The sequence below is a fragment of the Nicotiana tabacum genome, chromosome 18 (genome assembly GCF_000715075.1).
Source record: "Nicotiana tabacum cultivar K326 chromosome 18, ASM71507v2, whole genome shotgun sequence".
In the NCBI taxonomy this organism is placed as follows: domain Eukaryota; kingdom Viridiplantae; phylum Streptophyta; class Magnoliopsida; order Solanales; family Solanaceae; genus Nicotiana; species Nicotiana tabacum.
Genome location: NC_134097.1, coordinates 25,931,339 through 26,003,427, shown reverse-complemented (window position 1 = coordinate 26,003,427; position 72,089 = coordinate 25,931,339). Strand labels below are relative to the sequence as shown.

Sequence of the window (72,089 nt, the reverse complement as noted above, 5' to 3'; positions counted from 1 at the left end):
CGGTTGTTTGAGGGCATGAGTAGTTCCGTATAATGTATTATGACTTATGTGAATCGTCGGTTTTGGTTTTCAGGTTATTCGAAATTGATTTAGAAGAATGATTTTTAGCTAAAAGATTCTAATTGGAAAGGTTAGACCAAGTTTGACTTTTTAGTAATTGACCTCGGATTGTATTTCAGATGGTTTTGTTAGCTTTGCTGGGTGATTTGACTTAGGAGCGAGTCCAGATTTTGGTTTGAAGGTCCGTGGTAGAATTTGGCTTGAAATGGTGAAAGTTAGTATTTTGGAAAGTGTGACCGGAAGTAGAATTTTTGATATCGGGGTTGGATTCTGATTCCGGAAATTCGAGAAGGTCCCTAATGTCAAATGTGACTTGTGTGAAAATTTTGAGGTCAATCAGACGTGATTTGATAGGTTTCGACATCAGTTTTGGAAGTTGAAGTTTCAAAGTTTAATGATTTCAAATTGAGGTGTGATTCATCGTTTCAATGTTGTTATGTGTGTTTTGAGGCCTCGAGTAGGTCCGTGTTATGTTATGAGACTTGTTGGTATATTTGGACGGGGTCCTGAGGGGCTTGCGCGTGTTTCGGATCGATTTCAGACTATTTTTCTTCATATTGTTGTTGCTGAGGAGCTGCTTGTTCTGGTGTTCCGCACCTGTGATTGATACTGTGTAGGTGTGCCGCAGATGCGAGATTTCAATGAGAAGTGAAGGTCCGCAAGTGCGGAGGTATTTGCGTAGAAGCGCGACTGCAGATGCGGTCATGGCCATCGCAGAAGTGACCTGTCTTGCGCGAGCCCTTTTTCCGCAAAAGCGACGTTCGCAGATGCAACCCTCTATCCGCAGAATCATAAGTAATGGGTAGAGTTATAAAAATTGAGGTTTTGGTTCATTCTTTATATTTTAAGATGTGGGACTCGGATTGAGGCGATTTTTGGAGCAAATTTCATCACAAGGATTGGGGTAAGTGTTCTCTACTCAGTTTTGATTATATTTCATAAATCCATCTTTATTTTTAGCAGTTGGTTGATGAATTGAAAGAGAAATTTGCGGGGTTTCGCCTAAAGTTTCATAATATGAATTTTGAGTTTTGATCGCCGATTTGGAGTCAGATTTGAGTGAAACTAGTATGGTTGGACTCGTAATTGAATGGGTTTTCAGATTTTGTGAGTTTTTTCGAGGCGTGGACCCGGGCATGATTTTTGTCCGAATTTGGGATTTGATGTAGAATTCAATGTTGCTCATTTGTAATTGCTTCCTTGGGATTTATCTGATGTATTGAGTTGCTTTTGGCTATTTTGAGCCGTTCGGAGGTCGCTACATGCGTGATGGCATTCTTGGAGCATCGCTTGGCTTGTTCGGCGTTGGAATTGGCTTGTTGAGATAAATAACTCTTCTAAACTTAGTGTTGAGGGTATGAAACTCCGAATTATGTGCTATGTGATTGGTGTTGAGGTGACGCACATGCTAGGTGATGGGCGTATGAATGTGCACCCTGTAAATTGTGACTCAGTTGATTCCCAGGCACTGAATAATGGCCCTGTTTGTTGATATCTGTGTTTTCACCATGTGACAAAGTAAATGAGCTGTACATCATGCTAGATATCATGTTTAGACTTTATGCTGATATTTTTGGGGCCCATAGTGGTCGTTTCTTGCTGTCATCCTTAATTTCATTGATATTTCATACTTAGTCAAATTTATGCATTCATATCATATCTCAGTCTCAGTTGTTACTTATTGATACATTATATCATTATTCCGGGTCAGTTTTTATGACATTGTGAGCCCGTGGGTGAGACTGGAGAGATTGATGACTAAGCGAGGCCGAGAGCCTGATTATGAGTGACAGTTATGGGATCAGGCTGCACGCCGCAACCGTTATTCTGATTTATGATAGCGCTTGGGCTGAAGGAGCCCCTCCGGAGTCTGGGCCGTTTGAGCTATATACAATGCCGAGTGGATGCGCATTTATGAGTGTAGAGTGTGAGCAAATATTTCACCTCTAGGATACATGGCATTGACATGCATACATGACATGCATGCATAAAGATGCATTTTTTCCTTTTACTACATGACATCACGTCGTTCATAGTTTCTTTTACACACATTGACATGTAGGCATAGAGAGGTATTTCACACATTGTTTTTGGTAATAAAAGGAAACATTTTATTTATTGTGGAAAGGATTTTAGGAAAAATAACAGTTTTTAAACTAACTCGTATTTTTCGGAGATTTCGGTAAGGGGTTGGGTTTCTCACTGACATTCTTGAAAAGTAGAACTACTTTACGGAAAAACTATGAAAAAGCTGAGCATGTTATCTCTGAGTGACTTCCTTATTTATATGCTCTATGTGGTTATAAATTGTTGTTGGTTTCTGGTGTTGGACCCTACCATGTTCCAGCTCGTCACTGCTTTCAACCTAAGTTTATGATTGTTACTTATTGAGTACATGCGGTCAGTTGTACTAATACTACAGTTCTTGCACATTGCGTGCAGATTTCGGATGTCGATGTTGCTGTGTTCGACAGAAGCTGGATTGGAAGATGTACCTGCGTCCAGAGTGTAGATGTCTCTTGTTCATGGTAGCTTTAGATTATAAAGCTCTGTTTATGTACTTTTCAAACAGACGATGTATTTATTTCCTATTAGCTTTGTAATCTCTACTCTTAGAGGCTCATGATTTGTACTACCCGTCATTGGGGAAATGTATAAGATTCTGATAGTCTCTTTTGATAAATTGCCTTATTGAATATTATTGGAATTGGATAGTATAGTTGGCTTACCTAGCGGATTGGTTAGGTGCTATCACGACTAGTAAATTTTGGATCGTGACAATAAATTTTGAGGAGTGACGAAGACAAAGCTTCCAGCCTTACTTTACAGTGGCATATGATGGGAACTAAGGAGAAAATTGATTTGCTTTGTGCACTGAAAGTAGGCTATATAGACGCTATTTACACTCTAAATGTACCATACTTTATTGTTGTTTTAAAGGATAAATGATAACAAAATACTCTAATTGGTGTTCTTTTGCTTCGTAGGGATTAATTCAAGTTAGGAAGGGACTATGGAGTGTTTTGGAGTCAATAATATGGATAAAAGGCCAATCAAGAAGAACCCAAGCGAAAATAAGCAAGAAAGAGGCAAAGGAGGACTGGGCAAGACGCCACCGCAACAGCGGTCGGCTGGACCGTGGTAGGCCAAGAAAGTGAGGCAGAATAGTTGTGTTTCATCGCGGTCACGCCGCGTCCTGCAGCAGACGCGATCGACTGTTTAACTGCCCAAATATTTGGGGCTAAAGTGTAAATCGGGGGAAACTTATCCTAACCCCTTATAAACTTAACAAACTCGCCCAAGCAAAGGGGAATCTTGTTTTTATACTAATTTGGAGGAAGAACAAGTGTGAGAAGAGCAATCAATCATTAGAGTTTTTCAATCTTCTCTTTGTTATTTCAATTGCACATTATGAATACTTTTGTAGTTTTATCTTGCTTTGCTATGAGTAGCTAATTCCTTAGTCTAGGGTTTTGATGGAACCTGTTGAGGATGAACTTCTTGTTTTATTAATGTAGTTTGTCGGGTGTAATCTCTATTTGTTCAACTACGTTCTTGTTGTAGTTAAATGATAGGATCCTCAATTAGATATACCTATTTAGTATGTATTACTCGGTAGAGAGTGCATATTTAGGTAATTGTTGAACATCACTACTCCCAAAGTATATGAGGGATCAATAACCGAGGGTTAAAAGGCAGGATTAGGGATAACGAAGCCTTGGGTGTGATCTAAAGTGAGCTGAAATCAAGGCCAGCTAGCGTAACTCGGGAGAGTGCGTCTAGTAAATTGTCGTAATTACTCGGGAGAGATTTAATGAAATAAGTGTGCTCATGATCGATAGAGATGATTATGCAAATCTGTATGAAGCATAACAGGAAGGGATTCCATCAATAGGAGAAATCACAACCTTAGACCTTCTCTTAATTGTTTACAACATAATCATAGTTAGTCTTTAGTTACTTGATTGCAGTCAGTTATAGTTAGTAGAAATATCCTCAATTGTTATTTAAAACATTTGGGAAGTTGATTCCATAGAATTTAGTGAGTCTAAAAAGAGTAATTGATAGGTTAATACCTTGTGGGTTTGACTCTGGGCTAAATACTCAGATTATATTTGCAACGTCCGCTTGTCCTTTTTATAAGACATAGTTGGGCGTGATAAATTTTGGTGCCGTTATCGGGGACTTAACGATGTTATCAATTACAATTGAAAGAAATACAAATATTTTTAGTGTAGTCAATTTTCTCTATATCCAATCTATACATTGAAATTTTAACGTTTGTTGACTTATTTGTACAGGTACATGCCTAGAAACTCATCGAGAATTGGTGAAGTACTTGAAGCATTATCAGATCCCGAGAAAGTTTTTAAGGCCTTGAATCGGTCCAACCAGAAAAACAAACAACAATAAACAACTGAACAATTCGAACCAGATATGGGGGATAACGTGGTAGACCTAGCTGCGCCATTAGCGCCAGTGGAACCTCTTGTGCCAGAGGCTGCTCTATATGACTATGCACAACCCAAAGTAGAGAACTTGGCCACATCGATTTTAGTCCCGTAGATACAGGCTGAATCGTTTCAAATCTCGAACAACATGCTGCACTTGCTGCAAAACAAGGGACTATTTTTGGGGTCACAAATCAAAGATTCTCAACAACACTTGAAGAATTTCCTGTCAATCTGCAAAACTCAAAGGCAGTCCAACGTAACTCAGGAAGCAACAAAGCTATTGTTGTTTCCATTCTCAGTGACAGGAGCTGCCCAGACCTAGCTAAAATAACTCCCTATTAATTCCATAACGACTTGGGAGGAGTTAGTCAAGCAATTCATGAACAAGTTTCATCCACCCAACAAGATTGCTCAACAAATTGATGAAATTTTGAGTTTCAAATAGAAACCAATGGAGACACTGCAAGAAACTTGGGAACGATTCAAAGGGATGTTGATTACATGTCTTAACCATGGTATTCCAGATCAGATGTTGGGGTAGCGGTTTTACATGGGTTTGGTAGATGGCGTGAAGGGTAATGTTGATGCTTCAGATGGGGGAGCATTTTTGAGCAAAACATAGAGAGAAAGCCAGAGTCTACTTGACAAGATGGCATAGAATTCGGGGTGAACAACCAGGAATGAACCTATCACTCTAGTGGTTCACTCAATGCCCTTAGATCCATCCAAAACTCTTGGTGAAAACATGGCCACATTAATGACACAAATGAGTATACTCACCAAAAAGGTGGAAGAGTTAGGGCAGAAGCAGCAGGTACACATTGTAGATACTACCAATGGGGGCTTATGCACATCTTGCATTAGTCAGCCAATTGGTAACCAGTGGAATGCAAAAACTGATCATCATCACTACCCTAAAGACATGAATTATGTGTCTAATTATGGAGGCCAGAGACAGGGTGGTCAAAATTGGGGACAACAAAATCAACCGTACAGGCCAGTCCAGTCACAACTCAATAATGGAAACATGGGAGGTATGAGACCTCACAACAATATGGTGTCTTACCAAAGGCCACAAGGATATAATAATCAAAATCAGCAGCATGGTTATCATCCTCCTCAGTAGCAGTATGGTGGAAGACAGGAAGATGGGTTTGCTAGACTCGAGGCAATGATGCAGCAGGTTATCGGGTCAAATGCAAAAATGAGTGAAAGAGTAGATGCACATGAGGCAGCTATTAAGAATATTGAAGTGAAGATGGGCCAGATTTCAATGTCTTTGAATAATCGTCGTCTTGGGACATTGCCTGTAGACACGCAGGTAAATCCAAAAGATCAAGGCCCGAAGCAGCTGATGGCAGTAAGTCTACGTAATGGCAGAGACTTAAACTTGGAGCAAGACAGGGCTCGAGATAGCAGACAAGCTGAGACACTTGTACCAGTGCCCATTAAGCTAGATGAGTCAATGAAACTGACAGAGGTGACAATACAACCTACCCAGGAAGAACATAACACTCAAATTGAGGCGGAGAAAGAAGCTGAGATAGCCCAGGAACCTGTAGTTGAGGTGGTAGCTGACAAAGAAAATACCCAAATCATTGGGAAGAAGAGACCTCCCGCACCATTCCCATAGAGGCTGGCCAAGTACCAAAAAGAGGAACAATACAAGAATTTTTTGGAGATGCTGAAACAAATCCAGGTAAATATTCCCTTGATTGATGCTTTGAAGGAGATGCCTGGTTATGCAAAAATGATGAAGGACTTGATGTCCCGAAAATTTGATTTCCAAGACTTGGCCACAAGAACTCTTACTCAGACCTGCAGTGCTATGGTAACTAGACCAATTGCTGAGAAGCTTCCTGACCCATGGAGTTTCACAATTCCCTGCACCATTGGTAAATTTGCTTTCGCCAAAGCACTTTGTGATTTGGGGTCTGCATAAATCTTATGCCCCTGGCAAACTATAAGAGGTTGGGGATTAGAAGAGATAGACCCACTTCTATGTTGTTGCAGCTGGCTGACAGGATCGTGAAAAGACCCTATGGTATCTTGGATGATGCGTTGATTTAGGTAGGGAAATTTGCGTTCCCTATAGATTTTGTGATTCTAGATTGCAAGGTAGATGAAGAAATTCCCATAATTTTGGGAAGGTCGTTCTTTGCCACTAGGAGAGATCTCATTGATTATGAGACTAGGGAGCTCAAGATTAGGTTGAACGATGAGGAGATAACATTCAATGTGCAAAACTCTATGAGGCGACCAAGTGAATTCGCCAATTGTTCTCTTATTGATGTCGTGGATGTGATCGTAGAAGTTGATGATGAGATGCTAACTATTGAGGACCCTCTTGCTGCATGTCTGGTAAATTTAGATGAGGTGAATGGGGAAGAACTGGCAGAATGGGTGTTGGCTTTAGAGGGAAAAGGGTTGTGGGATAGAACTCTTGAATTCGAGCCCCAGCACTTAGAAAACAAAGAAATTCCTCCAGCCAAGCCATCCATAGAAGAACCACCAAAGCTGGAATTGAAGCCACTACCCGCCCATCTCAAGTATGAGTTCCTAGGACCTAACTCCACATTACCTGTTATTATCTCATCTAGTTTGTTAGATATGCAGGCACAACAACTTTTGCAAGTACTCATGGAGTGCAAGACTGCCATTAGGTGGACCATGGAAGACATTAAGGGGATTAGCCCAGCATATTGTACGCATATAATTCTGATGGAAGAGGGACACAAACCTTCCGGGGAGCACCAAAGAAGGCTGAACCACAACATGAAGGAAGTGGTGAAGAAAGAAGTGATTAAGTGGTTGGATGCGGGAATCATTTTCCCAATCTTTGACAGCAACTGGGTTAGCCCGGTGCAATGTGTTCCTAAGAAGGGTGGCATGACAGTGGTAAAAAATAATAACAATGATCTGATCTCTACAAAATCCGTCACAGGCTGGAGAATTTGCATGGACTACAGAAAATTAAATCTGGCCACCCGGAAAGACCACTTCCCACTTTCTTTCATTGATTAGATGCTAGATAGATTGGCAAGGAGGTCTCACTTCTATTTTTTGGATGGGTACTCAGGGTAAAATCAAATCTCCATTGCACCAGAGGACAGAGAGAAGACCTCCTTCAAATGCCCATCTGGCATTTATGCTTTTCGGAGGATGCCTTTTGACCTATGCAATGCACCCGCCACATTCCAGAGGTGGATGATGGCCATATTCACTGACATGGTCGAAGACATAATGGAGGTGTTCATGGATGATTTCTCAGTGGTGGGGAACTCGTTCGACGAGTGCCTTATAAATTTGACCCGAGTGTTGAAACAATGTATTGAGACTAACCTGATTCTTAATTGGAAGAAGTGCCATTTCATGGTACAAGAGGGCATAGTCTCGGGACATCGGGTATCAAGTAAAGGAATCGAGGTGGACCGTCCTAAAGTTGATGTGATAGCAAAGCTGCCACCTCCCACTTCAGTCAAGGCAATTAGGAGCTTCCTCGGACATGCCGATTTCTACCGGAGATTCATAAGAGACTTCTCACAAATTGCCAACCCTCTTTGTATGTTTTTAGAAAAAAGATCACCCCTTCTTGTTTTTTGATGATTGCAGGGTAGCATTTGAGGAGTTGAAAAAAAGGCTAGTCACATCACCCATCATTGTCGCCCCCGACTGGGAGCAACCATTCGAATTCATGTGTGATTCCAGTGACTATGTAGTGGGGGCAGTGCTGGAATAGAGGAAAGACAAGCTAATGCACCCAATCTACTATGCCAGTAGAACGCTGAGTGGAGCCCAGCTGAACTACACTGTGACTGAAAAGGAGATACTTGCTGTGGTGTTTGTATTCGACAAGTTCAGATCATACCTAATTGGCTCTAAGGTAATTGTATATACTGATCATGCAGCTATCATGTACTTGATTGAGAAGGAGTCTAAACCGCGCCTGATTCGTTGGGTGTTGTTACTGCAAGCGTTCGACCTCGAAATTCATGACCGTAAGGGCACAGAAAACTAAGTCGCTGATCATCTATCACGACTTGAGGGAGCTGAAAACTAAGTTAAGGTTGAGGATATTCTGGAAACCTTTCCAGATGAGCATCTGCTCGCTACAAGCCTTGAGGACGTGCCATGGTATGCAGACTTTGCAAATTACCTGGCAAGCGGTATAGTTCCCTATGACCTTTCCTCTGTACAAAAGGAAACGTTTTATCGTGATTGCCGCATGTATTATTGGGATGAACCTTATCTGTTTTGAATATGTGTTGACAATATGATCTGGAGGTGTGTCCCCGAGATAGAACAATCTACTTTTTTGCAGGCATGTCATGCATCGGCATATGGGGGGCATTTTGGAGGAATCAGGACGGTCGCGAAAGTGCTAGAAGCCAGGTTCTTCTGGCCAACGGTGTTTAAGGATGCACATCACGTTGCCATGAGATGCTCATGAACCCAATTCAAGAGGTTGAAGTGTTCGATGTTTGGGGGATTGACTTCATGGGCCCCTTCATCAGCTCATTTGGCAATAAATACATACTTGTTGTTGTAGATTACGTGTCCAAATGGGTAGAAGCTGCAACATTTCTCACCAATGATGCAAGAGGGGTGGTGGGATTTTTGAAGAAGAATATATTCACTCATTTTGGGACCCCGAGAGCTATTATCAGTGATGGAGGCACTCACTTCTGCAATCGAGCCTTCGAAAAGTTGCTAGCAAAGTATGATATGCGCCACAAGGTGGCAATCCCATATCATCCTCAGACCAGTGGACAGGTTGAAGTGTCAAACAGAGAGATAAATAGTGTGCTAACCAAGACTATGAACGCCACAAGAACTAATTGGGCAACAAGCTGGATGATGCACTCTAGGCCTATTGAACTGCTTTTAAAACACCGATTGGTATGTCACCATATAAGTTGGTGTTCGGGAAGGCCTGCCACTTGCCAGTGGAACTTGAACATAGAGCTTGGTGGGTACTAAAATAGCTGAATCTAGACATTAAGGTTGCGAGCACAACGAGAATCACAGAATTGCATGAGCTCGACGAGTTCAGATATCTTGCTTTTGAGAGCACAAGGTTGTACAAGGAAATAATGAAGAGTTGCACGACAAAAACATTGTTGAGAGAAATTTCAAGCCCGGAGACATGGTATTGCTCTATAACTCAAGATTAAGGCTATTTCCGAGTAAGATCAAGTCACGATGGTCTGGACCATTTTGCATGGTCGAAGTATTACCATCAGGGGCTGTAGGGATTGCCACAAAAAAAGACTCTCATACATTTAGAGTCAATGGGCAGAGATTGAAACTATATGTTGGCATGAATGAACCAAAGTAAGTGATAGAGATCCACCTGGCTGAACCTCAGAGGTCGAGCGAACCTTAAATGCGCTTATCTGCATCGTGCAGCGATGTTAAATCAGACGTTGCATGGGAGGCAACCCATGATTTTTGTTGTTTCTCTTTGATGTTGTTTGATATAAAAAAATCCTCCTGACCGCGGTAAAAGATGAGTATTCTGTCTCAGGATTGCGTGATCCACTGTGACCGTGGCGGGAGTGCGACACGACCACAGTAAAACGCAAACATTTTGTCTCTCGCTCATTCACTCACCGCGGACGCGGTGGGACTACGCTCGACCGCGGTGATTCGTGATTTTGTGGTTGCCCAGGTAAGTTAGATTTAATTTTTTTTATTTTCTTTTCTTTTCTAATTCCCCCCCCTCCTTAATAAAATGAAACCACCCCCTTACTTTCACCCATCTCCTCTCTCTCTATAACCTAACGCCTCTCTCCTTTCTTCTTCTTCTTCTTCTTCCTCACCTCTCTCACACTCCCACCCATCTCCCACTCTCTCTCCCCCAACCTCCATTCCTCTCACCCTCTACTCGAACTAGGTATGGCAAGCTTCTTTCTCTCTTCTCTTGAATTTTTGTTTTAGTATTTTGCAAGTTCAATGCCTTAATTGTGTAGTATTTATAGTAGATTTTTTTCTTTTGATTTTCTTTTCTACTTTTTAATGGGTTATGTGCACAATGTTGTAGAGAAGTGTGTGCACAATATTGTAGAGAAGTGTGTGATTTTGTGTGTAAAACTAATTGTGGTGGGGTGGAATGGTGAATTATGAATTGTTGATTTAGGGGAAGAATTGATGTTTCCATGGGGCTAGGTGTGTTAGGATAGAGCCTTGCTCACAAGGTATTTGTGAAATTGTCCCAATGTAGTTGTAATGGCTAATGTGACCATGGTAGTGGTGAAGTCTGAGTAACCACCCAGGGTTCACACAACTCAAACCCTCACTAATAGGAGGCTCTATTTTTGGTAGGTACAATGCATCAATCCAGGAAGAGACATACCACAAGGTCCTCAGCTAGTGGACTTGGCTGTTCTTATAGAGCTCGGGGTCAAGCTAGTGCGGAACAGTTTGACCGCGCTAGGTTTGTCTCCAATCCAACTGAGGACAGGTATAATGCCAAGGCGTCCAAGAAATTGTTACCTAAAGTACATATTGATCGGCAAGCCTTGCAAGTGGAATGCCCAAATATCTTTGTAGAGTTGAGGAGGTGTCAGTTGGACATCTTCTTTGATGAACCGGAGGAGGCGAATGTACTGATGGTTAGGGAGTTCTACGCTAACTGCCTAGAGCATGCGAATAGGGTGGTCACAGTACGAAACACCCGGGTAAATGAGTCCCTTGAGGCCATCAGCCGAGTGTACCGGCAGCCCGTATTCACTGGGGATAGAGATACTTACATTTCTTATCATCGCCCCACTATCTGGTAGGCACCAATTCTTGAAGCAATATATGTGCCTGACAGGGAGCATATATGGATAAAGCACCGGATCACGTTGAACTTTCAGTCTCTCAATTGGGAGGATAAGTGTTGGCTTACCATTATCAACAGCCATTTGCTGCCCTCCAACAACACTACTGATGTCAATGGGCCACGAGCAGCAGTTATCTAATGTTTTATGACACACCATGATTTTGATGTCGCCAAACTCCTTCATGATGAGATGTTCATTCGCTCCCCAGAGGTTCTCAAAGGGTTTTACTTCCCCTCTCTGGTTACCAAGTTGTGCCGTGCTGCACGAGTTTCTGAAAATCACAGGTTAGATGGGAAATTTCCATTGAAAGCCCCATTCCGGGCTAGCAAAATCATTGTTGGGAGAGAGCCGGTAGTGATGGTTAGTGATGATGATGAGTCTGATGAGGATGCCAAGGATGCTGCTGCCCCACCACTGCCGAGAGCTGATGAAGCAGGCCCATCACAGGCCCGCCAAAGTACCTGCATGATAGCCCTGGAGCAAGATAGGGCTGGCCTCCACACTTCGGTCACTGACCTGGGCACTAGAGTTGACAATTTGAATACTCAACATGCCAAGTCGGAGAAAAAGATCATGGGCTGCCTCTGGGCACGAGGACGAGCGTGTCACCTCGATCCTGGCACCGTATCTAATCATGATTGAGCATTATGGAAGTCCCCTTACCTTACTCTGCTTTATATTCATTGACATGGAGACATGCCAAAGCTTTAGGTGTGGGATGGGGGATGGTTGTTGTTGTAAAATTGTATAACTTTGTATGGTGTTGTTTTTTTGTTTGTTTGGTATTGTTGGTTTATGTTAGTTAACTTCGACTTGGCCTGAAGATGGACACCTCTAGACAGGTCTCTTGAGGGATATAAGTCGAACAAAAAAAAACAAAAGATTTTCGTTTGATTAGGTAGTGTATCAACTCCCCCTTGGTTTTTCTTTAAACCACGGTTCTTTTCCAAGGGTTTCTATTTGAACCGGGTGTAGTTAATTTTTCTTTTTTTAGTTTAGGAAGTCTCGGGCAAGAAACAAAAAATGGAAATAGGGACCCTTAACTCTATGGTACCTTGAATACAGATTGCTTTAGTGTGACACTTATGCTCTTTAGTTGACTCAAAGAAGGCCTTAAATTGTGTGTTCCCGAATGGCTCAAGTACTTAGAACAGAGTGTCTGATGAACTAACTGAATTGAGTCATGTACCATGTGTGAGTGAGGTTTTTCTGTAGTCTATGTTTACATTAAATGCCTAGAACTTGCCCTGTATGTGAAATGGTAGCCCTGTTTGGTTTGGAAAGTAATATAGGCATTTCTTTGCTTAACCCTTCTATGTATGCTTGTTCCCACCTAACTGTGTATACCCTAGTCAACCCCGTTGAGCCTGTAAGCCTCTTTTCCTTGGCAATCACATTACAAGCCTAACCCGAGTTTAAATAGCCTATCTTGTTGAACTCTATCACCTCTTAGAAGCACTCAAGTGTAACGGATATGGAAAAATATAAGTGTGGGGTGGTTGGTTGGGCTGTTAAGTGGAATTAAGCGAACAAAAAGAAAAAAAATGCACTGGCGGATAAACAATATTAGAGGCCACCAGAAAAAAAAGCCTTAAAGTGGTGGCAGCTATTAAAAGACAAGTGTGCTTAATAAAAAAAAAGGGGTTAACACAATAATATAGGAAGGAAGGTGTGATAAAGTGAAGAGCTTAAAAGTACACAATGTAGTGGAGTGCTTAGGAAGGTGTAGTCACTATACCCAGATGTATCCTACCTGTCTCGCAGCCAACATTACAACCAAATAAAGTCCTATTTGATTCTAAACCGAATGGGTTCGATTAGTCGAGTATTACACTACAGACAAGCCTATGATGTGTTTTTTTGTGGCATAAGAATTTGTTCTGAGGGTGAGTGAAATGTTATATTTGAATTCCTCAGTGTGTGGTTTTTAAATGATATAAATCTCTTTTGTAGTGAGTAGGTACTTGATTCATGAAAGTAAGGTAAGTCTGGACCTCTGACTGAGAGTCGGAGAGTTGTTTAGGGGCATTGTGTGGCTAGGAAGGAGTCCACTCTTGAGGCGAGGAGGTTGCGCTAAAGTAATCTATCCATGTGAACTATTCTTGGTATAGGGAGTAGGGAAGTAACTTAATGACGATTAGGCCTATAGAGTGTGGTTTGTTGCTAGAGGACTAGCAACGATTTAAGTGTGGGGTGTTGATAGTAGGCTATATAGACACTATTTACACTCTAAATGTACCATACTTTATTGTTGTTTTAAAGGCTAAATAATGACAAAATACTCTAATTGGTGTTCTTTTGCTTTGCAAATTAATTCAATTTAGGAAGGGACTATGGAGTGTTTTGGAGTCAATAATGTGGCTAAAAGGCCAATCAAGAAGAACCCAAGCAAAAATAAGCAAGAAAGAGGCAAAGAAGGATTCGGCAAAATGCCACCGCGACCCTGGTCGACCGTGGCTGGACCGCGTTAGGCCAAGAAAGTGAGTCAGAATAGTTGCGTTACACCACGGTCGCGTTGCGTTCTGCCGCGGCCGCAGTCGACTATGTAACTGCCCAGAAATTTTAGGACTAAAGTGTAAATCGGGGGGAAACCTATCCTAACCCTTTATAAACTCAAAAAACTCACCCAAGCAAAGGGGAAGCTTGTTTTTAGATTGATTTGGAGGAAGAACAAGTGTGAGAAGAGCAATCAATCATTAGAGTTTTTCAATCTTCTTTTTGTTATTTCAATTGCACATTATGAATACTTTTGTAGTTTTATCTTGCTTTGCTATGAGTAGCTAATTCCTTAGTCTAGGGTTTTGATGGAACCTGTTGAGGATGAACTTCTTGTTATATTAATATAGTTTGCCGGGTTTAATCTCTATTTGTTAAACTATGTTCTTGTTGTAGTTAATTGATAGGATCCTCAATTAGCTATGCCTATTTAGTATGTATTACTCGGGAGAGAATGCATATTTAGGTAATTGTTGAACATCACCACTCCCAAAGTATATGAGGGATCAATAACCGAGGGTTTAAAGGCGGGATTAGGGATAACAAAAACTTGGGTGTGATCTAAAGTGAGCTGAAATCAAGGCCAGCTAGCGTAACTCGGGAGAGTGCGTCTAGTAAATTGTCGTAATTACTCGGGAGAGATTTACGGTAATAAGAGTGCTCATGATCGATAGAGATGATTATGCAAATCTGTATGAAACATAACAGGAAGGGATTCCATCAATAGGGAAAATCACAACTTTAGATCCTTCTCTTAATTGTTTACAACTTAATCAGTCTTTAGTTTCTTAATTGCAGTCAGTTATAGTTAGTAGAAATATCCTCAATTGTTATTCAAAACGTTTGGGAAGTTGATTCCGTAGAATTTAGTGAGTCTAACAAGAGTAATTGATAGGGTAATTCCTTGTGGGTTCGACTCTGAGCTAAATACTCAGATTATATTTGCAACGTCCACTTGTCCTTTTTATAAGGCATAATTGGGCGTAATCATGCACAAACCAATCACAATGTGGTAACGATCCCAAATTCTAAACCACTATTAATTTTCATCGAGTTTGAGTCACAATCATGTACTATTCAAGGTAAGAAATTAAGTTTACTTTTAGAATATGGGTTATTAACTTCTAGAATATGGCTGGCTGTTGAATTTTAGAATTACAATGTAATATCTGATATGAAAATGTTGAATGCTGAAAGAAAATACGTTAATTGGCCAAATTATAAAGTAGTACTCCAACTTCAGTATCATATCCAAATTTACCTTCGTAAATCGGGGATTTGCATCTATACCCGCTTTTTGGGTCACGTTTTAATTTATACCCGCTTTACAAAGAAAATTACAAGCGTACCCACTTTTCGCGTAAACTTCAGGCATATGGGCCTGAAGTAGCAAAGGCAATCACGCAAATTTCAGCATTCTGATAGACGGGCCTGAAGTTGTTTGTAATCGCTGAACTTAAGTATTCTACTAGCTGAAGTTTTGTTCTCTATTTACTGAACATCAGCATATTTTAACTGAAGTTTTGCCTTGGATTCAATAGTTTTGTCGTAAAGCTTTTTTAAAAACTTTAGCAGAAGATACTGAAGTTATGTAGTTCATTTGTAAAAACATCAGCACTAAATAAGCTGATGTGTTGTCCTGGATTCATTAGTTTTCAAAAACTTCAGCAGAAGATATATGCTGAAGTTATTTAGTTCATTTGTAAAAACTTCAACACTAAATAAGTTGAAGTTTTGTCCTAGATTCATTAGTTTTGTCATAAAACTTTTTCAAAAACTTCAGCAGAAGATGCTGAAGTTATTCAATTCATTTTGTGAAAACTTCAGCACTAAATTAGCTGAAGTTTTTGTCCTACAGTCGTAGTAGCTGAAGTTTCAAAGCTTCAGCATAATAGTTCAACTTGCATCAATAAAGCCGCAATCAGCTTGTTGTTTGATATTCCATTGCTCGATCAATCTGAATTTATTGCAAATATAATAAATACAGACAATGAATAATAAATAGATAAAGAAAAGTTCTAAAATGCTGTTTCCACAAAAATGGCAGTCACTATGAGCAAATCAACAGTAAAATATACTACAAATTACAAAAAAATAAAGAGTAGAATAAAGAATAGAAAAGAAAAGAGGAAGAAAGGAGCGCACATGTAATAGGAAGAAGGAGACGCCTGAAATTGTAAAAATTAGGGTATAAGTTAAATAATTTTAAAAATATGGGTATAGATTAAATGGGGGCGACCAAATAGAGCGCCCCGTGCAATTTTTACTCGTAAATCCCTCATCTAGAAATGCTTCTTTAGGTCTCTCTTTAATAGGCTTGGCCCAAAAGTTGTATGATAGACCTAATCATAAAAATAGCACGGGCTAGCAAGTTTTCGGACTGGTTATTCAAAAATAGCCAGCGTTTGCAAAGCCATTGAAAAATAACCATTATTTTACTGCAACATGGAAAGTTCCAGTATAATATACTGGAGATCGCTGCACCTGTGTATGAACTTCTAGCATATTATGCTGGATCAGTATATTGTACTGAAACTCCAATATAGTATGCTGGAAGTCCAGTATATTATACTGGAATTAGTTCCAGTATTTGCTGGAACTCCAGCATATTATAGTGGAGTTCCAGTATATTATGCTAGAGTATTTCTTCCCCTCCTTTTCTCTGATATTTTAATCTTCTTCTGTGAGCTTCATTCTTTGTTTTCCTTTTCTCTTTCTTAAATCTATTTGTTTTTTTCTTCTATTCTGTTATTACGCTAGCACTACTTAAGCCTTTGTTTTTCTTTTTTTCTTTTTTTTTTTAAAAAAAACCATCAAACATTATGGTGGGATGGTAAATATACATCCATCTTGAATAAAAGATCTAGCTTTAGATAATCGGAGTTTGATTTCCCTTATATGTAAATCAATCAATTGGATCAAGGATTCTAATGGACGAACTATACCAGCCAATATAATTAACCTACAGATTGTTGATTAATTCACAGACTAGCTGACTTCATTGGAAGCAAACAACTTGATTTCTGCGATCGATTTAATGAAACGTATTTGGCTATTGCATTGATTGAACAAGTATATACATTTGACTATGTGTAACATATGCTACTATGCGTAGTGATGACCTCTTTTTATAAAGTATATCTGGTTTTACATGATAATATGTTCAATATATCTCATTTTATTATGCGCGCAAGTCATATACCATGAGACATGTATATATTTATAGTGGTTACCCGTATTAAGGCTATAGTTGTGAATTTGTTGAGTGTTAGAGATTTTGATGATTAACAAAGTCTGTTTAGAAATAATGTTTGAAGAATCAGGTCCTCGCGTAGTTGCTTAACTGTTCTAAGAACCAGCTCCTCAGGGTAAATGACCAGCTCCTCCGGTTGACGATTGTACGTCTGTGCAAGACAGCAGGTCTGAGTTTGGTGGAAGAAGGCTACTACATGTGATAAAGGTTGTTGCCCAAGAAGATACGAATAAATCAGTAAGAGATAAAAGTCCCAAAATTTGTGAAGTCCTTAGAACAGTACGAGTCCTGTCAAAGGAGAAGCTGACTATGCATAGGACTCCTAGAAAATCTTGAAGTCCAAGAGTTTAAATACGATCTATTTTGGACTTCTGAGATTATCCTTTTACAAATCAACTGAAGAACTACATTTTGTACACTCTAGTCAAGTGCCAATATTGCGTTCTTCTTGAGTCAGTCTAGTGCATGTGTTTTAGGAAATTGAGTTGTAATCAAGTGTCACAGACAATTAGTGAGTAGGAGTGAGTGTTTGTTTTACAAGTTAGAGTAACTTATAAATCAAATAGTCATAGTAGGAGTACTACAAAGTATTGAATTACAGTCTTGTAATCGATACATTTTGGTTAATTATTCTAGTGGAGTTGAAGTTGAAAATCCTACGCAGTATATCGTGGTTTTTACACATTTTGGGCCGGATGATTTTCCACGTAAAAATCACTACATTTACTTTATTGCTTATTTTAATTCACGTCTAAGGAACACGATAAAAAAATCAAATTTTGTAGTAATTCATACGTCACTCAAACTGACAAAACAATATTTGGAAACCTTATTTCTCGATGTTCAACGCTTTGGGAAAAGCGCAAAGGAAGAAGTGGTTGAGCTTCACTAGATACTGCTCGACTATAGCCTACGTGAAAGGGGTCAATCCCTTATTAATTAGTATACAGATGGAGGAGTATACCACCACGTACTCCACCATAATTCTAGTTAGTTTATGGTGAAAGGTTTCTTCACATTATGACCTAAATTTCTTAAAGCAATAAGATATTACTTGAAAATGACAAGCTTTTACCCCTAAAATCACTTTGATTCACTTAATATGCAGTATCATTGATTGGTCCAAAACAATCAGCTAATTGAGTATTTCATGCCCTTGCTGATGATGTGTTCCAAGATTTTGAAATTAAACCGTGAAACTATTGGCAAAGAAGATTTGATGATTGAGTTGCTGAAGCAAGACTTTCATCAAAGAAATAGAAAAATAAAAAAAATAAATGTGCAAAACAAGGGAATTCAACATCTAATATATATATTTATAATAAAAAACTGTGTAATTTTTTAGCAAAGGTTCGGACGAACCCCTTCTACCCCTTATTCCCCCCTAATTAGAAAGGCTCATCAGTGGTTGCTAATGAAGGAGAGAAGGCCAAGAAAATGAGTAAAACCAAGAGCAAAGCTGGAATGAAGAGAAGCAAAAGTGGCGGTGGCGGAAGGGGCGGCAGCACCAGTGGCAATACCAAGAGACATAGCGTTAGAATCGCCATGAATGCTATAACCCAAAGTCTCAGGTTCTTCAACATCAACTTCTTCTGGAAACGCTTCATCAGTGTACTCTTCATAGTATAATTATGTACGCATAACATGCGTGGATGAAGGTGTAGTAATACAGTCGTCCACTAGCAATATTGTCGGCGTTAAGCCTGAAATCGTATAGTTCAAAGCATCTGATCACTAAGGCCACGGATTTGTTCTCTTATATACTCCATCTCTCTCTGTGTTTTGCCAGTATGGAATTTATCTAAAGTATTACTGAAGGAGTTGAATATAAAGGTGGTAAAGGATAGAGGTTTAGATTTTTTTTTTGTGGGAGGGGGGTTGGGGGGGGGGGGGGTTGAATATTTTAGGTATAACGGGTCATCATCAACTTAAGGCCAATTCAAATAATACAGGCATGATATCAAAAGTTTGGGGTTGGATTCATTGTACAACAGATTTAAAAAATGTTTTTCTTACTGTTTGCAAGAATCCTCGTGTCATTAGAATAATCACAACTTGATATTCACAACTTGACATTGTTATATATATATGTCCTTTAGGAAGCAGCCCTAGTTGGGGATTTCTTCTTGTTTTTTCCAATACTTAAATTGTTACTCATTTGGTTTGTCTTCCATGCATGACTTCTATATTAGTTACTCCTTTTTATTGTGTTTGATGTGATAAAAGTCATAATTTATGGAAATAATTTTTTAATGTTTGATTGAGGAGCAAAACGTATTTTCACAAACACTAGATGTAAAGGTTTTATAATAATATTACCAAATCAGATATAACAACCCCAATCCAATCTCACAAGTCAAGTCAGAAAAAAGTAGTGTGTACTCAAATCTTACCCCTACCTTATAAGATAGAGAGGCTATATCCTCGGCTCAAGAGAAGATAAAGAAAAGAAAGAAATAAGAGGGAGAACAAGAAAAGGAAAGGAGACAAAAAAGAAAAAGAAGAGATGAAAAGGAAGAAGTAGCACAAAAAATAACAATAGAAAAATAAGATAGCTCAGTAAGGAAAGTGGAAACTCCCCACTATCTACTAACCTTCTATTTTAATTCTCGACCTTCACATCCTCCTATTCAGGGTTATGTACTCAGTAAGCTGAACTAGCAGCGCCATGTACCTATTTAATCAACTCTCCCCGATACTTCTTAGGCCTACCCCTACCTCTTCTCAAACTCGCCATGGCCAACCTCTCACACCTCCTAATAGAGGCATCAATGCTTCTCTTCTTCATATGCCTGAATTATCTCAGCCTCAACTCCCCCATCTTATCCTCCACAGAAGACACTCTCACTTTATCCCGAATAACCTCATTCCTAATCTTTGCAAATCATATAGTGTTTTTTTTAATAAGGTGCAAGTGTTGGACGGAGTTGTGTAACAATGAGAATTAATAATTAAGTTAGTTGTTAGGATAAGTGAGAAAAGCCATGTCAAAAATATATTTAAAAAAGAACAACTTTGGTCATGTTATAACACACCTGCACTGCGTTAACTATTTGTTGCATGCATTTCGCATACTGTAACTGAAACAGCTTGGTAAAACAGAAAATGTCCTCTTATTTTGAGCACATGTTATATACATCTTTAAATTAAAGGACAATAATATATCTGTTATAAAATAAAGACTATAAAGTAAAGACAAGTATAGAGAGAAACTGATATATTATTCGAATTCAAACTCATGTACATAATGAACTGAAATCTCTTCTATTTATAGAAGAAAGAAAACTGCTGTGTAAGCTGCTACGCAAGTTGCTGTGTAAGCTGCTACTACAAGCTGTTGTGTAAGCTGCTACGCAAGCTACTGTGTAAGCTGCTACTGCAAGTTGCTGTGTAAGCTGCTACTATACCAGATATGGATAATCTTCTACCTAGGGTAATGTTTATCCATAACCGGGTACCGAAGTGATAAGCTTCTTCAGGAAGCTTATTTCCAATTGAGTACTAAATAGATAAACATATTTACGGTGGAGTCCCATATGGATAAGCTTCTTCAGGAAGCTTATTTACAACAGAGTACTAAATGAACATCCATAATATAATATATTTATAACACTCCCCCTTGGATGTTCATTAAAAGATAATGTGTCTCATTAAAACCTTACTAGGAAAAACCACGTGGGAAAAAAATCCTAGTGAAGGAAAAAGAGTACACATATTTAGTAAGACGCATTGCTAGGTGCCTCATTAAAAACCTTATAAGGAAAACCCCATGGGAAAAAACCTTAGTAAGGGAAAAAGAGTGCATCACGTATTTTACTCCCCCTGATGAAAACCTTGTTTCAAATATCCGCATTCCAATCTTGTATACCATCTTCTCAAAAGTTGAAGTTGGCAAAGATTTAGTGTATAAATCTACTGGATTATCACTTGAACGGATTTGTTGCACATCAATGTCACCATTTTTCCGAAGATCGTGTGTATAGAATAATTTTGGTGAAATGTGCTTCGTTCTATCTCCTTTTAAAAATCCTCTCTTCAATTGGGCTATGCATGCAGCATTGTCTTCGTATAAAATTGTGGGTCTTTTCTCACATTTCAAACCACATTTTTCTCGAATAAAATGAATTATTGATCTCAACCATACGCATTCCCTACTTGCTTCATGAATAGCTATTATCTCAGCGTGATTTGAAGAAGTAGCAACAATAGATTGCTTTGTGGAGCACCATGATATGATAGTACCTCCATATGTAAATATGTAGCCAGTTTGAGATCGAGCTTTATGGGGATCAGATAAATAACCTGCATCTGCATTACTAATACGATCTGCACCACTTTTGTTAGCATTATCAAGATAAATAAGTGCATCATCTACACCGAGATAGAGTATTTCAGGACCAAGGAGCTTTTCATCCTCTTCTAGAGGTTGGAACGGATCCTTATTCACTTCAAGTGATTGAATATTCATTGATGTACTTAATGGGTACACTTTGTCCATGTAAAAGTATTTTTAAGACCCTCTTGGAGCTCTTCCGGAGTTCCAATAAGATTTATGTCACCAACATAAATAGCAAGTGTAACAAATTTTGATGACATTTTCTTTATAAAAATACATGGACAAATAACATAATTTATGTAACTTTCTTTCAGCAAATATTTACTGAGGCGATTATACCACATGCGCACAGATTGCTTTAAACCGTACAAAGATCTTTATAATTTGATCGAGTACATTTTTCAAGACTTTGAATTATATGCTTCGGGCATTTTCAGTCCTTCAAGGATCTTCATATAGATTTAGCCAAATAAGTCATATAGGTTAAGACTTGTATCTAAATAGTATGACATCTTCAAGTGTCTGGACTGCTAGTCCGATCCTCACAATCTTTTACAATATTGTGCACTATATTGTATTAAATATATCGTCGACGATCATTTTGTGTCAGTTCCAAAGCGACATAACTTGTGGATATCTCATCACTTTCTTTATTTTCAGGTACCTGAACTTTTTCGGGAGTTTCATGAATTATTATGTCGTGGGCTCTTCTAGAGCTTATTTCCTCCTCATTTTGATCATTAGCTCCTACTATTTTTCAAGGATTGTTATCTTTGGAACCGATTGGTCTACCACGCTTCATGCGTACAGTAAACTCTATCCTTCAGGGACTTTAATTTTAATAGGAGCATTTGCAGCTGAAATATGATATTTAATTTTGGATCAGCAAATGCTTCTGGCATTCGACTTGAATTATCTTCTAAGTGAGGATCATGATAATTCGATTCATATAGCATATTTTCAACTGTTTATTCTATCCCCCAAATATTAGAAAAACTAACGTATATCCCCAATTATCTTTGGGAAACATATCTTTGTGTATTATGGTAGAGAAATTAATCATATACCATGCAACAAAAGATAGTAAAAATATTTGGTTTCTGATCCTAAACCAATTGTGAAGGGAGGACCTATCATATATTGTTGATTTGATGCATACAAGTGTTGTTATATGCAATTTAGAAAATCTTAGACCAACACATGAAGCTTTGTTCTCATAAGCAATGGTTTAGCCCTTAATAGGAGGTATTCAATGCTAAACTAGCTTGGATATAAACCAGCATTATCAAGATGAACTGTCTTGATTTCATAATCTGAAAATTATGCTCTTAATCGAGAAAAGCAATTCCAAATGCCAAACTGCAGGTTGACAATAATTACACATGTAACCATCTCATATATGCACCAATAAGTGGTTCACAGGATAGGTGAACGGGCCCATATTCACCTTTTATATATTTCAGAATCAGGGGTCTTAGTCCCAACTTTAGCTGGTATAATCAATTCATTATGAGAACAAGCAACACATGAGAATTCCTGAAGAATCTTCTAGTTCTTTAGTATATGCTTATCTGAATTCTCAAATAGCTCATTTAAAAATGGCAAATGAAAACTTCAAGTTTATCATGTCATGTGTTATCTCTTAGTAAACGTCTGGTTTACTATGGCATAAACTTTTGCTTTAGTAAACTTCTGGTTTACTGTGATACATGATATAGTACAAATTAAATAATAAGGCGGGTAACTTCTCACATACATATTATTTTACCCCCTATGATTGTGGAAACATGAAGATTATCAATCTTCCAATCATTTGTAGTCTCAATATGATAGCCATTTGTATTAGTAAACTTCAGGTTTACTACAACATATGTTTTGACCATAATCATATAATATGAATGACATATTTGTATATAAACTCTTCGAGAGCCTTCATTTATTATCCACAATTTAATATTTATCAGATACTACTGGTGTCATATGTCTTCTAGACAAACAGTTAGCTCTTCAGGAGTTGTTGATATATTTTGTACTATCAAATATTGCTCAGACACTTCTGGTATCATGAGAGAAATTCTTAATAAAATGAACATTATAAAGACATTATAAATTTATAAATGTAAGAAATTAAAAATTTCAGTATTTTTACCACCAACTTTGTGATAAATATCTCATTCAGGGAGAAACGCCATTAACGTCTGAATATTTTATATCAAAGCGACAACCACATAATCATTACATCCTTCAGGGAAAGATACATGAGTTGTTATTTCCTTCGGGGAACTCGATAACTAACCATAAAATATTAATGTGGTTGTAGTACAAAGCATTCTACAAGAATGCTTTTTGCCTTAGAATGATATTTAATAAAATTATTCAAGATATTTTACGTACAACGAGTACGTGCGGTAGTGATCTTTATGCCACAAAAATAAAATTTATATCCTTTGTTATTCTACCTCTTCAGGAGGTGAGTTGTGGTATTTCTTCATTCACTCCATGGAATGAAAATGTGCTTCAAAAATAACTTTGAATAGCTTATTATTTTGTTTAAGCACAGAAAGACACAGTTTCATAATATTTTCCTGCTTCAGGAGAAAATTTCAATTGTGTTACTTCTTCAGGAGCAAATTTAAAATACGAAATATTGAGTATATATTCCTTCAATCATATTGCCTCTTCTGGAGGTGAATTGTAATATATTCACATAAAAAACGTGTTCCTATTTACGCCCTTTATTAATATTGTCACATTTACTTCAGGAATGGGCTAATATTTATCAAAAGTTCTCATCCTTCAGGGAACAAAACATAATTATTTGAACATGCATTAATCACACCAAATCGTGTGATGTCTTAGAAGCTCTTTTACGATAATGCTACTTCAGGAGCAAATCGAGGCATGCATGTACTGTAGAGAATATTTCTCTAGTTTATCTTCAATTGTAACCATAGAAAGCCTAAATTATCACTTCTGGTGATCATAGGCATATACCACTTCTGGTAGTTAACAAAATATAATTATAATGAGATATACGAAATATAACCACTTCTGGTGGTTGTATATTTCTTGCAAACTCTGCTGGAGTATAAGTGGATCTAACAATGTCATCCACTTTATAGTTTCCTATGCAATATTACTCTTCTGGAGTAAAATTAAAATCTTAATTCGAAAACGAGTAAGTGAAAAACGAAACATAAAGATATATAAATTATAGTGTTTTAAAATTCATAAAATGCTCCAGAATCTCGTCCAATGATTATGACTCACTTACTAGGTTCCTAAGTACCTTTTTTATTTTATTTTAATGGTAGTAGCACACATAGCAAGTAAAACGCATAACTTATCTTTGATGGTGTCTGCTAGACCCATCATATCAAGATGAATTTCAGCATCAAACACCCAAGACACGTAGCTTTTGCCCGATATATCCAATACTACAAATTCACGTTTAGAAATATTTGACATTATTTACAAAAAGAAAGTTCGTACCTTTGATACTTTCAAAGTATTTGCTCGAGATGGCAGAGTCTCGTGCTGATAACGTGTTATAAAATAAAGACTATAAAGAAAAGACAAGTATAGAGAGAAACTGATATATTATTCGAATTCAAACTCATGTACATATTGAACTGAAATCTCTTCTATTTATAGAATAAAGGAAGTTGCTGTGTAAGCTGCTACTGCAAGTTGCTGTGTAAGCTGCTACTATACCAGATATGGATAATCTTCTACCTAGGGTAATGTTTATCCATAACCGGGTACCGAAGTGATAAGCTTCTTCAGGAAGCTTATTTCCAATTGAGTACTAAATAGATAAACATATTTACGGTGGAGTCCCATATGGATAAGCTTCTTCAGGAAGCTTATTTACAATGGAGTACTAAATGAACATCCATAATATAATATATTTATAACAATATCTTGATTATTTATTCCATTGTTGAATACTAAAACGTCCTAATCACATTTTTCATATGGGATTTATAGCCCGTTTGGCCAAGCTGCAAAAATCAGCTTATTTTGAAAAGTGTTTTTTTTTTCAAAAGTACTTTTCTGAAAAGTATTTTTGGTGAGAAGCAGTTTGTGTTTGGCTAATTAGTTTGAAAAACACTTCTGAGCAGCAATTAGTGTTTGACCAAGCTTTAAAGAACTGCTTCTAAGTGTATTTTTCTCAAAAGTGCTTCTCAAAAAAATACTTTTGGAGAGAAGCTAGTTTTTTCTGCTTCTCCAAAACTGCTTCTGCTTCTCCTTAAAAACACTTTTTTCCATTCCAAAAGCTTGACCAAACATCTCAATTTTTGGCAAAAGTGTTTTTGGCCCAAAAAAAAGCATTTTTGACCAAAAAGAAGCTTGGCCAAACAGGCTATTAGACTTCTTTGCCGCTAACTTTAGCCTCAGCTAGTAACATCCTTTCTAGGTAACTTATCGACGATATTAGTCATATTAATGTGAATCGCAAATCAAATCCCACCAAAATTAACCATGACCACAGATTTAAGATGGCTATTTGTTGGTTACTTGATACTGAAAGATTAGTTTATGAAAATTGAACTTTTATAAGATTACGAAAAAATCTCACTCCGATGGTACAAGGTGAATTTCTCCCAAAAATATCACTTTGATGATTTTTTTCTATTATTTTTATGAAATAAAAATTCAAATACATTTATTATTATTATTATTATTATTATTATTATTATTATTATTATTATTATTATTATTATTATTACTTATCATATATATATATATATATATATATATATATATATATATATATATATATATATATATATATATATATATATTAACTTAGTTAATAATTTATTTTATTTAGTATGATAATGACATGAATTATCTCAGAGCCATTATTGTTGTTGGTACAAGGTAATTAAACTTGACTTTGGTTCTTGAACACACTCATAGCTTTATCACTTGAAAGTAAAGTAACACTTAATAAGTTCTTGATGGCAAAGTATCTTCAAACATAGGATTGCAACTGTTGACGCTTCTACCTCTTACCTTTTGCTTCTACTACAAACCTAATTAAAATAATTAACCACATTTACATTTATTTTTGTCTGAGTTCATGAGGTTATTCCAATTACAATCAGCTAAAAACTCGGCACCCTTGAATTTTTTCTCTAGTGTGTACGCACTTACACATTGAGTATTTGTTACTTCCTTTATACACTTTGGATTTCGAGAGTTAAACTTATTAAGCTTGACCATGAATTTAAATATAAATTTTTTAATTTTTTGAGTTAAAATTTACATATTTAAAAATTATAAAAAAGTATTAATATAAGTTATAGTAATTAACAATTCAAAATATTGAGACACACACAAACGTATGGAGGACTGATCGGGTGGATAATGTTAAGTGAACACGTCATCAAAAAAAATTACGTACAATGAAGGGGGACATGGACCTTACCTCCTGAGAAAATGATATGAAAGGCAAGGTAATGAAAATATATCCTACCTCTCATATCTACAAAAGAATGTACATCAACTCACAAAAAAATTGGCTTTATCGTACCTAATTTTAAAATTAGGTAATTGCCATTAATCCAGCTGGAAAGGTCCTTTAACATTTGTTGAGAGTTGATGATAAGTATAGTAATAGCCACTGCTCCCGTCTTTTGCTGCATTTTTTGACAAAGTATCAGCCACTTGGTTTGCTTCCCTGAAGCAGTGTGCAATGGTAACTTCGACATGGTTCATGAGCCTAGTCATATCTTCAATGAAGCCTTTTAAAATGGAGATTGTTAGTGTTTCTAGTAATGAGCATATTGGCTACTATCTGCGAGTCAATCTCCAGATAGAAGTCATTATACCCCTGTTGTATACACCATTGAACTCCTACTTTAGCGGCCATTGCTTCAGTGCTATTGTTGGTATTGCTTTGGATGGAAAAGAGGATGCCATTATCAGATCACCTTCTTCGTTTCTAACAATGCCTCCTATTCCAGCTCTTCCTGTTTCTTTTATATAGCTTCCATCAGTATTGATTTTTATTCTTCCAGTGAGAGGTTTTTGCCAGGTTACTTGATGCACTATTGGAGTCGGGTTCCAATGCTCTGCTTTCTCACAGAATATAGGCCATGGACATGTAACTTTGCATTTGGGGAAGGCCATACTCAAAGCTGTTGGATAGTCCACATTACTTGATGCTCCATTTTCCTCGGTTGGAACTTCTTTTGCTCGCCATATCTACCTGATGTCCAACTTTTCCATATTTCCCAGTTAATGGCTAATGGTGCTGCTCGAAGAATGAACTTGTGGATATTGTTCTTAGGTTTCTCGTCCCACCAATTTTTGAGAACTCTTCTAACTGGCCAGGTTTCATATTTGATGCCCATAGGAGCTCCGAAGCTATTTCAGAGAAATTTGGTTGCATCCCCCTCAATGAAGACATATTGAATGGTATCCTCTTTAGGACTTTGACAACACCTGTATCTAGAAATAATTTGATTACCAAATTTAGCAATAACTTCATCAAAACGAAACTTACCAAGGTACAATCTCCAAGAAAAGAAAGAGATTTTTAAAAGGTATGCAATTGAGGCAAATCTTGTTTAATGCTTCATTCTTTTGCTTCCTGCTTCTAATCTTCTACCAAGCACTCTTGTTAGTATAGTGGCCGCCAGATTCAACATCCCAAATGGCATAGTCATCCTTGTTAGAATTTCCTAGAGTAATGTCTCTGATTTTTAGAGTTGTGCGGTCATCAAGTGTATTAGTCAATTTTGTCATAATAATAACCCTCCTCCATAATGAATTCCCTCACAGTGGTGCTCTTGCTCTTTCTTCTAAAGGGAATAGATCTGCTAGAGCACCTTTTTCCGACCAATTATCCCACCAAAAACTACAAGTGCCTTTGTTAACTTTCCAATATGTACACCTTTTCACTTTGCTCCTTATTTGAGTCATGCGTTTCCATGCATGTGAATTTTCCGATGTCCATTTCTTAGCCAGTGGATGTGACCTAATGCAATATTTAGCTCTAAGGTATGATGCCCATAAGGAGTCTACAGTTCTAAATCTCCACCATTTTTTTATGGTGATAGTGTTGCTGATGTCTTCCATGGACCTAACACCAATTCCTCCATCATCCTTAGGGAAGCAAAGATTACTCCAAGAGCTCCAATGATACTTTCTCTTTTCACCTGCAGAACCCCAGAAAAAGTTAGCAAGATCTCTTTCAATTAATTTTAATATACCCTTTGGGGGGCTCATAGCAGATAGAATATAAATCGAAAGGGATTGGAGAACACTTTTTTTGAGGACCATACGCCCCCCACAAGTCAAAAGCCTGCCTTGCGACCCATTCAATCTCTTAGCAATTTTGTCCACTATAGGATCAAAGTAGGAAAGTTTCTTTCTCCCCACATATAATGGGCAGCCAAGGTAGTTGAAGGAAATTTTTTTATTCAGGAATCCAATAGCTTCCCTCATTCTATTGAACCTATGGGCTCTTTCTTTAGGATCGGTGAGAAAGAAACTTTTTTCTTTGTTTACTTTTTGCCCAAAAGCTTTCTCATATTTGCTAATCTACTTCATGATCAGCCTTATAGACTTATGGTTACCCCCAATGAAGATTACTATATCATCGGTATAGGTAAGGTAATTGATTTTGGGTCCCCTTTGGTTCATGTCAAAAAGGGTAAAGTCATGATTGGAAAGAAGCTTGTTGAGAGACCTATAACACTTCTGCCGCAATAATGAACAAGGAGGGAAATATAGGGTCTCCTTGCTTAAGGCCTTGTGAAGAGGTAAAGAATCCCTTCCTTGTGCCATTGATTACTATAGAGTACCACACATCCGATATCAATCTCCATAAAATATCAATTCATTGTTCGGCAAAAATAAATCTTCTCACCACTGAGGCTAAGAATGACCAAGATAATCTATTGTAAGCCTTGGCCATGATTAGCTTCATGATAATATTGCTCCCTCTGTTTTCCTTGCCAATACCTTGTATGATTTCTTGAACAAGCATGATGTTCTCTATTATGAGTTTACCCTTCACAAAACCACTCTGATTTTTTGAAATAATTATTGGAAGGAGACCATTAAGTCTGGCTGCCAACACCTTAGTGATGATGTTGGTTGTGAAATTAGTTAGACTAATGGGCCTAAGTTCAGAGAAAATGGTTGGAGACTCTCCACTTTTGGTAGAAGAACCAAACATGAATGAGAGTAGAACTTAGTAAGATTTTTGCCGTTAAAAACTTCCTGAATAAAGGCTATGATGTCTTCCTTGATAATCTCCCAGCAGCTTTGAAAGAAAACTCCATTGAAGTCAAATGGACCAGCTGCACTATTGGAATTCAGACTGAACCCAGCAACTTTGATTTCACTCATTTATGGAATAGCAATCAAGGACTCATTCTCCTCTATCGAATTACAATTAGGGATGCATTCTAGGAGTTGATCATTCATGACTGGATCCTCTATGTTAAACAAACTTTCAAAATGTTTTGTGGCAGCCTTGGTAATTTTGTCATCGCCTTTGACCCACCCGTTCCTGTGATTTTTAATTCTATGGAGGTACAATCTTTTTCTTTTGTGTCTAAGCACATTGTGAAATAGCTAGTGTTGTAGTCTCCTTCATGAAACCATTTTATCTGTGACTTTTGCCTTAAAATACTTTCCTGTACTCCAAGCCATTTAATGTACTCCATATAAGCTTTATTTAATTCTTCCCTGCAGTCTTCAATGTTCATGTGAAGGTCGAATTCTTCAAGTTGTTGCACATTTGCTTCCCAATTGTTGAACTGGTCGTAGATGACTCCTAATCTTTCCCTGGACCACTGGCCAAGCCTTTTACTAAGGGTATGTAGTTTGCATTTCAATCTCCACATAGCATTACTTGTGACATGTGTGCTCCAATTGTTCTGGATGAACTCTAAAAATCTGGTTGTTGCACCTAGAGATTAAGGAACCTGAAGTATTTAATCACTTCCTGCTGCTCAATGTGACATTTCATAAGGAGAGGTCGATGATCTGAACCATTACTTACTAAATGCCTAATATAATTATTTTGAAACTTTTGCATCCATTCATCATTAACTAGAACTATGTCGAGCCTTTTACAAATTCTTTTGCTGGGTCTTCGATTGCTGCACCAAGTAAACCTAGGTCCAATATAGCCTAAGTCCACAAGGCCACAGTATTTCCATAGTAGGAGTTAAATCAATGCTTCTATGAGCTCGATGAGGTCTGCCCCCAGCTTCTCTTCTGAGTCCATGATTACATTGAAATCTCCTCCAATGCACCATGGGCCAGCAATGTCAATTGCTAATGTCTTCAATATTGGCCCAAAGATCTTTTCACTCCCTGGCATTACACTTGGCATACACAGCAGTAACATGAATATCACTCCTATCTTTGTCTTTAATACGTAAAGTGAGTTGTTGATCCTCGTTTGCAGCTATATCCGCCTGACAATTCCAGAAATACCATATTTGGCCATTGGTATTTGCTAAGAAGTGTTAAAAGCCCAAGAAGTTTTTGTAGTCCTCAATCTTTCTACTATCAATGAAAGGTTCAAAGATAGCAACAAAGTCATTTTTATTGATGTTGATCAATTTTTTTAATATGTGAATAGTCTTTTTGGACCTTACCCCTCTAATATTCCAGAAAATTGCACTAATAATAGAAAACTAAAGGTTAGAGGTCCTTATTTTAGCTTCTTTCCTCTGTGGAACAGGAGTGTTATTCTCTATGACACTTTTTCCTTTTCCTCTTTTTCTGCTTCTTCCTCTATCATTAGGTGAGCAATTACCATTTTCAGTCTCCTCTTCATTTTGAGTATTTCCTGAGTTCCCTGCATTTCCTCTTTCTATATCTTTTTTTGGTTCTATATGTACTTCATCGAGCTGCTGTTGATTTACTCATTCCTCCAAATTTTTCTGCTTGTCGCAACTAGAAGTATTGTTACAGCATAAGTCCACAACCAATTGGATTAGTGGTGCCTTTTTGAGCTCAGTGTCAATGCTACTTGTCTGAAAGTTTTGGAGTCTATGTTCCCTCTCCCTTGTTTCAAATGTATCATCTTCACATTGTTCTCTTCTGTCATACATTTCATCTTGTGTACTCTCCAGGTGCTCTTGGTCAGAACTCAATCTTTTTTCTTTATTTTTACTAGAATCACATCTGATATGCCTCCATTGTTGCTCTCCACCATTTCTTATGAAGTAGTTTTGGGCATTACCTTGTTAGGCTGCCTTTTATGAGCTTCCCTTACATTGTTGGTCAAGCTGTTCTCTTCTGGCATTGTCCCTTTATCTTTGTCCAAAACCCCTGTAGAAAAATTCTTCTTGCCTTGATTTTCCTTTGCTTGTTCATCATAATTCGATTTAGTGAACTCTTTAAGCAATTCTTCAACTACTGTATAAGGGGGCATTTGTATTTTGCTTTTATTGTTCATGTTATTCTTCTTCTTACTCTTTCTTTTGCACAACAACAGGTTTGAAAAGAACTATACTTTTTTTGTGCAGCATTTTTTATCTTCTTCTTCTGTTTACACTTCTTGTTGATTATTCTCCCTTTGCCGATTGATTCATCTTGTTGTTCTTCTTCTTGATCAGAGTTCTTCTTCTTTTCAACATGTTCTTTGGCTCTTTCCTCGGCGTTTCTTTTTTTTTTCTTCCTATTTCTATTAGTGTTGGGAACTTGCCATTGATTCTTGTCATTAACTTCCTTGGTATTCTGCCCAAGACTAATACCCTTGTTAAAGGTACTAGCTTATCCCCTTCCCTTATTCAGCTGATCCACTTGTTTTGCCTGACTCCCATTGGTTTTACTAGCTTTGATTCTTTTTGATTCCCAGCATCTCCTTGTTTTTTTTTTCATTATTGGCATTCTTCTCTTCTGATTTCTTATTTTTGGCTTCCTTTTTCTTTTGCCTTTCCTTCTCCAGAATTCTACATTGAACTACTGAATGGCCCAAAATCCTGCAATGTTTACAGTATCTTGGAGCTCCCTCATGCTCCAATTTCTAACTGAATCCCTTAAGAATGTTCGATTCATCCTCCTGCCCAACCCACACAGATTGAAGACGCGACTTTATTAGATCCACCTCCACTCTAACCTTGGCCATCCCTGGTCAAGTTCCAAGCCGTGGTGAAGTCCATTGATAGAGGAACACCAACTGGGCTCAAAATCTACTTTATGTAATACCACGTATGGCAGTGAAATGGAAGACCCGGCAGAAGTACCCAAATTGGTATTGTTGGGGAATCCTTCTCGGTCTAAAATCTGGAGTCCATTTTTGTAGCCACATGACCATTCCATCAATTTCAATAGATTATCTGTACCATACAGTTTTGCAATCTTGGTTGTTAGTAACATCGATGAAGACAGTGCGGAAATCACAGGCCCCAATTTTGACCTCTCCTTTAAGAGAGATTTTCTCTGCAAAAACAGACCTAATCCTCTCTATATTTGGGCGATTTCTTAGAAACTTGCCGATGACAGTGAATTTACATTCCCCAGCCATCACACCATAGTAATCAGTAGATTTAAAGATGATAGCGGGCATACCCTTATGGGTAATGCTCCTTGCCTTGACATTCGGATCCCCCAATCGTTTTACCTTTGGATTTTGCAGGAGCTGCTACTGCAGATGCATAATCGACCTTCTAAGGAATTTCTTTCTCAGAGTTGGTCGCCATCATAGTAGGGGAAGTGGGAATTATTTGACGCACTGGGTGCCCGTCGGCGTGCCCATTAGACGATGCGTAGCACCACTTTCCCCAGATTGGGAAAATTTAGTTACCTTTGGGGGAAATAACGTTTATTGTACGGAGAGCATTTTATTTTTCTAGTGAGAGAATTTTTTTATAAAAAAAAATTGATACTATTGTTGTGCTTCACCCAATGATTTCCTAAGCCAAAGACCTGCTAAAAAAACTCCATATATTTGCAACAATTCAACTCGTTGTTTCAAACATTTAATTGTAAATCTAGGAAATAAAATGAGCTATGAGTTTTAAGGCAAGTTTAGAATCCATAAATTTTAAATTCTCGATCCGCCTCAGTCAAGAGTGAGCCAATCAGGACAGCCCGGTGCACGAAACACCCTCCATTCACGTACTGTCCAGAAAAGGGCCACATTCTAAAGGGTATGATGTAGGACGCCTATATACTCTTATAAAGGGAAGAGTTGGAGTAATGGTAAAGATAATTGAGCTTCAGAAACCTTAGTTGCACCATATAAAGCTTGCATCAATAAAGTACCATTCACTTACTCTTATCTCCTACTAGTTTTGGACTACTACTGATTTAGAGCAGCAATATATAGCCAGATCTATTCGCAAAGGCAACTTGTGGATCGGACGTACACCATTGCAAACCTAAAAAATTCTTGAAATGGCAGAATGTTTCTAAGTATTTAAAAAATCACAAACCTTCACAACTAGAATCAGCTAAGATCGCTTGAAGTATTCATGACAAATTAATATTACTCGACGCCATAACTGTTAGGGTTTTATCCTGAATACTTAATCTATTAGGACTCTCTTTCTTGAAAGAAGGGAAAAAACTCCTAAATGAAATAAATTCTGTAATATGCGATATTGATATTTAGCTTAAAGTATATATATATTTATATGTATATCGCTTCAAGTTTTACTCGGGTTTCATGGATTTCGAATGTAAACTGTATTGATTTATATTAATTCGGGGTATTTTTATGTGTAGGAATCATCCGGAAGTAATTGGGGGCGAAATGTGCGAGATTAGAGCCAAAACGAAGGAAAATGAAAATTTTGATTTTCAGCGCCACATGAAGCGCTCCACGCCACCTGTGCCGCCAGAGGCAGAATGCTCAATAAGCCAGTGCCTGGGCCAACGTGGGGCGCTTGGCTGGATGCTGGTGAAAAGAAATTTGTCCAAGTTTGCTGAGACAAGGTTATTTCGGTCCTAGACCTACCCAACGAATATAAAAGCAAGACTAAGTTTATTTTTAGGGGGGAGACACCACTTTGAAGAATAATTACACACGGGAAGCATTCAGGAGCAAGGATATCTCAGATTTTTTCATCTTTTATTAGTATTTTCAATTATCCATCACTTATGAATTTGTTTGATACTATCATGAGTGGCTAAAACCCATAGTTCTGGGGTTGTGATTTAGCCATTAATATTGTTGTTTAACGTTGACTTAACCTTGATTATAATTATTCAATATATGGTTGTTTCTTCAATTCTGTGATTAATTGCTTAATTGTCTGGCCAGCAGTTAGGTTCTATTTACTATCTATGCTATGCTTGGGAAAGCCATGTTTAGATTAGAGAAGAATTAAAGAGAGCACGATCTTAACTCTGAGGGGGGTGGATTTGTGGTTAGGATAGGAATATACCTAGTCACCGTGCTTAATTAAATATCGTATCTTAATGCGTTCTAAATAGATTAATTTCGTAGGAATATATGCGTTAATCTATTTTGAATAGGCGAGTAGTACTTTGGAAGAAGGCTATGAGAGCAATTATTCGATTAATTAGCAACCATGAGTGAATTGTATGAAAGGGAGAGTTAACTAGAACACAATAAGATTGGTGAATCGATCACAACACTAGAATATTGTCTCTACTGAATACACAACAACCTTTTTACTGCTTGATAATTTAATTACTACATAGAATTATTATTTAGTATAATTATACTCTTGAACTCGAATAGGCTCGACTGAATAGCAATCTTGATGAATTTAGTGAGTAGTTGATACAAGTCTCTATGAATTCGACACTCGACTTATTATTTTATTACTTGTACGACCATGTATAGTACTTGCGTGTGCATTTAGGAGCAATAATTATCCTTTCTTGGAAGAGAAGTTTTGCACTTTTATAAATTGAGGCTTCCTTATCACACAATAACAATAACAATCTCCTCAACGTAGCCTTTTAGAGAGTTTTATTTAGGGAAGACTGTTCTCTCAAAAAAAAAAATTAGTTTCTCATTTGATATTATTGTGATGAATCATATGTAGGCCGATTGACCAAACCACAATAAATTATTAGGCCTAGTTTAGTATATTTTTCTTTGTTGTCTAATTTATTATCTTAAAGGTTTGCATTGTTAGCTTCAACATGTACCATATTATTTCGATCCTTTTCTTGGAGGAACAACAACAACAACAAATATCCACAATGTAGTCTTTTAGAGATTTTTGTTTAGGGGAGACTACTCTCTCAAAATTTTAATTCTCTTTTTATATTAGTGATGAATCATATGTAGGTTGATTGACCAGATCATCATTAATTTATTATGTCTAGTTTAATATATTTTTCGTTGTTGTCTGATTTATCGTCTCTAAGGTTTACTTTGTTAGCTTTTGCACGCATCGTATTATTTCGTTCCCAACAATAGCTTGGTATAAGAAAGTAATAAAGAAAAGTTGTTCCTAAAGATGTATGAATTCTTATGATCAAAATAGACACCTCACGCGGCTGAGGAAAATTGAGGATTTGAACTTTATGAATTCGAGTTTGGAATGCCATAACGCGTCGTTTGATTTACTTGTTCAGAATCATTGGTATTTATCTAATGAATGTTTTAGGAATTTTTACATTCCTATACACTATATGAAACTATGTTACCCTCCCTACTCAAGTTTTACTATAATTATATTTTATATACCCAATTACCATTTATGTACATTTTAAGGGAATTAATGATAATAATTAGTGTCTTAAAAGTACTCTAACATATCTTCCACTCCCCCACGTCTCTCTCTCCACATCCCACCTCCACCCCCACGTATCTTGCACCCACCCATGATTCCACCATTGACAACCATTAAAAAGCTTTGAAGTTTTGAATTCGAATTTGGGTTTTCAAAAAATATTATTTGTTTGAATTGGATGTTGTTGCAAAGAATTGGGAATTCACTCTACGTCTCTCTCTCTATCTCTCAATGCCTAATTTCAGTATTGTAAAGCAAAGGAAAAGAGAGAGCAGCTATTCCACCATTGACAGCCATTAAAAAGCTTTGAAGCTTTGAATTTGAATTTGGGTTTTCAAAAATCATTATTTGTTTGGATTGGGTATTGTTGCAAACAATTGGTAACATAGTTTGGAGTTTATATCTCAATTTTGAGGGGTTTTGGTGAAGATTAAACTTGGTTTTGGCTGAATTTCAGATTGAAACTCGAAGAAGAAGAAGAAGAAGAAGACATGATATACATTATATTTATGAATTTGTAGAAAAATTATATTCTGTTGTTTATATTTATTTATTTATTTATTTAACTATTGTATGAAAGTTGAACAACATTGTATAAAAATTATATTTAAGTTGTATGATATTGTAGTTGTATATAACTGAGTAGAAATAATGTATGAAAATTGTAGATAAGTTGTATAATATATAATCCGTTGTATGAAATTTGTTTTTACTATGTATAAATCAGATACAAAATATACAAAAGACATATTGTATAAAATTTGTATAAAATTTGTATCTAAGTTGTATGTTATTGTAGTTGTATTTAACAGGGTAGAAATAATGTGTGAAAGCTGTAGATAAGTTGTAGATAAATTGTATAATTTAAAATTAGTTGTATGAAATTTATTTTTACTATGTATAAATTAGATACAAAATATACAAAAGACATATTGTATAAATTTTGTATAAAATTTGTATTTGTTTCTATGCAGCTTTATTCACTTTTAGGGTTCTTTTATCATTTAATTATCTTCTTTTCTTTAACTTGAAATCTTAATCCATATACTGGAGATTATTTCAAATGTAAAGCCATAGGTAAGAGATTATTTTGTTAGTGAAGATAGTCCTGCTACTTTAAAATCATATCGTCATGCTCAGAGGTGGAATGTATATATTTTGTCACTATCCATGACACTTCCCAAGGTAATCATGCCATCAACTTTCTCATCTCTTGACCTGTTTCAGTGTTCAAAAGAACAAATAGAGCATGTTGTAGAAACCTGTATTACGTGATAGAAACTTTTTGGCTTTTGCTAATGTTTACGTGCAAGAAGTTGACTGCGTAGGTTTCTTATATTTCAGCTTGTAGTCGTGTAACTGATGGCACATGCATGTGTTTTTTTTTTCCTGTTCTTTGCTTAAGGTCTCTGTACGAGTTCATCAGTGGAATTTATTTTAATCCTAGAAATGGTAAAGCTATTGAAAAGTATGGTCTTAAATCATTTCGCAATTCACATACAATAATTCTGAACAGGAATAAATTTTCTTTGCCCCCCTCCCTGTTCCTGCCTTTTTGTCTTCTAAGATATGATCTTCTCTTGTTTGGTGCAAGTTGGGTTGCTTAAAATATGCAAACTCCAGATATATATTGTTTGTGTAGGTAAACTATGAGATTTATTGTATTCACCTTCAACTACTTGCTAATTAATTACGTACTATTTTTTTTGGTGCATTTTATCTTTATAAATCACAGGTTGCTACATCAAACAATCACTTTTTATCTCACTCAGGAGTCTATCAAATGGACCGACACACAACTGAATTAAGAGGAATTGAACAAGTGAAGAAAGTTTTTTCCTGTTTGTTTCGTTAATGCTTGTGCGCGAAATCACAGAAAATTGAATCAACTCTATTGCCGCATGAATGTGAATAATTCCGGAAGTGATTTAAGGTGGAACTAAATCCCTTAATTGAATGCACTAATAATGGATTAGGAGCCTTTTAAGGTGGGATGTATATATTTTGTAAACAAAACTTGCGTAGGTAGGATAATTTACTAAATAAGAACATTTAGGATAATAAAGTTTCTAATAGTGTATAAGAATAAAAAAATTCCGTATATGTCCAACCCAAAATTACTGGTTCATCTAAATCTATAACTGAAACTCGACATCCATCCCTAAAGAAATTATGTTACAATGTGTGGGGAGAAGGTTAGACTATTCCGAAAAAGAAGAACAAGAAATCCTCTGCCAATAAAGAACATACAATAAGTCGACTTGCGATTTTTTTTTATACCAGAATTGTTAGAAACAGTAGAAAAAGCTAGCAAAAGTATTTTTAAATCTCTTGTGCAATGAATCCAATCCTAAACTTTTATATAATGCATGCATCCGATGTTGTCTCCTTGACTTGTGTCTTGACGATGACTCCATCTCTCTCGTTTTTGCAAGCTTCTTTTTTTTTTTCTCCCTTCAATATCCTCTAAAATGGAAGAAGATGATGTACATGTTTAGCGCCACAAATTTCATTATGCTCAGAAATTTCTCTGGGTTATTTTTAACACTAAGTTACAAAAATTATTCTTTTATTCTTAAATTCCATGCCAAGTGAAGCACGATGCACTGAGTAATTAAGAAGCTTTTTGCAAGAGGTCGATGTTGAAGAATCTCAGGATTATAGTTTTCATGGCGATTCTAACGCTATGTTTGCTGCTATTGCCACTGCTTCTGCCACCCCTTCCGCCACCGCCACTTTGGATTCTCCTCATTCCAGCTTTGTTCATGTTTTACCTCATCTTCTTGGCCTTTTCTCCTTCGTTGTTACCCAAAGATCCCATGTAAGTGAGAGACTTGGCGAAAGCATACACCCATGTTTCTCCTTTGTCTATTATATTCTCCAAGAAGGTTCTTCTTAGTTAATCTAGTGCGTATTTTAATTAGCTCAATCTTTCTAAAACTAGATCTCGGCTGTACAGCAAACTGTTATCACGGTGGATATATCATATTCGTGAAGTTTTAAGGCTCAAGTTAGGTAGGACTATTGACTTCTATTTTCTTGGTTTATTCTGCAGCAAACTAACATATTGAATACTTTCTTGGTTTAAGTGGCTAACTTAGATCTTATGATCAAGGGTTGTCATCTCTGAACTAACATTTGTCCACTTAACAAGTTTTAGATCCGCATTTTGCGATAACCATTTCATTTTATCTTTTTAGATCAAAAACACCCATGTAGAGTCTGGCTGGTATATATATCATTATTAAAGACTACATACATATATTGCATAGTGATCAGGAGTGCAGTATACATCTGATTGAAGCTTGATCTTTGTGACCGGTGGCGGAGGCAGGATTTCGGTTAAGGGGTTCAAGAAATTAAAAAAATTTAAAAATTAAAGAAATTGAAGCTAGTAAGAATTGAACCAATGACTTTACTAAGGTTTTGAAATCCCTTTGACCAATAAGCTATGCTTTTGAAATATTTCAAGATAATTCAAACATATAGAGGTAAAAATAGATTTTGCTATATATATATTATACTTTTTCCGGCAAAGGAAGTTCGGTATACCTCTTCTGCCGCCTAGAAAAAAGTAGTCTTATCATATCTATTCCTAAACTAGGTAGCTGCCACCTGTTAAAAAGGATTTTTCAAAATCTGGAAAATAATTATTAAGCACATTTAGTGCTTTTTGTAAGTAGTTGTCTTTTAGTCTACCAAGATGGTCAAGTTCATTGCAAGTCTTTTAGTTATTCTAGATGCATGATCTTTGTATATTCTAGGTGATAAATCTTATCTTAATATGATTCTAGAATTATCCATGGGCATCTATAAATATCTCCTTTGTGATGTTATTTTGTAATAGTGGAGTTTCAATATAGTGAGCTAAATGTCCATCTTTGTGCATTATAATATGACGAAGGGCCCACCTTATTTACCACAATAAGCGAGTCAAGTTCTAAGACAAAATTAGTGAAGCCATCGAGTAAACACCATTCGACCCCTAAATAGTTGGAGAGGGTCAATTATGATAGTTTATGTTTTTGACTCAAAGCTTGTAGGATATAAGTAAGTATACTAGAGCTAGTAATATTATTTTAAGCACTAAATTAACGACTATATATTTTTTGGATGCTTCATTGATGGCACCCCATACCCCATCACCTTCTCCATCTCTTTAAATACTTCAAATTTTCTCTTACAAGTATAGCATGATTCATCTTGTATACTAGTGTTCAAACATTTTGATTCAATTACCTTAAGGTTAACAAACTATTCTTTTGATAAATACAATTTAACAAGTAAATATCATATGAATATATTGTTTACCTTTAAAAAATACGTAATTTAATTTAACACAAATAATCTAAGAACATCAAGTGATTGAATTGAAGGAAAATAAAATGATCAAACCAAATGCGATGAATAATTAGGCTTGGCTTTACGATGAACACCGTGGGTTGGTTCCGATTAAACTTTTGAAATGGGTTCGATTGCAATTAAATGAGCAAGCAGTTGGATAGCACTTTGTACAATAACGGACGAACAAGAATTGACCTTATCGCCTTGATATGTGTGCCAACGGTGGTCTTTAAAATAAAAATATTCTCCATTTATAGAGTAGGAGAATTTCAATCCTAGTACAAGTCTAAGTAAGGTAAAAAAAAATTTCTTTTGGTAAACCGTGATAGGCTATTGATACCTGGCGAGATTTGCATCGTAATATTCGGTTGAGGGCGGATATTTTGGTCGTGTCCAGTTCTTAGTGCATCAGTCATCTTCCCCTACCTTTGATCTATGGGAGCCCTCGGTTTTACTCAAGGTCATATCGGATCTCCTGTCCTCTCGTTTCTTTACCGAAAAATTGGGGATAACTTTAACCCCGATTTTACCCGTATACAAATAGTCCCCTCATTTTTCGGAGAGCAGATTTATAGGAACGACGAGAAGTGATTAACTGACACTAGTTCCATCCTCCGTACGCCGCAAACGAGTGGACAAGTCAGCAAAATATCCCATCAGTCGCGTTGTTCTGACTTCAGACACGTGTCATCCGCCGGTTGTTCATCCTCGGTGGGCATCGAATGTGAAACGTCACGCATTTTCTATTCCCTTCCTAAAAAAACTCTGGTTCTCTTTTTTCACTTTTTTACTTTCCGGTTTCGAATCTTCTTGAGTTACCCTCGAATTATTTACTTGTTCATCATTCCTTTAAATTTTCACAAATTGTTCTTCACATCTTCATCTCTTCATCTTCAATCTTCAAATCTTAATACTTTACCTTTAAATCTTCAAGCTATACCTTTAAATTTTTATACTCATCTTCAAACCTTCATATCAGCCTTCAAACGTTCATATTTCCAGATAAAGATGGCAATACCCTTAAAATAGGTGCCTCAAAACACTGCTCTTTCAACCTCTATTTCGGTCACAAATACCGTAGAGACCCTTCCGGTAGCAGCCACAGAATATCCTTTTAAATATTTTGTAACGACCCGATCGGTCGTTTTGAGCTTTTGCATTTCGCTCGCCAGTTATCGGGCATGACTTTCCCCGTGTGATGTATTATGACTTATGTAAATTGTTGGTTTTGGTTTTCAGGGTAATCAGAATGAAATTTGGAAGAAAACAGTTCTCAATTGAAGCTCGAATTTCGAAAGGTTTGACCAAGATTCGACTTGTTTGTATATGATCTCGGATCAAAATTTTTATGGTTGGGTTAGCTCCGTTAGGTGATTTGGGACTTAGGAGCGTGATCAGAATGCATTTTGGAGGTCCGTGGAAGGTTTAGGCTTGAATTGGCGAAATTGAGATTTCGGCGTTTCCGGTTGATAGGCAAGATTCTGATATAGGGGTCAGAATGGAATTCCGAGAGTTGCAGTAGCTTCATTGTATCATTTGGCATGTGTGTGCAAAATTTCAGGTCATTCGGACGAGATTTGAAAGACTTTTTGATTGAAAGCATAATTTAAGAGTTCTTGGAGTTCTTAGGCTTGAATCCTATGTTAAATTGGTGATTTGATATTGTTGTGAGCGTTTCGAAGTTTTGAACAAGTTTGAACGATATCATGGGATGTATTGGTACAATTGGTTTGAAGTTCCGGGAGTTCCGGGTAGGTTCCGGGATATTTTAGGCCGAAAATCATAGCTGTAGCAGGTCTAGAAGGGTTTTAGGCCTCGGAACTCACCCGCGCGGTCCGCACAAAAAGAAATGCGGTTGCGGTAGGTGTCATGCGGACCGCACAAAGTGGTGTGCGGACGCGATGGGGAATGATTCGCTGGTCCTACTTCGGAAGCTCATATCTTTTGATCTATAAGTAATTTTGAGATGATTCAAACAAGAAAGTTATAGCTCTTCATGTCTAGTATCTAGAAAGGTAAAGATATTGAAATTTGGACATCTGTAGAAAAGGTTATGACCAAAATACTAAAGACTATCACTGCAGAGGAAGGCCTGTGCGGCCGCGGTTGTTTTTGCGCGGACCGCACTAGCTTGTGCGGACCGCGGTCGATTTGGTGCGGCCCGCAGAGTTTGAAATCTGAGGGTACTCTATAAATACGAGGTTTTGGGTTTTATTTAATATTTTGACCTAGAGAGCTCGAATTTTGCGATTTTTTGAAGGTTTTTCAAGAAATTCATCGGGGTAAGTGATTTTAACTCAGATTTGGCTAGAATACATGAATCTATCATTGAATTCATCATTTAATTCATGATTTGGGATGGAATTTGGGAAGAAAATTGTGAAACCTTTCAAAAATATAAAAAGATAATTTTAAGGACCAAATGGTATCGGATTTGGATAATTTTGGTATGGTTAGACTCGTGAAGGTATGAGGATTCTGAAAATGTAAATTTTACCCGATACCGAAACGTGGACCCGGGGCTCGGGTTTCGCTAATTTCGGGATTTTGATATTTTTCGAATGTTTTCGCTTGGGCTTTGTTCCCTTGGCATATTGTGACGTATTCGTTCTGATTTTTGATAGATTCGACGCGCAGTGAGGCCAATTCGAGGGGCAAAGGCATCGCGAGCTAGAGAATTAGCTGGTTCGAGGTGAGTAATGATTGTAAATGATGTCATGAGGGTTTGAAACCCCGGATTGCACATTGTAGTGCTATATTAAGGCAAGATACATGTTGGATGATGAGTGTAGGGTCTTTTACTACTGGGGATTGTGACTTGGTTCGTCCTGATTGATAATTTTACCGCGTATTTGACTGAAATTCATTTGTTATCATCATGATTTGGGCTGATTGCCACATTTGGGCTTCGTGCCAACTATTTGAACCCTTCGGGGATTTTTATCACTCTTTCCTCACTGCTTGACTTATTATTTGAACTCAGTCCTGTTGATATCTACTGTTTTACGAACTCAACCACATTTACTCAGATTTGAAACTTAAATGATATTTCTACATCATGTTTTGGGCTGAGAACTACTATTTTATTAATACCCAAGGGGCTTGTGATGATTTTTGGACTGAGTGAGGCCGAGGGTCATATGTGAGGATATGCTGAGTGATATGAGGCCGATGGCCTGAGATACTTTATATGCCACGAGGTGGCTTGAGTGATGTGAGGCCGAGTGCCGAGTGATGATGCCACGAGGTGGCTTGATATAGCGCTTGGGCAGTAAAGGGCCCCTTCGGAGTCTGCACACCCATAGTGAGCGCGGGTACCCATTATGATCTGAGAGTGAGCCTGAGGGGCTGATACTGTTTTGAGCGATTGATACTCTGCCCGATGGGCGGATTTCTACTTGTTATTTACTTGTTAAATTACCTGTTTTACTTGTTTTAAAAAGGAATATCATTTGATTTCTTCACTAATTTACTGCTTTAAGTGATTTTACTGCTTGATATGAAATTGCTTTGTGCCTTTACGTATTTTCATACTTTCAGCCATTATTTATAATTATTACTCACTGAGTCGGAGTACTCACATTACTCCCTACACCATGTGTACAGATTCAGGCATCGCAGAGACCGCTCCTGAGTGCTGATTCTCCCAGTTCAGGTAGTGATTCGGAGACTACGAGGTAGCTGTTGGCGTTCACAGCCCCGTGCCTCCCTTATCTTATCATTTTCATGTTTTTAGAACTATTGTATCGGAATTAGTGTTCAGTAGACTTGTATACGGATTTCTTAGTTGCTAATAACTTGTGACACCCTGGTCTGGGCTGTGTCGGGATGGTTTTCACTGTTGTTATCATTAAATTTTCGCAATCTATGGATATTATATTATGTTTATTACTGTTTATGATAATTAGCTACCCAAAGAGGTGTTCCATTTTGGTCTGGCTGACATTGTCTTCACGAGAGGTGCCATCACGACCGGATTCGGGAATTGGGTCGTGACAAGTTGGTATCAGAGCCTAGGTTACATAGGTCTCGCGAGTCATGAGCAGGTTTAGTAGAGTCTCGCGGATCGGTATGGAGACGTCTGTATTTATCCTCGAGAGGCTGCAGAACCTTTAGGAAAACTTCACATTCTTGAATTCTTATCGTGCGTCCTTGATTCAGCTTGAAATGTAACTCTTTGAATTGCTTCCACGCATTCGTATGCATGCATGAGCGCTTAGTATCAGATGTGCATTGATGGCTTGTGATTCCCCGATCAAGGGGCGAGACGTGATCTTTGTGAGTTGATATTGGGACAGTCTAGAGGACTTGAGGCCGGATCTTTGCCTATAACTTGAGCACCGAGGTGCTAATTGTGTGAGCAAGTATTTTTGAACGTATATGTTCGGTATTGTCCCTACTAGTGGAAGTGACGGCTGGATAACTATGTGATGAGTATGTTGGTACTGCGATATGTATCCACATGATTTGGAAGCGATGAGATGGTCTACTAGAGGATAGAAGCAATATTAGGTGCTTGAATTCCATCTTGATTCGAGGTATTGCCCCGAGTTATAGGCGTGTGAAGGATCTTTTCATGTTTCATAATTGTGAGTGAAGTAAATTTCATGTTGCGATACGAGTTCAAACTCAGGAGGACTAAGTGATTGCGTACAGTTTATGACGGTGGAAGGTATACAAAATGTTAGTTAGAGGCAAAGCAAGTGAGTTTTCTCCTGCGAAATGTTCTGAGGTTGTACGATCCTTATGTGTCTGTTAGAAGATCTCATTTGCGAGTGAAGGATATGTGTTACAATTTAATTTGGGTCGCTTAGAGAGTGGGTATAACTATTGCGAGAGTGGAATGCGAGGTTTGCAAAGGAGTTAAAATTCTAGATGATCTGTGTTTTCACAGGCTTATAAAAGATTTGAGTTTAATCTCACTATGGTATCATGGTATCAATAGAGTATAATCGTTATGAGTTATTAAGTATTTGCTGATCTATGGCTTCGAGCCAAGTGGGGGAGCCTGCTATTGATTGGGCGATTGCCTGGTTAGGTGCTATGTTGGTTTGCAGTTTGAGGAGTGCGAGTGAATCAGTTATGGCTTGCGGAAATTGAGACCGAGGATGTCTCGAGTAAAGGAAAATTTTGACGAAGATTATATTATGCTTCATAGGTATATGAGAATCACGGGATGTCTTGAATTGTTATTGGTAAGAGGGCTCGATGCATAGAGCAGGAAGTTGCGTGGTTGTATTGGGATGAGGTTACATTTTGCAGTGTCGGAGTGCCAATGAGGCATGGGTTGTTCGGTTCATTTGATCAGACTAATTGCAGTTCGAATAGAGTGAATGACTCTCGAGAATAGTTCTAATGTGTTCAGCATTCTACATGTAGCAATTGGGTATTTTAAAGTTGTATATCCGGTTAGGAACTGAGTTTTCATTTGGAAAATGTCAAGACATGTGGTACTTTCTACATTAACTATGGGATTCTATATATCAGTATTAGGAAGGTAATGGTTCCAGATTTGGAAGAGGTCCCTTCGGGGTTGGTATTTTGAACGTGGTGCTTTTGAAAACATTTAAGAGAGTACTCAGCGACATATGAGCCTTAGACAATGTGGTTTCATGCTTGGGACTCGCGTGGTGAGTCTGGGTTGAGGAATTGTGGCATTGTAGCAAGAAGAAGTTCAAGCTAACGGTAGGTCAGAGGGAAACTCGAATAGATATGATAGCGTGGTAGTATGCCAGATCGGTATGGTAAGGATATGATTAGTTCCGTGGGTGTTTTCGAGGTAACGAGTTTCTACAGGTGTTTTGCGGCAATTCTTTTGGGTTTTAGTGACCTGCGCAACTCGGTTGAGTTAGAAAGATTCAATCCTGATGAGTTAGTGTTGTGCAAAAGGAATTCGGGGAGTTCTAGATGGTTTTCACCACAGTTAGAGAGGTACATTTTTCCTATTGGCGTGAGGAGCATGGGATGCATAGTGATTTCCTTCTAGATGAGATCAATGGAAAGTTCTTGACTAGTGGAGTACGTAGATGTTTGTGGATCAGAAGGGAGATAAAGTTCTCATGTTATCCTAGGATAGTATGGTATATGTGGTGTGTTGTGGAGGATTGAGATTTGCATGTGTAAGGCTACAGTTCAGTCTTGAAGGGAAAGTCATAAAATTCTTAGGCAACACGGGCAGTTTCAGATGATTAGAGAAATGAGCTTAAGATGATTCGGGAGATGATCTCCAGATGATTAAGGAAATGGTATTGCTAAATGCGAGTGATTTGACGAGGGTATATGTTTCAGAAGAGGCAATGTGATTAAGTTGATGGTGCTTCGGTAGAATTACGACACTTTCTTTTTTAATCGACTGCTGACATTCAAGCTATGTTGTGGTTGTAAGTCGTGTGTATCGGCACTGTTTAGTGACTATCGGGGTTTGAAGACCCAGACGGATCTTTTGTGCTTGACATGTTAGATTCTGGATGGGATACTAGGTTCAGACTGGTTGTCTCTGTGTTGTGTCATGCTGGAAATGCCACAGATTGAGTGGCGAGGTTCGTAAGATTATGCCCTAGTGGAGTAGTTTTTTATTTCGAAGGCCCAACGGACGGCTGGGAAGGATTGTCTTTTTTATTTGGGCTTTCGTGATAGATGTCAGGGTAGAAGCTTCTACCATTGATTCAGTTCCGGTGGCGAGGGACTTTTCGGATGTGTTTCTTATGGCCGGGCATGTCGTCGAGCAAGGTTGTTGATTTCGATATTGATTTGATGCCGGGCACCGTATTGTATGGCACCGGCAGAGTTAAACGAGTTGAAGAGCAGCTCTAGGATTTTTGTGATAAGGAGTCCGTTAGCAGGCCAATGTAGATGCGTGTTCTAATTTGAGCTGGCTTGGTTGGCTCTGAATTGTACGGTTGAGGGGTGTTTTGATTCGATTGTTATTGAGCTTATTAGTAATATGGGGAGATCCATGAGTTACCTTTCTGTGTTGCGAGATGTTATGATTTGTTGGTTATGGGCACATATGGTGCAGTTCTATTGGGGTTTCATGGTGGATGTCGAGCAGGAAGAGTGATTGGATATTGCTCGGTGAATTGCTTGGTGAATGGCGTATCGGTTACGTCCTTTCGGGTTATTGTGGTGTATGTTATTTGCTTCACCGTGGGTATGATGATTTGCTTTGGTTCCAGACATCGAATTGTGCGTGGTTGTCGATTTCGAGCATAGCGACTTAAGGTGGTTCATGTGGGGCAATGTTGGATAGGATCGCACATAACAACTAAGTTATGTAGTGGTATGACCTTGCGGGTTATATTCGGGTGTTCTGTTCCCATGATGTGAGACAGGTTCTCAGCCTTGTGTTGTGGGGGTACTGGTGAGCTTGAGGTACAACTCTTTCATTTGAGTCATTTTCATGATTTGGGTATGTTTGGACCGTTGTTTATTGGTGCGCGTATTAGGCAAGCTGTGGCTAAGGCCTATATTGATGTGTCATGTCACCAGAGTGGTGTGGTGGATTAGAGGAGATTGTTAGGATCATTAATAAATATGAAAGGATTCGATTTCAGCATGTTGGAAGGATAGTATCGAGCTTCGGTTCAGAAATTTGCTGTGGTATTTGCCAAGGAAGAAGTGGCTTCATGAATGGTTGATCTGGGAAATGGTTATGGCTTACCGCGTGTCTTAGTGATCATTGGCTGTATATGAAAGTGTTGGGATGAGACTTTAGTTGATAAGAGTTTTTCTATCAGTGTTCGGATGTTGTGTGCAGTTGCTGTGGTTAGAAGTTATCACTACAAGTGTTGAGTTATGTGATATATCATGTGATTGCACCACAGATAGCATATATGGTTTGTTACAACTTGTTCGGACTTATTCACAATATAAATGTGAGATTCTGATCGTGTTGATGGTTTTAGAAGAGGAAATGTGGTTCTATGGTTTATGGACTAGGATGGATTGTGAAATTTCAGTTATATTGTGATATCAAACCTATGTGAGATAGGGTGACGTGGGATCACCCCGAGGTATGTGCATGGTGAGGTTACTCAGCAATTGGTTGGCTTTTGGAACAACTTTGGGAACGTTCAAGGACGAACGCATGCTTAAGTGGGGGAGGATGTAACTACCCGACAGGTCGTTTTGAGCTTTTGCATTTCGCTCGCCAGTTTTCCGGTATGACTTGCCCCGTGTGATGTATTATGACTTATGTAAATCGTTGGTTTTGGTTTTCAGGGTAATCAGAATGAAATTTGGAAGAAAACAATTCTCAATTGAAGCTCGAATTTCGAAAGGTTTGACCAAGATTTGACTTGTTTGTATATGATCTCGGATCAAAATTTTTATGGTTGGGTTAGCTCCGTTAGGTGATTTGGGACTTAGGAGCGTGATCGGAATGCATTTAGGAGGTCCGTGGAAGGTTTAGGCTTGAATTGGCGAAATTGAGATTTCGGCGTTTCCGGTTGATAGGCAAGATTCTGATATAGGGGTCGGAATAGAATTCCGAGAGTTGCAGTAGCTTCATTGTATCATTTGGCATATGTGTGCAAAATTTCAGGTCATTCGGACGAGATTTGAAAGACTTTTTGATTGAAAGCATAATTTAAGAGTTCTTGGAGTTCTTAGGCTTGAATCCTATGCAAAATTGGTGATTTGATATTGTTCTGAGCATTTCGAAGTTTTGAACAAGTTTGAACGATGTCATGGGATGTATTGGTACAATTGGTTTGAAGTTCCGGGAGTTCCGGGTAGGTTCCGGGATATTTTAGGCCGAAAATCATAGCTGTAGCAGGTCTAGAAGGGTTTTAGGCCTCGGAACTCACCCGCGCGGTCCGCACAAAAAGAAATGCGGTTGCGGTAGGTGTCATGCGGACCGCACAAAGTGGGGCGCGGCCGCGGTGAAGGGCCCTCTCGCTGGTCCTACTTCGGAAGCTCATATCTTTTGATCTACAAGTAATTTTGAGGTGATTCAAAAACAAAAGTTGTAGCCCTTTGTGTCTAGTTTCCAGAAAGGTAAAGATATTGAAACTTGGACATCTGTAGAAAAGGTTATGACTAAAATACTAAAGACTATCACTGCAGAGGAAGGCCTGTGCGGCCGCGGTTGTTTTTGCGCGGACCGCACTAGCTGCTTGTGCGGACCGCGGTCGATTTGGTGCGGCCCGCAGAGTTTGAAATCTGAGGGTACTCTATAAATACGAGGTTTTGGGTTTTATTTAATATTTTGACCTAGAGAGCTCGGATTTTGCGATTTTTTGAAGGTTTTTCAAGAAATTCATCGGGGTAAGTGATTTTAACTCAGATTTGGCTAGAATACATGAATCTTTCATTGAATTCATCTTTTAATTCATAATTTGGGATGAAATTTGGGAAGAAAATTGTGAAACCTTTCAAAAATATAAAAAGATAATTTGAAGGACCAAATGGTATCAGAATTGGATAATTTTGGTATGGTTAGACTCGTGAAGGTATGAGGATTCTGAAAATGTAAATTTTACCCGATACCGAAACGTGGACCCGGGGCTCGGGTTTTGCTAATTTCGAGATTTTGATATTTTTCAAATGTTTTCGCTTGGGCTTTGTTCCCTTGGCATATTGTGACGTATTCGTTCTAATTTGGGATAGAATTAGCTGGTTCGAGGTGAGTAATGATTGTAAATGATGTCCTGAGGGTTTGAAACCCCGGATTGCACATCGTAGTGCTATATTGAGGCAAGATACATGTTGGATGATGAGCGTGGGGTCTTTTACTACTGGGGATTGTGACTTGGTTCGTCCCGATTGATAATTTTACCGCGTATTTGACTGAAATTCATTTGTTATCATCATGATTTGGGTTGATTGCCACATTTGGGCTTCGTGCCAACTATTTGAACCCTTCGGGGATTTTTATCACTGTTTCCTCACTGCTTGACTTATTATTTGAACTCAATCCTGTTGATATCTACTGTTTAAGGAACTCAACCACATTTACTCAGATTTGAAACTTAAATGATATTTCTACATCATGTTTTGGGCTGAGAACTACTATTTTACTAATGCCCAAGGGGCTTGTGATGATTTTTGGACTGAGTGAGGCCGAGGGCCATATGTGAGGATATGCTGAGTGATATGAGGCCGAGGGCCTGAGATACTTTATATGCCACGAGGTGGCTTGAGTGATGTGAGGCCGAGTGCCGAGTGATGATGCCACGAGGTGGCTTGATATAGCGCTTGGGCAGTAAAGGGCCCCTTCGGAGTCTGCACACCCATAGTGAGCGCGGGTACCCATTATGATCTGAGAGTGAGCCTGAGGGGCTGATACTGTTTTGAGCGATTGATACTCTGCCCGATGGGCGGATTTCTACTTGTTATTTACTTGTTAAATTACCTGTTTTACTTGTTTTAAAAAGGAATATCATTTGATTTCTTCACTAATTTACTGCTTTAAGTGATTTTACTGCTTGATATGAAATTGCTTTGTGCCTTTACGTATTTTCATACTTTCAGCCATTATTTATAATTATTACTCACTGAGTCGGAGTACTCACATTACTCCCTACACCATGTGTACAGATTCAGGCATCGCAGAGACCGCTCCTGAGTGCTGATTCTCCCAGTTCAGGTAGTGATTCGGAGACTACGAGGTAGCTGTTGGCGTTCACAGCCCCGTGCCTCCCTTATCTTATCATTTTCATGTTTTTAGAACTATTGTATCGGAATTAGTGTTCAGTAGACTTGTATACGGATGTCTTAGTTGCTAATGACTTGTGACACCCTGGTTTGGGTTGTGTCGGGATGGTTTTCACTGTTGTTATCGTTAAATTTTTGCAATCTATGGATATTATATTATGTTTATTACTGTTTATGATAATTAGCTACTCAAAGAGGTGTTCCATTTTGGTCTGGCTGGCATTGTCTTCACGAGAGGCGCTATCACGACCGGGTTCGGGAATTGGGTCGTGACAAGTTGGTATCAGAGCCTAGGTTACATAGGTCTCGCGAGTCATGAGCAGGTTTAGTAGAGTCTCGCGGATCGGTATGGAGACGTCTGTATTTATCCTCGAGAGGCTGCAGAACCTTTAGGAAAACTTCACATTCTTGAATTCTTATCGTGCGTCCTTGATTCAGATTGAAATGTAACTCTTTGAATTGCTTCCACGCATTCGTATGCACGCATGAGCGCTTAGTATCAGATGTGCATTGATCGCTTGTTATTCCCCGATCAAGGGGCGAGACGTGATCTTTGTGAGTTGATATTGGGACAGTCTAGAGGACTTGAGGCCGGATCTTTGCCTATAACTTGAGCACCGAGGTGCTAATTGTGTGGGCAAGTATTTTTGAACGTATATGTTCGGTATTGTCCCTACTAGTGGAAGTGACGGCTGGATAACTATGTGATGAGTATGTTGGTACTGCGATATGTATCCACATGATTTGGAAGCGATGAGAAGGTCTACTAGAGGATAGAAGTAATATTAGGTTCTTGAATTCCATCTTGATTCGAGGTATAGCCCCGAGTTATGGGCGTGTGAAGGATCTTTTCATGTTTTACAATTGTGAGTGAAGTAAATTTCATGTTGCGATATGAGTTCAGACTCAGGAGGACTAAGTGATTGGGTACAGTTTATGACGGTGGAAGGTATACAAAAATGTTAGTTAGAGGCAAAACAGGTGAGTTTTCTCCTGCGAAATGTTCTGAGGTTGTACGATCCTTATGTGTCTGTTAGAAGATATCATTTGCGAGTGAAGGATATGTGTTGCAATTTAATTTGGGTCGCTTAGAGAGTGGGTATAACTATTGCGAGAGTGGAATGCGAGGTTTGCAAAGGAGTTAAAATTCTAGATGATCTGTGTTTTTACAGGCTTATAAAAGATTTGAGTTTAATCTCACTATGGTATCATGGTATCAATAGAGTATAATCGTTATGAGTTATTAAGTATTTGCTGATCTATGGCTCTGAGCCAAGTGGGGGAACCTGCTATTGATTGGGCGATTGCCTGGTTAGGTGCTATGTTGGTTCCAGTTTGAGGAGTGCGAGTGAATCAGTTATGGCTTGCGGAAATTGAGACCGAGGATGTCTCGAGTAAAGGAAAATTTTGATGAAGATTATATTATGCTTCATAGGTGTATGAGAATCACGGGATGTCTTGAATTGTTATTGGTAAGAGGGCTCGATACATAGAGCAGGAAGTTGCGTGGTTGTATTGGGATGAGGTTACATTTTGCAGTGTCGGAGTGCCAATGAGGCATGGGTTGTTCGGTTCATTTGATCAGACTAATTGCAGTTCGAATAGAGTGAACGACTCTCGAGAATAGTTCTAATGTGTTCAGCATTCTACATGTAGCAATTGGGTATTTTAAAGTTGTATATCTGGTTAGGAACTGAGTTTTCAGTTGGAAAATGTCAAGACATCTGGTACTTTCTACATTAACTATGGGATTCTATATATCAGTATTAGGAAGGTAATGGTTCCAGATTTGCAAGAGGTCCCTTCGGGGTTGGTATTTTGAACGTGGTGCTTTTGAAAACATTTAAGAGAGTACTCAGCGACATATGAGCCTTAGACAATGTGGTTTCATGCTTGGGACTCGCGTGGTGAGTCTGGGTTGAGGAATTGTGGCATTGTAGCAAGAAGAAGTTCAAGCTAACGGTAGGTCAGAGGGAAACTCGAATAGATGGGATAGCGTGGTAGTATGCCAGATTGGTATGGTAAGGATATGATTAGTTCCGTGGGTGTTTTCGAGGTAACGAGTTTCTACAGGTGTTTTGCGGCAATTCTTTTGGGTTTTAGTGACCTGCGCAGCTCGGTTGAGTTAGAAAGATTCAATCCTGATGAGTTAGTGTTGTGCAAAAGGAATTCGGGGAGTTTTAGATGGTTTTCACCACAGTTAGAGAGGTACATTTTTCCTATTAGCGTGAGGAGCATGGGATGCATAGTGATTTCCTTCTAGATGAGATCAATGGAATGTTCTTGACTAGTGGAGTAAGTAGATGTTTGTGGCTCAGAAGGGAGATAAAGTTCTCATGTTATCCTAGGATAGTATGGTATATGCGGTGTGTTGTGGAGGATTGAGATTTGCATGTGTAAGGTTACAGTTCAGTCTTGAACGGAAAGTCATAAAATTCTTAGGCAACACGGGCAGCTTCAGATGATTAGAGAAATGAGCTTCAGATGATTCGGGAGATGATCTCCAGATGATTAAGGAAATGGTATTGCTAAATGGGTGTGATTTGACGAGGGTATATGTTTCAGAAGAGGCAATGTGATTAAGTTGATGGTGCTTCGGTAGAATTACGACACTTTCTTTTTAGATCGACTGCTGACATTCAAGCTATGTTGTGGTTGTAAGTCGTGTGTATCGGCACTGTTTAGTGACTATCGGGGTTTGAAGACCCAGGTGGATCTTTTGTGCTTGACATGTTAGATTCTGGATGGGATACTAGGTTCAGACTGGTTGTCTCCGTGTTGTGTCATTCTGGACTATTTCGCTAAGATGGCACTGTTGGCTATGCTAGAAATGCCACAGATTGAGTGGCGAGGTTCGTAAGATTATGCCCTAGTGGAGTGGTTTTTTATTTCGAAGGCCCAACGGACGGCTGGGAAGGATTGTCTTTTTTATTTGGGCTTTCGTGATAGATGTCAGTGTAGAAGCTTCTACCATTGATTCAGTTCCGGTGGCGAGGGATTTTTCGGATGTGTTTCTTATGGCCGAGCATGTCGTCGAGCAAGGTTGTTGATTTTGATATTAATTTGATGCCGGGCACCGTATTGTATGGCACCGGCAGAGTTAAAGGAGTTGAAGAGCAGCTCTAGGATTTTTGTGATAAGGAGTCCGTTAGCAGGCCAATGTAGATGCGTGTTCTAATTTGAGCTGGCTTGGTTGGCTTTGAATTGTACGGTTTAGGGGTGTGTTGATTCGATTGTTATTGAGCTTATTAGTAATATGGGGAGATCCATGAGTTACCTTTCTGTGTTGCGAGATGTTATGATTTGTTGGTTATGGGCACATATGGTGCAGTTCTATTAGGGTTTCATGGTGGAAGTCGAGCAGGAAGAGTGATTGGATATTGTTCGGTGAATTACTTGGTGAATGGCGTATCGGTTACGTCCTTTCGGGTTATTGTGGTGTATGTTATTTGCTTCACCGTGGGTATGATGATTTGCTTTGGTTCCAGATATCGAATTGTGCGTGGTTGTCGATTTCGAGCATAGCGATTTAAGGTGGTTCATGTGGGGCAATGTTGGATAGGATTGCACATAGCAACTAAGTTATGTAGTGGTATGACCTTGCGGGTTATATTCGGGTGTTCTGTTTCCATGATGTGAGACAGGTTCTCAGCCTTGTGTTATGGGGGTACTGGTGAGCTTGAGGTACAACTCTTTCATTTGAGTCATTTTCATGATTTGAGTATGTTTGGACCATTGTTTATTGGTGCGCGTATTAGGCAAGTTGTGGCTTAGGCCTATATTGATGTGTCATGTCACCAGAGTGGTGTGGTGGATTAGAGGAGATTGTTAGGATCATTAATAAATATGAAAGGATTCGATTTCAGCATGTTGGAAGGATAGTATCGAGCTTCGGTTCAGAAATTTGCTGTGGTATTTGCCAAGGAAGAAGTGGCTTCATGAATGGTTTATCTGGGAAATGGTTATGGCTTACCGCGTGTCTTAGTGATCATTGGCTGTATATGAAAGTGTTGGGATGAGACTTTAGTTGATAAGAGTTTTTCTATCAGTGTTCGGATGTTGTGTGCAGTTGCTGTGGTTAGAAGTTATCACTACAAGTGTTGAGTTATGTGATATATCATGTGATTGCACCACAGATAGCATATATGGTTTGTTACAACTTGTTCGGACTTATTCACAGTATAAATGTGAGATTCTGATCGTGTTGATGATTTTAGAAGAGGAAATGTGGTTCTATGGTTTATGGACTAGGATGGATTGTGAAATTTCAGTTATATTGTGTTATCAAACCTATGTGAGATAGGGTGACGTGGGATCACCCCCAAGTATGTGCATGGTGAGGTTACTCAGCAATTGGTTGGCTTTTGGAAAAACTCTGGGCACGTTCGAGGACGAACGCATGCTTAAGTGGGGGAGGATGTAACTACCCGACCGGTCGTTTTGAGCTTTTGCATTTCGCTCGCCAGTTTTCCGGTATGACTTGCCCCGTGTGATGTATTATGACTTATGTAAATCGTTAGTTTTGGTTTTCAGGGTAATCAGAATGAAATTTGGAAGAAAACAATTCTCAATTGAAGCTCGAATTTCGAAAGGTTTGACCAAGATTTGACTTGTTTGTATATGATCTCGGATCAAAATTTTTATGGTTGGGTTAGCTCCTTTAGGTGATATGGGACTTAGGAGCGTGATCGGAATGCATTTTGGAGGTCCATGGAAGGTTTAGGCTTGAATTGGCGAAATTGAGATTTCGGCGTTTCCGGTTGATAGGCAAGATTCTGATATAGGGGTCGGAATGGAATTCCGAGAGTTGCAGTAGCTTCATTGTATCATTTGGCATGTGTGTGCAAAATTTCAGGTCATTCAGACGAGATTTGAAAGACTTTTTGATTGAAAGCATAATTTAAGAGTTCTTGGAGTTCTTAGGCTTGAATCCTATGGTAAATTGGTGATTTGATATTGTTTTGAGCGTTTCGAAGTTTTGAACAAGTTTGAATGATGTCATGGGATGTATTGGTACAATTGGTTTGAAGTTTCGGGAGTTCCGGGTAGGTTCCGGGATGTTTTAGGCCGAAAATCATAGCTGTAGCAGGTCTAGAAGGGTTTTAGGCCTCGAAACTCACCCGCGCGGTCCGCACAAAAAGAAGTGCGGCCGCGGTAGGTGTCATGCGGACCACACAAAATGGTGTGCGGCCGCGATGGGGAACGATTCGCTGGTCCTACTTCGGAAGCTCATATCTTTTGATCTACAAGGAATCTTGAGATGATTCAAAAACAAAAGTTGTAGCCCTTTGTATCTAGTTTCAAGAAATGTAAAGATAACATAATTTGGAAATCCGTAATAAAAGTTATAGCTAAAAGACTAAAGCCTATCACTGTAGAGGAAGGCCTGTGCGGCCGCGGTTGTTTTTGCGCAGACAGCACTGGCTTTGTGCGGCCCGCGGAGGCTGAAATCTAAGGGTTACTCTATAAATACGAGGTTTTGGATTTTATTTAATATTTTGACCTAGAGAGCTCAAATTTTGCGATTTTTAAAGGTTTTTCAAGAAATTCATCGGGGTAAATGATTTTAACTCAGATTTGGCTAGAATACATGAATCTATCACTGAATTCATCATTTATTTCGTGATTTGGGATGGAATTTGGGAAGAAAATTGTGAAACCTTTAAAAAATGTAAAAAGATGATTTGAAGGACCAAATGATATCGGAATTGGATAATTTTGGTATGATTAGACTCGTGAAGGTATGGGAATTCTGAAAATATAAATTTTACCCGATACCGAGACATGGGCCTGGGGCCCGGGTTTTGCTAATTTCGGGATTTTTGATATTTTTCGAATGTTTTCGCTTGGGCTTTGTTCCCTTGGCATATTGTGACGTATTCGTTCTGATTTTGGATAGATTCGTCGCGCAGTGAGGCCAATTCGAGGGGCAAAGGCGTCGCGAGCTAGATAATTAGCTGGTTCGAGGTGAGTAATGACTGTAAATGATGTCCTCAGGGTTTGAAACCCCGGATTGCACATCGTAGTGCCATATTGAGGCAAGATACATGCTGGATGATGAGCGTGGGGTCTTTTACTACAGGGGATTGTTTCTTGGTTCATCCCGATTGATAATTTTACCGCGTATTTGACTGAAATTCATTTGTTATCATCATGATTTGGGCTGACTGCCACATTTGGGCTTCGTGCCAACTATTTGAACCCTTCGGGGATCTTTATCATTGTTTCCTCACTGCTTGACTTGTTATTTGAACCCAGTCCTGTTGATATCTACTGTTTTACGAACTCAACCACATTTACTCAGATTTGAAACTTAAATGATATTTCTACATCATGTTTTGGGCTGAGAACTACTGTTTTACTAATGCCCAAGGGGCTTGTGATGATTTTTGGATTGAGTGAGGCCGAGGGACATATGTGAGGATATGCTGAGTGATATGAGGCCGAGGGCCTGAGATACTTTATATGCCATGAGGTGGCTTGAGTGATGTGAGGCCGAGTGCCGAGTGATGATGCCACGAGGTGGATTGATATAGCGCTTGGGCTGTAAGGGGCCCCTCCGGAGTCTGCACACCCACAGTGAGTGCGGGTACCCATTATGATCTGAGAGTAAGCCCGAGGGGCTGATACTATTCTGAGTGATTGATACTGAGCCCGAGGGGCTGATACTTTACTGAGAGTGAGCCCTATGGGCTGATACTGTTCTGTGCGATTGATACTGTGCCCGAGGGGCGGATTTCAACTTGTTATTTACTTGTTAAATTACCAGTTTTACTTGTTTTAAAAAGGAATATCATTTGATTTCTTCACTGATTTACTGCTTTAACTGATTTTACTGCTTGATATGGAATTGCTTTGTGCCTTTACGTATTTTCATACTTTTAGCCATTATTTATAATTATTACTCACTGAGTTGGAGTATTCACATTACTCCTGCACCATGTGTGCAGATTCAGGCATCACAGAGTCCGCTCCCGAGTGATGATTCTCCCAGTTCAGGTAGTGATTCGGAGATTACGAGGTAGATGTTGGCGTTCACAGCCCCATGCCTCCCTTATCTTTTCATTTTCATGTTTTTAGAACTATTGTATCGGAATTATTATTCAGTAGACTTGTATCCGGATTTCTTAGTTGCTCATGACTTGTGACACCCCGGTTTGGGCTGTGTCGGGATGGTTTCCATTGTTGTTATCATTAAATTTTTGCAATCTATGGATATTATATTATGTTTATTACTGTTTAAGATAATTAACTACTTAAAGAGGTGTTCCGTTTTGTACTAGATGGCCTTGTCTTCACGAGAGGCGCCATCACGACCGGGTTCGGGAATTGGGTCTTGACATATTTCATCCCCAGAGGTTACTCCCTAGATAACGACTTTAAGGTCGAGAAAGCCTCCAAATAGTGGGATCGAGGTGAGGAGGCGTGGAGGTATATCTGCTTCATCACCGAAGACACGCTCCCAGTGGCCTGGGAGGATTGCAAGTGGGAAGGATAAGAAGTAGTTATCCCCCATCCTCACGAGGAAATCACAATGCACATGGAGGGTTACTTAAGTGTTTGCACATACCTCTTCACGCTTGGCCCGATGGACATGGTGGTCCTCACCTTTTGCAAGAGGTACGAGGTTTGCCTTGAGCAGATCCATCCGTCCTTTTGGAGGGTCGTGACCCTCCTCTGACATTTTTCCAACTACAAGGATGAGCCCCGATTCACAATTGGCCATCTGCTCCGTGTCTACAGCCCCCGAATCTACCGAGAGGGGTTAATCAAGCTTGCCCAACAGGTGAAGAAGGCTCTATTCTTGATCATCGATGAGGATAGGGACAAAGGCTGGCACGAGAGATTTGTTTGGATAAAGATCGAAGATCTCATTACCTCCGAGTTCCTCCCATTCCTTTAGAAGTAGAACTCAACATGTAAGTTCATCCCCTTTTAAGTTGTCAAACTGACCCTTTGAATTTATTCTTCTTTCTCATCATCCGCCGTTTATTATATGCAGCGGTCGCTTGAGTTCCCAAAGCAGTCCCCCGTTTCAAGGAGTGGTGGTTGTCTTTCGATGTGAATTTACGTTGGAGGTCCCAAATTGTTTCCTTAACCAAAAGGATGAGCGGACATCTCCCAATGATTACTTGTAGACAGGGGCGGACCCACGTGTAAGGTCCTGGGTGCTGTAGCACCCACTGACTCCTACAAGGACTTGGTATACTAATATAGAAATTTTATGAAAACTGATATAATATATTAGCAAGCACCTATTAACCAAAAAGTCTAATGGGTGCTTTGGTTTGGAGTCTGAATTTTGGGTGTTTGGAAACCTTGACGTCACGAGATCAAATCCAGTTGGCAGCGTTTTTTGTTTTCCATTCCAAAAATAGCACTTTTCCTTATTAAATGATCGTTGACTTCCTTGTTTGCTTGTTTATTACGTACTTACCTTCTTTTACTTTATTTTCCCCCATTTTTTATTTCCCCTTGTTTAGAAATCAGATGAGGAAAAAGAGAAAAAGAATCCTCCACTAGTTAAAATATTGGTAGGCTTTCAAAAGCTACCAAACCAAAATATTAAAATAGCTCTCGAGCATCGCCTTCTCTGGTTCTTCTTGTAGGTTTCGCAATTCGCAGGTTACAAAGTGAACAATAAGTTTTCTTGACCTCCCCATCTCAAAATTAAAACACAAGGAACAAGATATTAAGATTTGGTATTTTGATTTAAGCTAGAGATTTTGGGTATAAATAGCAATATTCTATCGAAGATATTGGGTTTTACAAATTACAATTGTTATTATCTATGCTTTGTAAAATAAATTCAGTAATTTTTTTTATAAATACACCCACTGATTGTAATTATTTTGTGGAAAATAAACAATAGTTATGTTTACTTGTCAAAAAGTGAAAAATTTAATTTATCTCTATTTCTGACTTAATTTCAAAACTGATTTTCTTGGGGATAAATGTAGGTTATTAGCATCAGTTTGTGCGATTGATGAATATATCCTCATTGGCTCATTTCTTCAAAAATTTGTAAGTTTTCATCTTATCTTCCGAAAGAATAAATATTTCTAATATTTTTAGTGATAAAGAAATGTGATCAATTTTCCGGTGCAATGTGGTCAAATATGTTGTTATTGCTTTATTATTTGTATTGTTATAGAGGGGCATGAGTTCCCCAATAGGATTTAGTTGAATAATAATTGAATTATAGTTGAATTTTAAATTGAATCTTATTCTGTAGAATTTAATCAAGCTTTGTGAATTGAGATGGATAGGTTTGTCACAAGAACGAATATTGGGCAATCAAGTTCTAGTTCTACTAATCCATCTATTACTTCAGCTATAGCTCCGGAAATTTAGAGGGACACATTTCTTTCTGATCTTGATTTAGAATCTCTCAACGCTGATCCAGGAGATAGAAAGCCTATTACAGAATACAACCCTAATATACGTGATGAAGTTAGAAGACATTATATTCAAAAAAAGCCTTGTCAGCTAGCGAATCATGATTTTCCTAAAACTAAGTTTGGGAAGATAATGAGTCAGTTTTGTCCTGGTTGGTTTAAGGGTCAACATTCTAAGTGGTTGGAGTACAATATATCAAAAGATGCTGCATATTGTTTGTGTTGTTATTTGTTCAAAAATGAACATGAAATTCATGGAAATACGGGAGATGCTTTTACAAAGAATGACTTTAAAGCTTGGAACAAGGCTATTGAAAGATTTAAAGCTCATGTTGGAGAAGTAAATAGCATCTACAACAAGTGTTTCAATAGGATTCTTGATTTAAAGAATCAATCACAATCAATTCGCACTTCTTTTGACAAACAATCTGAGAAAGAAAAAAGTGAGTCTCAACGTCGCTTAAGTGCTTCAATCGATGTGGCAAGATTTTTTTTTTGAGACTAGGTTTGCCATTTCGTGGGCATGATGAGAGTCAATCTTCTACAAATAGAGGTATTTTTCTTGAGCTTTTGCAATGGTATGGGGATATTGATCGGGATGTTGGAAGCATTATATTAGAAAATTCTCCAAGAAATGAAATGATGTATTCTCCAAGTATTCAAAAAGATATTGTTGATGCTTGTGCCAAAGAAACAGTCAAAGCTATCATTGAAGACATGAATGGGGATTTTTTCGGGATATTAGTTGATGAATCAAAAGATATATCACACAAGGAGCAAATGGCACTTGTTTTGAGATATGTTAACAACAAAGGTGAAGTCATAGAGACATTTGTTGGTATTGTTCATGTTAGTAATACATCGGCTATGTCATTGAAAAAGGAAATCTGCTCTTTTCTTTCTGATCACTCATTAAGTCCAACGCAAATACGTGGGCAAGGTTATGATGGGGCTAGTAACATGCAGGGAGAGCTAAATGGTGTTAAGACTTTAATTTTCAATGAGTCTCCATCAGCATATTGCATTCACTATTTCGGTCACCAATTGCAATTAACACTTGTGGCTATTGCAAAGAAGCATTCAGATGTAGATGACTTTTTTTGTATAGTTACTAATGTCTTAAATATTGTTGGAGCATCTTTTAAGCGCAGGGATTTGCTTCGAGAACATCAAGCTGAAAGGTTATAAGATTTGCTCAAATCAGGTGAAGTGCATACTGGGCGAGGATTAAATCAAGAGCGTAGGCTTCAATGACCAGGTGATACTCGTTGGGGTTCTCATTATAAGACGTTGGATAACCTTATTGTCCTATTTCCATAGATTATTCATGTTCTTGAATTTACTGCACGTGAGTGTCCAAACTATGCTGACAGAATTGTTGCTGAAAGTCTTATGGGTAAGATTAAGGAATTTGATTTTGCTTTTATGTTGCACTTGATGCTAAATGTTTTAACAATGACAAATGAGTTGAGTTGTGCGTTACAAAGGATGGATCAAGATATTGTCAATGCTATGGGACTTCTTGCTCTTACAAAGTAAAGATTACAAACGATGAGGAAGAGTGGATTTGGATCTTTAATGGAAGATGACTCTTCTTTTTGTGATAAACATGATATAATGATTCCAAATATGGACGCTCGCTACTTTCCTGGAAAGTCAAAGCGTAGGGCTCTTGATGTTACATATTCTCATCATTTGCGTGTCGATATTTTTTATGCTGTTATAGATTTGCATTTTCAAGAGCTTAATCGTCGCTTTGATGCTTTGAGTACTGACTTACTCCTCGGTATGGCTAGCTTAAATCCCGTTAATTCATTTGGTAATTTTGATAAGAACAGAATAATGAGGTTGGCCGAATATTATCCGAATGAGTTTGATAGCAGCTAGCTTCGAGATCTCAGTTGTCAGCTTGATAGTTTTATACTTTATGCCCGTGGTATTGGCAAGAGGTTCTTTGGCTTGAAGGGAATTAGTGATCTTGCTAAAGTGTTGGTTAAGTCAGATCTGCATCAAACTTAGCCACTTGTTTATTTGCTAATCAAGTTGACTCTCATTCTTCCTGTTGCTACAGCTTCTGTGGAACGAGCTTTCTCATCCACGAACTATATCAAAAGTGAACTTCGAACAACATCGGTGATGAATTTTTAAATAGTTGTTTAGTTTGCTATATAGAGCGTAAGATATTTGCAAGTGTTAGCAATGACGCTATTATTCATCGTTTTCAGCATATGAAAAGTCGTCTAGCACAATTGTGAGTTGTGATTAGGGAAGTCCTTTTTTTGTAATGATAACATATTAACATTATTATCTGACTCGTGGCTAGAAGTCATTTTTGATAATGACAATAGTAATCGTGTTTTCTCATTAATATTTTTCATCGGCCCGTTCGAATAAATTACGCTTATATTATGTGATTGATAGCACTTCTATATTAAAAGAAAGTGAGCACCCACGACCTTAAAATCCTGGATCCGTCACTACTTGTAGATTAGTCTGTGAACAAAGTGATTGCCGTCTTTGGATGTGCAACTCCATGGAAGCTGTGAATGGTTGCCATTAGCAAAAGGATGAGCGCGAAAGCACCATATGATAACCTGTAGATTAGCCATAGTAGTTATCTTTGGATGTCCATCTCATCGTGACTCTTAAATGGTTCTAGCAACCCATTGGCATGTTAACATTGAATGGCCGGATATTTATCGATCAAGTGTCAGAAAATGTCTGCCGTTTTGAAAGAAAATTTCATGTTTTGTGCCTGTAATTGAAGGTAGTTTTATAGAAAAGTACAAGCTTCCTTGAAGTGTAATGTGACATGGTAAATTTCGAAGGTATAGAAGAGTGCAACTTGCAACATTAATGCTAATGACAGAAAACAATGTATCTTCTATATAGATTATGCAAAAATTCAATTATGGCCTGGGACACCTATATATATAACTCAACATTTTCAAACATCGTGTAATCCCACTTGAAACAACACATGTGAATTTTACTATGGACTTACTAACTTTGAACTCTGATATCATGTAAAAACACGTTGCTCGAGCACAAAAACTTTAATAACAGCTATTACACAATTTATCTAGAATAGTTATGCAACTCAACATCCTCACGTGTAATCTAACTTTGGTTTAATTTTATCCCTTGATTTTACCTGGAGCGAATTTACGAGGGTAAAAATAAGCTACTTGATCGAATTAAATTCCTACCACAATTCATGTGCAGTAACTATTAAGCTTAAACACTTACCACACCTTTAAAATAATCAAGATAGTGTAACTAGACAACTTCACAATAATTGAATTGACATATTATTATAAACAGATCATAAATGGCATGTAAAAGTTAGAACCCCTTTGTTTCTAGAACTAACTAATTAAAGCGCCAAGATGAGGAAAGCCAAGGGCCGATCTATAATGTTGTTTACGAGTTAACATAAATTTAATAACTTTTGCTTAGATTCTCAATTTCTATTTTAAGAAATTCGTTAATTATATAATACATATTTGCCCAATTTTTTATTATATAATATTAACTTGATATCTCTTTAAGAACCCATTGTTGGGAAAATAATATCCCGCACACGAATAATATCCACGATAAATAACAATAACACTAGAGAATAATAAAGACACCACATCTTTAAACGGAGTAAATTACAATACCCGAGCGGAGCAATATTACCACTATAATTTTACAACTTAGTGTTTCAAGAGACTACTACAATTTCGAAAGAAATAACACTCTTTATTTTAAATACCTCACAACAACATTATTGACACTCACTATTTATCTCACAGACCACGATCTGTGGATTACTCTCTCTAACTTCTGTTACTTCTCTATGCTTTCTGGTGTATTTAACATTGAGTGAATGCCCTCCTTTTATAAGGTAAAAGAGCCGTGAGCTCAAAGTATTCTACAAGAATAATTTGATTCTCCTCCACATCTTTCCAAACTTGGTCACCAAGTATTATTATACAGGCACATGCCTATATTGATTGGATGGGATGGACCCCACAATCTCTCCCTTAATTTTGATTTTTTTTTTCGTTCCAAGTCTTGATCTCAATCTCTGAAAATCTTCAAACTTGAGAGGTTTTGTAAAATATCCGCAGCTTGAACATGAGACTTCACATATTTGAGCTCGACTTCCTTCTTGGAAATGCATTCTCGGATAAAGTGATACCTTGTATTTATATGCTTGCTTCGATCATGATACACTGGATTCTTCGTGTGTGCTTGTGCGGATTTGTTTTCAATACAAATCTCCGTAGCTTCAATCTGTTGTAAATTGAGCTCCTTCAATAATCTTCTTAGCCAAATAGCATAACATGTACATGATGTTGCTGCCACATATTCAGCTTCACAAGTCGAGAGAATAACAATTGATTGTTTCTTTGAATTCCAAGAAATAACATAATCACCTAAGAAAAATACAAAATCAATTGTACTTTTTTTATCATCAATATCTCCCGCATAATCACTATCACAAAATCCCATAAGGTTGAAATCACTAGAAGAAGAGTAAAATAGCCCAAAATCAATTGTACCTTTTAGGTAACGAAGAATTCTTCTAGCGACTTTTAAGTGAGTAAAGTTAGAAGCTTCCAAAGCGACTTACTACTCCAACTGTGAAGAGTATATCTGGCCTGGTACAAGTCAAGTGCCTCAAACTTCCCATAAGACTTTTGAAAAATGTAGGATTCACTTACTCCCCTTCATCAAACTTGGACAATTTTGTCCCACTCTCCATTGGCGTGTTCACGGAGTTGCAATCGAGCATGTTGAACTTCTTCAATATCTCTTTTGTATAGCTTTCTTGAGAGATAAAAATTCCATCCTCCATTTGCTTCACTTCTAGTCCCAAGTAGTATGACATGAGCCCTACATCCGTCATCTCGAACTCACGTACATATCTTTCTTAAAATCTTCAAACAAACTTAGGTTATTACCCATAAAAATAAGATCATCAACATAAAGACAAACTAGCAACATATCTCCATTAGTATGAACTTTAAGGTAAAGAGCATATTCATGGAGACGAGTAAATGCCTTGTTTTCAAAATACTTGTCGATGCAACTATTCCATGCTCGTGGGGCTTGCTTTAATCCATATAAAGCTTTCTTCAACCGCAACACTTTATCTTCGTGGTTTTTGACCATAAAGCCTAATGGTTGTTCAACATAGACTTCTTTGTAACAATCCAAATGGTCGTTTTGAGCAATTGCGTCCGGTTCGGCAGTTTGAGGTCACGCGCAGCTTCATATTATGTGTATCGACTTGCTTGCGGAGTCCGAACGTGAAACCAGAAAGCTTTTATGTGGAAATATGAAAAATATAGTACTTTCTAGAGTTAAAATTTGCTTTTTAGTTGACTTTGGTCAATATTTTTGGTAAACGGACCCGGATCTGTATTTCCGAGAGGTACGCAGTAAAATATGGGACTTGTGCATATGCCCAGAATTGAATTTCGAGGTCCCTAGCCTTAGAAAATAATTTTTGAAGAAAATTGTTGTGCTGGTTTTTAAAGGAAATAAAGAAATGAATTAATGTTTGAACTCGTTGGTATCGGGACCGTATTTTGGTTTCGGAGCCCGGTACAATCCTGTTATGATATTTAAGTCCTATCTGTAAAATTTGGAGAGAACCGGAATTGATTTGACGTGATTTGGACGTCCGGTTGAAAAGTTAGAAAATTTGAGTGTCCTTGAGAAAATCATGAGTTTTGAGGTTAAATTCATAGTTTTTGATGTTATTTTGATGATTTGATCATACGAGCAAGTCCGTATGATATCTTTCGACTAGCGTGCATGTTTGGTTTGGATCCCCGAGGGCTTGGTGAGTTTCGGATAGGTTTAGGCTATGTTGCGCTTGTTTTTTGATGCTTCATCGTCGTTTCTTCAAGCAAAAATAATATCATATTGCGCAAATGAGATCAAAATTCAGTTTTGTTTGAACCATTAGATCTGTATCGAAATTACGCTGCCATAATAAAAAGAATCATCGAATTTGGACATCGTATGAGGAAGTTATGCTCATTTTCGTGTCGAAAATGGTTTCCGGTGTGTTCGCAAATGCGAACTAAAAAGTTCGCATTTGCGATGCCCAGTTCGCAAATGAGAATTTTTTGTTGCAAATGCGACTTCTGCCTGCCCTGCTTTATTCGCAATTTGCGAGGGTTCGCAATTGTGAACACTGGGAAGCAAATGCGACATCTGAGGCCTGTTAAGTGAGGTTTTTGACGAGATTTTCACCCATTTCCATTTTCTCAAACCCTAAACCTCCATGGGCGATTTTTCAATGACCCAAACTTCTCTAAATCATTAGGTAAGTGTCTTTAATCAATTTTCAACTATATTTTATGATTATATCTTAGATTTAACATCAAATTCATGAGAATCTAAAGGAAAATTTGGGGAAAGTTGTAAAATCTTTCAAAAATGTAAAATGATGATTTGAATGACCATATGGTATTGGAATTAGATAAGTTTTGTATGGGTGAACTCGTAGTATAATGGGTGTTCGATTTTTATAAATTTTATCGGGTTCCGAGGTGCGGGCCCAGGGAGTTGACTTTTGTTGACTTTTTGCAACTTGTATAAGAATCATAGTTTTGTTAATTGAAATTGTTTACTCTTGCATTGTTTGATGTATTCAAGTCGTTTTTGGCTAGATTGAGCCGAGCGTTGATGAATTTGTAAAGGAAAAGCAAAATTGAGTATTGAATTGGCCGGATTGAGGTAAGTATCTTGCCTAACCTTGTGTGGGGGACTTCCCCTTAGGATTTGAGTCTTCTATGCTAATTGTAGACCGTGCACGCGAGATGACGAGTGTGTGCTCAGATTTATTTGTGGAAAATTTGCCTCTAGGATTCTTAGGTCCTTATGTCCATTATGTGGAAAGTATCCTGTTATGATTGGATTTAATAATTGCTTGAATTGCCTCTATATGCTTCATATGATGTTGTTAACTTTCCTGTAATTCCAACGTGTTACACTGACCCTTAATTGCCTTAATTGAAGTGATTGCCTCCCTTTTTGTTTTGGATACTTCTTGATTGTGAGTTCTTTTATGACTTCGTTCAAATATGTTACATGTCCAATTGTTGTGGTTACCAGTGTAGTATCACGTGCTTATTATGTCTTGCTGTTTTGTTGAGGTTATCGTGCTTCTTGGTTTCTTTTCCGTGACCCTTATGATGTACTTGTTGAATCCCTTGCCGGGATGTTATTGTTTACGATATTGTCTCCCTTGCTGGGATATTGTTGTTATACTCTTGTTCCATTGTCGGGATTCTTTTATGCTTGATGTTGAATTATATTTGGGGATCGAGTTGCACACCGCAACGGTATTATATGAAATGGGATCGGGTTGCACACCGCAACGGTATTATGTGAAATGGGATCGGGTTGCACGCCACAACGGTATTATGTGAAATGGGATTGGGTTACACGCCGCAACGGTATTATGTGAAATGGGATCGGGTTGTACGCCGCAACGGTATTATGTAAAATGGGATTGGGTTGCATGCCGCAACGGTATTATATGATTTGGGATCGGGTGGTACGCCGCAACAAGAAAGAATGAAAGTAAATATTGATTCTTATGGTGAGAACGAGAGTGAAAGCATGAAGGGTGATGACGTGCACTTTCTATTGCTGTATTTATTTGTTGTTATTAATTCAAGTACTTTAACTGTTTAAATCCTTTTATTGTTGTGATCCTTTATGTTTGAACCTACAGTGTTTTCAATACCTCGCCGTATATATATATATATATATATATATATATATATATATATTCCAATACTTCAACCTTCATTAATTGTTACATCGTTATTTCAACTTTTTTCTCAATTATATCCCCTTAAACCGCCTGAGGTTGTATTTTACATAAAAAAAGAATTTCTAGTAAGCTTTAAGTTATTAACTCCCATGTTAAAGGTAATAATCCATTCGATGTTATATTTTAATGTAAAGGGGTACCTTCTTTACTCAAATGATTTAAAAAGAAACAACTTCATGTTTTCTCGCTGGCTTTCCTAATTAGTTTAGAAATTGTAATTTACTTATATTAGGTAAATGAGACTTCTTGAACATCTTGAGTGCATTTGTATGGACATTATGTATTGTATAGAATATGGATTTTATTGTTAAAAGTGAGATGGAAATTATAGGGGCACAAGATGCCATGTGTGCTGAAGGTTCGGAAGTTGGAATTATGATATGAGAAATCGAGGATTGAGATGGTCGGGATTGTGTATTAGACATGATGTGATTGATTGAGTTGGTATTGCCTTCTTTATTTGAATACATTCTTACTTGTCTCTGTTCCTGTTATGTCAGTGTTGGTTTACTTGGTTATCTGATTTACCTGGTTATCTGATTTGCCTGGTTATCTGATTTACTTGGTTATCGTTTGTTACTACCGGTGTTCTCCCTTTATTGTTCCTACTGTTTGTATTTTGATTTCTCTCCACTGTTGATATTATCTCGATATTTCACTATCATATCTTGTTCATTTTATTTGACCAGTAGGTGTCTTGACTGGTCCTCGTCACTACCCCACCGAGGTTAGTCTTGATACTTACTGGGCACCACTGTAGTATGCTCATACTACACTTCTGTACATTTTTGTGTACAGATCCATCGATAGCAGATGTGCGTATGGTCGCGGTGGAGACTCACGATAACCTGTTGCTGCGTTCGCAGGCCTCGGAGTCACCTTCATTTGTATTTACATTCCATTGATTCCTTCTCGTTATGGAATAATGTTGTATTTATTTTATATAAATACACTTAGAAAGGCTTATGACTTGTACCAACAGTTTTGGGAAATTGTGATTTATTGAGAGTTATTTAATTTGAAGTCAGTAAATGCTAATGTTATTTCAGTAAATGCTACTAGGTGCCATCACGACTCCTTTGGAGGGATTTTGGGTCGTGACAAGTTGGTAACAGAGCTCTAGGTTCATAGGTGCTGCGAGTTATAAGCAGGTTTAGTAGACTCTTGCGGATCGATACAGAGACGTCTGTACTTATCTTCGAGAGGCTACAGAACTATTAGGATAATCTCACATTCTTCATTCCTTATTGTGCAATATTTATTTAGCTCAAAGCATATAACTTATGTTCCTTTACATCCACTCGTGTGTAATATTACGCTCTCGGTGTCCGCTATGCGCCAGTGGTTCGTGATGCTACAGACATGCTACAAGGGAGTCAGGGATGCTCATACATTTTCTTAACGTGTTGTCCAGACTGGAGATACAGAGGTATTGAGAGACTATTCAGTTGTTTATATGGAGGTACATCGGAAGTGTGGTGGGTGTTTATTGAGGATAGTTGGCAGTATTGGAGTACCTTGTGATTTGTGTTGTACGAGCTCTGAAGGTTAGCTCTGTGGATCATCAGACGTTGTTTTCTATGGCTTCGCGCCAAGTGGAGGAGTCCATCAGTGGCATTCAGATTGAATAGTCAGACTTGAGTCAGTTTCAGCCTGAGGTATATGTATGTGTGGTGTTGGTAGGTTTCCGAAAATTGTATATGACTAAGGTCTAAGGTCTTGCATGGGATGATGTTGGGGCTTTGATTGGGATTATTGCATATCGACTATCCGAATAAAAGGGTCAGCTCTGTGGTGTTGGGTCAGCATAGCGGTGAAGTGATTGGTCCTTTTAATAAGAACTCTCTACTGGTATTTGTGGAAGCACTCTTGGATTGGATGGTTTGTGTGACTCGATTGAGTTGGGGAGGTGCAGTCCTGATGGCTTATTTTCGTGTGGGCAGATCTTGGAGGGTTCTCGATGGTTTGACTACGGCTTGAGTTGGGCGTATACTATGGGCATAAGGAATATGTGGTACATTGTGGCTTTCTCCTAAATAGGCATCAGGAATTAATGGGGTGTTGTCACGACCCAAACCGATGGACCGCGACGGGCACCTGGGACCTTACTCAACCGTGTACCAACGTAATGTATATTTCTTATTACATCATCATATACACGTGACAAATGGGCCTAATAGGCCAACATGATCATTTATAAACTCAAAACATAGGCCAAAAAGGCCGTACAATATTTCACGTACATGACATATGTCTACAAGCCTCTAAGAGTACATAAATGTCATAAAGGTCTGGACAAAGTTCCGCCATACCAAACAATACACGTCTAAATCATACTAACCAAATACACAACTCCGAAGCAAATGGAGTGCACTAACATCTTCCGCTGAGCTGATAGCCTACTTGGAGGGCTCTCGACCTGTCTATCTGGACCTGCGGGCATGAAACGCAGCGTCCCCAGGCGAAAGAAACGTTAGTACAAAATAATGTACCGAGTATGTAAGGCACATAAATAAATACGTACGAGACATGGAAGAAATGTAGAGTACATGACTCAACCTGTAAGTCTGAATAACTTTGTAAATCATAAATTACTTTTAGCGTCATGCATATGCGTATGAATATTATATCGTGCAGAGGTACATGTTTCATAACATCATCAGACTCTAAGGGCATCCCATCATATCATATCGGCCATTGTGGGCAAAATCTTCATCGTATACCAGCTGATCAGGTGGTGGTGTGTATATAACGCCATAGCCTTTCCCATATCCCATATACATATATATATATACATACATATATATATGCGTATATAACGCTGTCTGATCATGGGTCAATGCACATGAATGCAATGCGTGAAAAGTACGTTAATAAAGTCTTTCGAAATTTCATAAGACCATTTTTTCTTTGAGCAATATCATAAAGTAAACTTTTTTTTTCAACTTTCATATTTTTCTAAGACCCATGAACAGATGATAAAATATTATGACACATAGAAATCCAAGAACATAGATATCTCTAATACTTCTATGAGTAGAGTCATTTATGGAATTTGTGCATTTGCACGTTCGTTTGTATCATATGGATCATGCCAAAAGAAAGAAAGGATAGCCTTAACATACCCGTTTCTTGAATTATTTGAACGAATCTGCTTCTACGAAGTATGAACGAAATTACACTTTGATTTCCTTGAACTTGCTTTATGCTTCTAAAGTTTGTGATCTAAAGAATGAATTTTAGCTAAAACTTGTTTCCAATGTTTTTTGAAGTTTGGTTGAAGCTTCTGTTCTTGGCGTTACAGTATTTGATCCAAGAAAGACAATTTTCTTGCTTATTTTGAGGAATGGCTCGTTACTCCTTTTCCAAATGAAAATGGAGATATGATTTCTATTTCTACTTAAAGGACATTCTTCTCTTGTCCAAATGAATATGGAGAACAAGACATTTTCTAAGTCTTGCTTGCTTTAATAATTTAATTAAATCCTTGGCAGCCACCTATCATAAATCAATATGAGTCACTTTCTCAAATAGTGGCCTTCTGCCACGTTTTGTTGGGGGGGGGGAGATTTAATCTTATCCACTTATTAATTAATCGAGTAATGTCCCGTTACCCATAATTAACCAATTACCCGAAAAATTAAGAATTATTTCCAACTTAATTAAATACTATTCTCTTTTGAATTACCTTTTACACCTTACTATCATGGCCATGTA

The 72,089-nt window shown here is 38.1% G+C and overlaps 2 protein-coding genes across 2 annotated transcripts; both read left to right on the top strand.

Annotated features, from left to right (window-relative positions):
- The first annotated feature begins 34,165 nt into the window (after window positions 1-34,165).
- Window positions 34,166-62,062, top strand: LOC107779850 (uncharacterized). The gene is made up of 6 exons (XM_075236069.1): window positions 34,166-34,347; window positions 60,086-60,149; window positions 60,361-60,394; window positions 60,511-60,966; window positions 61,029-61,704; window positions 61,897-62,062. Exons 1-6 carry the CDS (start codon window positions 34,166-34,168, stop codon window positions 62,060-62,062), a joined length of 1,578 nt encoding a protein of 525 aa, XP_075092170.1.
- A 12-nt stretch (window positions 62,063-62,074) lies between these two features.
- Window positions 62,075-62,410, top strand: LOC142172452 (uncharacterized). The gene has a single exon (XM_075236068.1). It carries the CDS (start codon window positions 62,075-62,077, stop codon window positions 62,408-62,410), a length of 336 nt encoding a protein of 111 aa, XP_075092169.1.
- The last annotated feature ends 9,679 nt before the right edge of the window (window positions 62,411-72,089 follow it).

What these genes read in the sequence shown, in the direction of transcription:
- LOC107779850 (XM_075236069.1), top strand. Translation starts at nt 34,166, where the DNA reads ATGTGCGAGATTAGAGCCAAAACGAAGGAAAATGAAAATTTTGATTTT. An exon ending in TCCAAGTTTGCTGAGACAAG is followed by an intron (nt 34,348 to 60,085) that starts GTTATTTCGGTC and finishes GGATAAATGTAG; the next exon opens with GTTATTAGCATCAGTTTGTG. An exon ending in CGAGAACATCAAGCTGAAAG is followed by an intron (nt 61,705 to 61,896) that starts GTTATAAGATTT and finishes CTATGCTGACAG; the next exon opens with AATTGTTGCTGAAAGTCTTA.
- LOC142172452 (XM_075236068.1), top strand. Translation starts at nt 62,075, where the DNA reads ATGAGGAAGAGTGGATTTGGATCTTTAATGGAAGATGACTCTTCTTTT.